This window comes from Pelobates fuscus, chromosome 11 (genome assembly GCF_036172605.1).
Source record: "Pelobates fuscus isolate aPelFus1 chromosome 11, aPelFus1.pri, whole genome shotgun sequence".
Classification (NCBI taxonomy): domain Eukaryota; kingdom Metazoa; phylum Chordata; class Amphibia; order Anura; family Pelobatidae; genus Pelobates; species Pelobates fuscus.
In genome coordinates, this window is record NC_086327.1 from 7,132,519 (window position 1) to 7,204,607 (window position 72,089).

The window sequence follows — 72,089 nt, forward strand, 5'->3', positions numbered from 1 at the left end:
AATATAATGTCTGTCTGTGTGTGTGTCTCTTTCTATCTGTAATATAATGTCTGTCTGTAATATGTCTGTCTGCCTGTGTCTGTCTCTTAATATAATGTCTGTCTGTCTGTGTCTGTCTGTCTGTGTGCTAAGCTCTATCTGTCTAATCTGCACACTGAGCCTCTCACAGCCCCAAGCTGTCAGTCACTCGGCTAGCCCCTCCCCTTAGCCCCGCCCCCCGCCGTGTCGTCACACGCTCCATACTTGGTGATGGCTGAGAGGCCGCGCTGGGATTGGTGGCCGGGCAGAGCGGTGGGCGTGTCCTGACTCCGGTAGCCGCTGACCCGGATGTTCACTCCTAGGTCCTGAGGAAGTGGAGGAGCCGCCGGGCCTGCGGGGCAAAGAGACACCGAACCGGAGCGGAACCGGAGCGCGGCCCTCACCCACCGCAGCCATGGTAACCGGGGGCCCCTGGGAGCCACAGGGAACGTGACGTCACGGGTTGTGTCTGGTGACGTCACATGGCCCCTCACATTCCTCGTACGTCACCACACGGCCACTCACACTCACTGTGCCCACCTCAACCGCCACTCACTGTATCAATCCACACAGCCACTCACTCTCACTGTGCCCGTCTATCTCCACTCACACTGACTGTGCCAGTCTTAACAGCCACTCACACTCACTGTATCAATTCACACAGCCACTTACACTGCCCACCTAAACAGCCACTCACACTCACAGTATGCATCTAAACAGCCACTCACACTCCTTGTAACCGTCGAAACAGCCACTCACACTCACGGTGCCCACCTATCTCCACTCACACTCACTTTGCCAGTCTTAACAGCCCCTCACACTCAATGTATGCATCTAAACAGCCACTCACACTCACTGTATGCATCTAAACAGCCACTCACACTCACTGTATGCATCTAAACAGCCACTCACACTCACAGTATGCATCTAAACAGCCACTCACACAGTATGCGTCTAAACAGCCACTCACACTCCTTGTATCCGTCGAAACAGCCACTCACACTCACTGTGCCCACCTATCTACACTCACGGTGCCAGTCTTAACAGCCCCTCACACTCACTGTATGCATCTAAACAGCCCCTCACACTCACTGTATGCATCTAAACAGCCCCTCACACTCAATGTATGCATCTAAACAGCCCCTCACACTCACTGTATGCATCTAAACAGCCACTCACACTCACAGTATGCGTCTAAACAGCCACTCACACTCCTTGTATCCGTCGAAACAGCCACTCACACTCACTGTGCCCACCTATCTCCACTCACACTCACTGTGCCAGTCTTAACAGCCGCTCACACTCACTATGCCCATCTTTCGATGCTCACACTGACTGTATCAATCTACACAGCCACTCACACTCACTGTATCAATCTAAAAAGCCACTCACACTCACTGTGCCCGTCTAAACGGTAACTCACTGTGCCCACCTGTCGCCACTCATTCTCACTGTGCCCACCTGTCGCCACTCATTTTCACTGTGTCAATCAAAACAACCACTTACTCTCACTGTGTCAGTGTAAGCGGCCGCTCACACTCACTGTCAGGATTATTCACTAAACTCTGAATTTTTGCAGATTAGACCCAACTGGCAAAACTGAGGCAAAAATAACAAAGTTGTCACAGTGGCTGAGATAGAGACTTTTCTCATCTATTTTGCCTCTTTTTTGACATTTGGATTTAGTTTGCAAAAATGTACAGTTTAGTGAATAACCCTGTCAGTCTAAACGGCCCCTCTGTCCCCCCGGGTCAGTCTGAGCCGCCCCTCTGTCCCCCCCCCCCCCGGGTCAGTCTGAGCCGCCCCTCTGTCCCCCCCCCCGGGTCAGTCTGAGCCGCCCCTCTGTCCCCCCCCCCGGGTCAGTCTGAGCCGCCCCTCTGTCCCCCACGGGTCAGTCTGAGCCGCCCCTCTGTCCCCCACGGGTCAGTCTGAGCCGCCCCTCTGTCCCCCCCGGGTCAGTCTGAGCCGCCCCTCTGTCCCCCCCCGGGTCAGTCTGAGCCGCCCCTCTGTCCCCCACGGGTCAGTCTGAGCCGCCCCTCTGTCCCCCACGGGTCAGTCTGAGCCGCCCCTCTGTCCCCCCCGGGTCAGTCTGAGCCGCCCCTCTGTCCCCCCCGGGTCAGTCTGAGCCGCCCCTCTGTCCCCCACGGGTCAGTCTGAGCCGCCCCTCTGTCCCCCACGGGTCAGTCTGAGCCGCCCCTCTGTCCCCCACGGGTCAGTCTGAGCCGCCCCTCTGTCCCCCACGGGTCAGTCTGAGCCGCCCCTCTGTCCCCCACGGGTCAGTCTGAGCCGCCCCTCTGTCCCCCACGGGTCAGTCTGAGCCGCCCCTCTGTCCCCCACGGGTCAGTCTGAGCCGCCCCTCTGTCCCCCACGGGTCAGTCTGAGCCGCCCCTCTGTCCCCCACGGGTCAGTCTGAGCCGCCCCTCTGTCCCCCACGGGTCAGTCTGAGCCGCCCCTCTGTCCCCCACGGGTCAGTCTGAGCCGCCCCTCTGTCCCCCACGGGTCAGTCTGAGCCCCCGGGGTCAGTCTGAGCCGCCCCTCTGCCCCCCCCGGTCAGTCTGAGCCGCCCCTCTGCCCCCCCCCCCCGGTCAGTCTGAGCCGCCCCTCTGCCCCCCCCCCCCGGTCAGTCTGAGCCGCCCCTCTGTCCCCCACGGGTCAGTCACTTTTGTGACAGTTTAAAAGGCGCAGATTTCAATACAAATTTTCACTTTTATAATTGGAGGCAGAAACGCCTACCTGTTTATCAATCCAGAAAGCCAGGAAGGTTTTCTTTCACTTCTGTTAGCTCCACAGAGCTAAAGGAAGAGACAGGTGTGCTAGAGCAAGCTTATCTTACTCCCTTTTAAATGAGCTGCGTTACAAGACGAGAGCTCCGCAGCTGGTTTTAGATCTACCCACTGCTTGCATTTTATCTTTGGGGGATATTTACAAAACTGTTACATTTATCACATTTCCAGTGCAATGTTCCTTTAAATGTTGCTTATATAATCACTGCTATACTGTATATTAAATGTAGGAATCTGTAAGGTAAAGTTTGCCACAAGGCCACCAGTAGGATTAAAGCAAAGTCCGGGGGGAGAAGGGGAAGGGTAGTTCTGATGTTTATGTCTTTGAAATGTGATGTTCATTATTAGATGTAGTTACAGTTTCCTTGTGTTTACACACTGTGGACACAAATTGCAATTGCCCGATTAAATTGTGTGGTCTCAGTGGTTCATACCTATGTGGAACTTCACTAGACCACAGCTTGTAGTTGTGTATTTCATGACATGATTGTAAGGTGAGCTAGGTCACTTCCTGGTTTGTGTGTTTTTCAGTAAATGAATGGAAGGTGAGGCTTGTGACGTGTGAGGGCATCTCTTTAACGGATTCCTTTGTGTAGTTACAACTTAGAATGTAAACATTGTGTTCACTGACCCTCCATCCAGCAGCTGTAAGATCTACCTCCCATTTGGGTAAGTGGGCTGTGCCACTGTGCCCGGGCGAGGCTGCACAAACATTCATTTCCTGCAGATTTTCAGTCCCGAGTGAGGTGTGATATATTGTAATGTGAATTCTGTCTGTGTACCATTTCCTATGTTCACAACTGATTTCCAGTGATATTCCTGGCCCAGTAAATAGTGCTAAATAGCCAAGCAATGCCTAGAGCCTAGCGGCACATAGATAGCTAAATGTTGCAGTCCAGCTTTGCGTGAATGAACCCCAAAGAGTTGCACTTTGCTTTGAGCGTTGCAGTAAGTGTGCAAAGCCCCATTACCCAACTCAGAGAGACTATCTGTGCTGTGCCTACTTCCTCCTACTGTCACACTGCGATGGCTTTCTGGCAGTTTTGTGGTGTTTGTGGTATCTTGAAACATAGTTTAAAAAGGGAGGATTTTTTTTCTTTATTTTCATAACGCGCCAGCATGCCCTGCAGCAGATCTACTACCGATACTTAATAGACAAATGTAAAAAAATACAAAGCATAAAAATAAGAACTACAGTAAAGCGTTCATAGTTTTTTTTTTTGTTTTTTGTTTTTTAGGGTTCAGAGAGATGTTTGTTTTTTCTTCCATTTATTTTTTGACTACTTAACCCTGGAAAAATCCTGATTAACAATGTTTTATTATTTATTTAAAATGTTTTACGTTTTGTGTACAAGCAAAAACAAGGCCTTAAAGGGACTTTCCATGAATCGTTTACCACATCGTTTTTGTTTTGTTTATACAGGGTGGCCCAAAATTCAGAGTATGGTTTGAGGCGTCAATTACTTTTTTTAATTGATTAACTAATTTCAATGATAATACATAAAATGAACGCTTAACATATGGAGATTAAAATGATTAGGTACGGAAAATGCCACCTTTTAAATGAGCTCCATTTGCCACCTAGCAGTCGGGCTCTTTCGATTGCATTGTGAATAACATTAGTTAATGTTTGAAGTTCTGCCGCTCAAATTTCTGCACGAATATTCTCCTCGAGCTCCTCAAATATGCAGAGTTTTTTTTGTTACACCCGCTCCTTCAGTTATCTCAACAAGAAGTAATCTGGGGCTGAAAGGTCAGGCAAATGTGGCGGCCAATTAATCTGGGACATTGCTCGAAATAATGGACCTACCATTTTGAAAAGATAATCCGCTATTTTTACTTGTTTCTTTGTGAAATTAGTTGTGATGAATCTTCTACTAACAAGTTATTTACCTGTCATATCCCACTCTGAATTTTGGCCGACCCTGTATATGTTATTGAGTCAATGCTGCTCTGCTGTTGTCCCCTGGCCTTGTTCACCGATATCCTCTTCAAACCGTGAATGATGGAGTATCCCAGCCAATCCTGACCATTCCGTGGATTTATGTGAGAGCTGTACATTTCATGTAAACTCTCCAAGCGCAATTTACTTGCATTCTCTTCTTTTTTTTTAATACAAATGTAAGATCAAAATCTTTTTTTTTTATCTCTTGTCCTTTTTCCTCTCCTTGAATGAGGAAACACTGCCCTGGTGTTTATGGGAATTGTTCAGTTGTATATCACCCCTTTTCTGGTGGATGTGCAGGACCAGGGCTGGTGCTGTAATGAGACATAGCCATGCCGTCACTTTAAACACACGCAGTAGTGCAGAGTAGGTGAAGAAATCTATTTGCTGACACTTGAAAGAACTACAAAGTAATATGTATGCTAACAACAAACATTGTCTAGGGTGTGCCAGTGATAGCTTAATCCACATTGTACAGCTTGTATAGTTAGATATTTAACAAAAAATAATTACATTTATTTCAAATCTGTATAGAAACATGCGTGTCAGTGGGGAGATCTGTATCTAAAGATCGCTTCTTTATTTTTGTATTTGTCATTTTTAACATTTAAAGAAACTTCAATATAATATTTAATTATGTTTTATATTTAGCAATTTATGTTTTCTATATCTAAATAATAAAATTAAACAGAAATCCAAAAGTCTGTAACGTTCTCGCTAACTGGGTTCCACCATCTTGGTTAATTTTAGGTAGAAAGTCACCCAGAATGGTTTGTGCTTTCTTTACTTTCTCACTTTTTTTTTTTTTATCTTTATTTCTGTTGTGCATGAGGATAACATAAATTTGCTTGCAATGCCCCAACAGCACATGCAAGTACAAGAAAAATCATAGTAAAACGGTTGGTCAGCATTGTGAGGAGACTGCACATTTTAAAAGTATAGATGTGTAGTAAGGAACATGTTAAGCATATCTGTCTACGTATAACGAAATAAAGGATTATCAGGCAGAGTGAAACCACCAATTGCTTATTAACTGTGATCACTGGGTGTGAAAGCAATGTAAACTCAGAGCTAAACAAAAACCCCAGACTGGGCATGAGTATCAGCTTATTGAGCCGATGCCTATAGCACACAGACGAAGCCTAGGCTGGTATAACAGGTGACAGTAGCCTCCCTGGGTTCTGCGGTTTGCGGCAGTTCTCCATCTCCCACGATACCAAACCTATCCTTTTTTAATGAGACAGAGTCCACGAGACTGCTGGGGGGGTATGATCTTCGCGGGTACGCTTCATGCGTGTCGCCCGCCAGATTCTGTGATTATTGTAGTTTTTAGAGATGGGTCCTTAATATAATATGCTGTGGGGGATGATTGTGTGATATGCAAGTGAAAGATGGATGTTCTACAGGTGAGAGGTTTGTGCAGTGTTTGCACGCAGCTGGTAACACATGGCGCAGTTTGTGTGGTGTGTTCGACGCAGGTCGGTGCAATGGCAACACAGGTGGTTCAGCGGGATTAATGTGCCACGCAGGTGGGTGCAGTGGGATTAATGCGCCACACTGATGGTTCAGTGGGATTAATGTGCCACGCAGGTGGTTGCTGTCTGAGTGATGTGCCACACATATGGATTAATGTGCCATGCAGGTGGATACATCAAGATTAATGTTCCACGCAGATGGGTGCTGCGAGATTAATGTTCCACGCAGATGGGTGCTGCGAGATTAATGTTCCACGCAGATGGGTGCTGCGAGATTAATGTTCCACGCAGATGGGTGCTGCGAGATTAATGTTCCACGCAGATGGGTGCTGCGAGATTAATGTTCCACGTTGATGGGTGCTGCAAGATTAATGTTCCACGCAGATGGGTGCTGCGAGATGAATGTTCCACGCAGATGGGTGCTGCGAGATGAATGTGCCGCAGATGGGTGCTGCGAGATGAATGTGCCGCAGATGGGTGCTGCGAGATGAATGTGCCGCAGATGGGTGCTGCGAGATGAATGTGCCGCAGATGGGTGCTGCAAGATGAATGTGCCGCAGATGGGTGCTGCGAGATGAATGTGCTGCGAGATGAATGTGCCGCAGATGGGTGCTGCGAGATGAATGTGCCGCAGATGGGTGCTGTGAGATGAATGTGCCGCAGATGGGTGCTGCGAGATTAATGTGCCACACATGTGAGTACTGCGAGATTAATGTGCCACACATGTGAGTGCTGCGAGATTAATGTGCCGCAGATGGGTGCTGCGAGATTAATGTGCCGCAGATGGGTGCTGCGAGATTAATGTGCCATGCATGTGAGTGCTGCGAGATTAATGTGCCTCGCATGTGAGTGCTGCGAGATTAATGTGCCTCGCATGTGAGTGCTGCGAGATTAATGTGCCTCGCATGTGAGTGCTGCGAGATTAATGTGCCTCGCATGTGAGTGCTGCGAGATTAATGTGCCATGCAGATGGGTACAGTGGGGTTAATTTTCCACATAGGTGGGTGCAGTGTGTGATATGCCATGTAGGTGGGAGATGGGTGTGTGGTATGTAGTGTGTACGGTGGAGAGGTAGTTATTGGGGAGGAGGTGATTTATTGGTACCATGTGGCTTCTCCTTATTAAACACTGTGGGTTTCTAATTATATCTTTGAAATCTGTGCTTAGATGACTCTGGTTGGTTGCTGTGTGGATTCAACCTTTAAGTATATTTAACATGTACAGTGCCAGAGGGTTGTTTTACTTACCATCTTCCTGTTTCTACTAGTGCTATTTATTATTATATGGATGTCCAAGGGGTAAACAGATGTTTTGGAAAGGTTCTGCCACTCAAATGTTTTCTTAACTTGGTTGCTTTACTTTGAATTTTGAGGAACACTAACATTATAGGACGATTTTAAGGTTAAAAATAAATCGATGCATTTTTAACATTCTGGCGCTCCTTTCTTTTATTGGATTTAGTTATTGCCTTTTCAAATGGTTTTTTAAAAAAAGTAATTTAAAAAAGCTATTAAACGCTGGTATTCCAGCATCTGACAGCGGCCCTCTGCTCTTGGTGCGATCTTGTTTGGTAATCGCGGTTCAATGTAGAGAAGCATTGGGTACCTACATTGCATGCACAGTAGTTGCCGAGCTTCACCAATCAAATGCTTCTCATCAATCCAGTACGTCTCTCCAAAAAGTATTAATAGCATTAACACCGAACGTTTAATACCTTTCATTTTACTGATCAGTAAGTAAACTTCAACTGAATTGCTCAGCAAGTTATTTGAAACAAAGAACCTCATTTATTTATTTTTTTGATATAAAGGAAGCTAAAGGGGCATTATAAACCCCATAACACCTTCAAAGCTCAGTCTGCTGTCTGTGCTCCCATAGTAAAAACATGGGACCTCATGCACCCGTGGTCCCCACACACGTTTCAGATATCACTAAAGTGGAAGCTCCTATTTTCTCATGTTTGGTGGAAGCTCACACTCTTCGCCAAGTAATTCTGCAGAAATACGGACAGAATGTGTATAGTATTATAAAGAGAATGGGGAAAGAGGACGCTTGGGGCCCAGGTTTGTTTCAAACCAATTTAAAATAGCAACTGTTGTGGTTGTGGTGCTCTGACTGCACCTTTACATGGATGCTATTGGCCTAGCCCTATATTTTGAGAATTGACATTTCAGGGGAGGGACCAATTTTATCATTTAGATTGTTAATGTATTTTTTTTTAATAATGTTTAGCACAATATAGATAAAATTGTTTAATATAAGTTTTGTATAAAATCGGAATATACCTGTGTTTTTCAGAACAATGCAATTTTTATAGTGTGTTTTAGTGGTTATTGCGCGTGTAGTGTAGTGTAGCGCCCCCTCACACCGCCAATGAAAGCATTTAAACTGTTCACTAATGGACTCTGGTCTGTCAGCGTGCTGTAATAGTTATGGTGCTCGGAGTGTAAATATAGTCTGGCACTTCCTGTGTTTCAAAATAAAAATATATTTTAACCCCTTAAGGACACATGCCATGTGTGACATGTCATGATTCCCTTTTATCCCAGAAGTTTGGTCCTTAAGGGGTTAAAAACCCTAAATAAATGTCATTGTTTTGTGTGTGCTTTGTATGTCAGATGCATTTTTGTCTAATTGCCGTTTATGCCACAGCCATGGCACACACTGCATTGAAGGAAGAGAAAGTTTGACTTCTCTTCTACCCTTTATGCTCTCTCTATGCTGACTGCCAAAAGCGAGGAGAGGAAGTAATAACAGTGACTGACAGGGGCGAAGGTGCCCAGTTTCAGGATAAAGAGATGATTGATTTCTGCATTTTGTTTTATTTTTTCATACCTCGCAAATCCACATTTTTAGTTGTAGGGAATATTAAAAACCGTGGGAAGTGGCAGTTCCCCTTTTAATTGCCATCCTAAATGCCAGTTTTACAACTCCTTCCTCTTCTTGGTGACGAGCTGAATTGTGAAACAGCTTTGTGTCTGACAGGGGTTCATATGTTCCCTTTTGAGTCCCACTAGAAGCTTGTTTGCAAGAATGTATTTTTGTACAAATATTTGAAGACTCTTTCCTCATTACTGTAATTGGGTGTTCCGCTTCTGTGGAAAACAGTATGTTGAGCATTTAGCTATTTGTCTATAAACATTGATTAGCCCTTTCGATCCCAAAACAAATGATCTAGTTATCTCTCTTTTTCCATCAGTTTAGTTTAAAGGGACACTTTAGGGTCAGGAACACAAACATGTATTGCTGACCCTCTAGTGCAGGGGTAGGCAACCTTCGGCACTCCAGATGTTGTTGACTTCATCTCCCACAATGCTCTTACAGATATACGCTGGCAAAGCATCATGGGAGGTGTAGTCCAAAACATCTGCAGTGCCGAAGGTTGCCTATCCCTGCTCTAGTGTTTAATCCCCCATCTAGCCCCCTTGTCCCCCCTAAATATACTAAGTCAAATCTTACTTTTATTCAAGTAGGCAGCTGCTGGCTATGCCTCTGATCTGTCTGTTTGGCTGACATCATCAGAAGTGAATCCGAAGACTCAGCCGGAGTTTGCCAAAATGTAGCATTTAGTGCGTAATCCCCCTAATTAAAGGGATACTCAAGGCACCTAAACCCCTACAGCATTCTCTGACCTGTGTCCACTGGGATACGTTGATATGAGAATTGGGAAATGTAAACTTACGTTTTATCAGACCACCTCAGAGTGGAAGGACTGTGCCTGGCAAACCGTCCAGAAATGGTTTAAATGATCACCAACAGACAGAGGCCTGGGACTCCAGGCACCATAACCACAGTAGTGGTTATGGTGCTTGGTGTCTGTTTAATAGGATGATTAACCTTTCTCCCATTCTGGACCTCATGTATGCTTTTATTTATTGGAGTAACTGTATAGATGGCTTATACTGACATCTATTGATTGATTAACTTTCTACTAGAACTTTTTCTTTACTTCTAGATAGCTCTTATTCCATAAATCAGACATCTGTAAAACCTAGGGACTAATTGTAAAACCCGTGCAAATTAATGGGAAGCTAAAAATGTACTGTTTACAGGAATGGCTCGTTTGGACAGACGAGTGCTTCTGGTGGTCCCGATTCTGGGAAAGTGTTGTGGAAACACTAGGATGTTTGTGTGGATCTGATGACCAGTTAGGCAGCGGGTTTGACCTGCTCCTCATTGCCGCTGTTTGATTTCAGCCATCAGAATGTGCTTACAGTGATCGCTGGGAGCTAGGAAAATCTGCCCTCGGTAGTCCCTGCTGCGTACACGGCTTTTTGGTAAAATAAACAAAGATTTTTTTTCTTCCTATTCATTTACTCTGTTCCCTGAAATTGTTCCAAAGTGATTTGGATAAGATAAGATCACAGCAGTAAATGGCAATATACTTGATGTACCTTGTAAGATGTTATGACCCCTATGGACTCTGTTTGCTATGACTAGTGGTATATGTGGTGCTCCTTGTGAATCAGAGTATAGTTAATAAGTAGTTCTTGAACCCTTCTCTTCTAAATAATTGTATATAGCTAGTAGCATATATCCAAAGAATACAGAAAAATGTAAGCAAATCCAGTAATGAGGAAATAATTAATAAAAGTCCAGTTATGGCTACCAAATAATTATCTTAAGTTGTCTGAAATGGTCCAGACCTTATTTGAAATATTCGCCACTTTCAGCCATCATTCTTACTCCGGAGAAGACCTCTGTTTGTAACATTAGCAGCAATACTATTCAGCTGATTCGGGACGCCGCATATTTAAAATAAGGTTTTTTCTATATACTTTATAATATTGATGGAATAAAATGTATTTAAACTATCATACTTCAGTGTGTTTGATAAGGAGTTAATGGTATACTGATACCCTTTTCCTTTTTTTTTTTTCTCCTATCTTTTTTTTTTTTTTTTTTAAATTCTTTATTTTGTTGTGCACGATAAATACAACGCTACCAGCAACGCCACAACAGCTATTGCCAGTTTTTAGGTTTACAGTTATTAACAGTTGTGTGGTTTATCGAAAACATAGCACTTTTTATATTTTAACGTAGTTTCAACAATAGTTAAGTCAAACATGTTAGTTATACGGTATGGCAAACGAAGTGTGGACGCAGGTTAACAGACTGACGTTTTGTGAGGTGCTAGTGTCCCCCGCTTGAACATCTGAGGGGTGCCCTATTTGTTGGGTTGATTGGAAAGTAAAAGTACAAATAAAAATAAAAAAAGAACGCAATCTAATGTGCATCCCTAGGCGTGACAGCGCTATCTGATCTTTATGTGTATGCTAGGTGTAGTAAGGTTATGTTTACTATGGCACAGGGTACAGCTGTCTAGGGTGGTATATGGCATCTAAGTCGAGTACTGTCCCCTGAATATAGTAGGGGAGTCTACGCTTTTATGCTGTCCTGGCTGTCATACAAGGCTGCAGTGTTGTATAGGGATGTAAGCCAAGAAATAGACCATGAGTGATAGGTTAGCTGAAGACAAGTTAGGTCCCTTAGAGGGTACTCCTATTGGGGATGGTGGTGGTTCGAGATTGGGTCCTCATAGGGGCAGATTACATATCAGCATTATATCTGAGCGAGAGTAAGTTACTTTAAGTCTGGTGCCCGGGAAGTCTGTTGCCCTTCTTGTACGCAGATGCTCACCACTCCGCAGCCCCTGTGTGCAGGGCCCGGGACAAGCCTGCCGCAGGCCCCACACACAGGGGCAGCGAGGGCCACACCAACGCCCAGGCAAACACATGAGCAGAAAAACAGTTTAAAACGGGGAAGGAAAACAAAGACAACCTTATACAAAGATCAAGAAATGCAGTGTGAAGCATTATGTACGGTAAATTTTATATATACTGGTAAGTTCGTAAGATCCGTTGCCAGATTATGTGTGTGCTCGGTCTGCTGTCCTTCTGGGGAGGTTCAGGTAGTGGTCTCGGCGTATGTTGCGGAAGTCGCTCCCCGAGGCTTGAACAGGGTTACTGTTGCCGGGTTCCAGGTGTGGGTCGTCGTTTGTGGGCCTGGTTGTGCCACGGTCAGAGCGTCCTCAGGTAAACCCAGAGTGGGGAGAAGGGCCCTTGCTTCTTGATAGTCCCGGACTGAATGAGTTGTAGTGTCATGTAGTATCTCCAGCTTACGCTGTATTTTCCACCTGTACGTTATGCCTTTGGACCGGAGAAGTGTGGTAAGGGGTTGGAACGATCTTCTCCATGCCATGGTACCGCCAGATATGTCGGCGTAAAACGTGAGCGACAGGCCTTCAAATGTGTAGGGTGAGTGGTTCCTTACTGCGGCCATGACGGCTGCTTTGTCCCTGCCGCTTTGGAACTTGACCAGGAGGTCTCTCGGTGCTGAGATAGGTGCGTTTGCCGCTTTTCGTAGGCGGAATATCCCCTCCAGACCTACCAGTTTAGCCTGCTTAGGCGACAGTAGTGCCGTGAGAAGTCGCCGGACCAGGTGAGGCAGCTCTGTCTCCGGCGTGTTTTCTGTTATTCCTCTGATTTTGAGGTTTGATCTTCGCCTCTGGTCCTCCATTACTGCAAAACGCAGGTCTGTGGCTGCCTGCTGTCGCTGCAGTTCTTGGACTGACTGTTGGAGTTGAGCCGTCTGCCGGGCATTTTGGCGCGTGTCGGTTTCAAGTGCCCCCATGCGGGTGGTGAGGCCTAGTAAGTCCTTTCGGATGTGGGCCATATCTGCCTGGAGTGTGCGCTGGAGGTCTGCGAGCAGATCTTTCATGATCGCTGTTGTCACAGGGGCCGAGGTTGGGTGAGAGGTGGAGTGCCTGAGGGGTCTCTGTTCCTGCGGGTAACCCGCTGCCATTCCTAGGGAGAGGTCGTCAGAGATCTCTGTGTCGTTGTCCGAGAAGTCGGCCATTTTAGGATCCATGCCGCTCTGGGCCTGGCGCCACATGTCGCCAATATTCATGCCCAGTCTCTGCTTTTCCGGCTTAAGTTTCTTTGTCTTTCGTCCCATATCGTTGTTGTCAACGTCTGGCAAGTGGATCAGGCTGTCGGGTGCGGTAAAAAGCGTTTTTGGTGCCGTTTTTCAGGCTGTCTGTACGGAGCTCTCTTTTTTCTCCTATCTTTTACATATTTGTGGATCCGTGTGATGGAGTGGACAACTTAAGATAATTCTTTGGGAGCCATAACTGGACTCTTATTCATTTTTTCCTCATTACTGGGTTTGCTGAGAGACCCTCACATTGTGGACATGTCGCGTCTGCTGAGAGACCCTCACATTGTGGACATGTCGCGTCTGCTGAGAGACCCTCACATTGTGGACATGTCGCGTCTGCTGAGAGACCCTCACATTGTGGACATGTCGCGTCTGCTGAGAGACCCTCACATTGTGGACATGTCGCGTCTGCTGAGAGACCCTCACATTGTGGACTTGCTGTGATGGATATTCGTAGAATGAATCCATTCCAGGAATGTGTCGCCTCAGCTTTCACTCCTGACCGGAGCCTGGGACCTTAAACTGATACCTGCCTATGTCTGGCATGCTTTGCGTCAGCGGTTTCCAGGCTCTGGAGGTGGTAACTCAGGAAGCTGGCATGGTGCCAGCTTTAACCTATTCAATACCTTGTGCCTCAGGTCCATGAATATTGCTTGGGGTGCACACTGATTCCCTGAGACAGATATTACGTTTTACTTTCCTGCCAGACAGAGTCTGCCGTATAAATATTCCCTGATTAGCACCATACATAGTTTTATTAAAGGGACATTGTAAGCACTGTTACTGTTTCATTTTATTGAAGTGGTAATAATGTCTTGACTCCCGTGACAATGTTCTCACATTCAGCCTTAAACCATTTTATAATTCTTTATTTTTGTTGTGCATATTATTGGTAACATCCAGCATAATACTCTGCTGCGCCCCAACAGCTGCAGCGTAGTTTGATCAACATAAAACATTTGCATGGTTAAAACATACATAGGATTGTCTTGCACTTTTTAATTGTTTGAGCGTGTATGAGTTAGTGTCTCAGGGATGGGTTGTAGGAGTGATTGTATGCGTGTAGTTTGAGATTGCTTGGTCTTTAATCTAGATCGGTATTAGGGATGTGTCAGGTCGGGCTGTTCAGTGTGGTGCTGTGTGTAGGAGGTGAACTAGCCCGCCATAGGTGGTACCCCTTACCGTGGGGGCAGCAGGGGGGTGGGGAGAGCTGGCCGATGTGGAGCCATACACCTGCCCTGCGGCGCCGTGTTCCTAGGTGTTGTGAGTTGAGGGGTGGTAGGTTCTCCGTGGGTAGTTGTCATGTGTGTAGTGTGTTAGCATACTATTGGTAACTAATTATGAACAGCTTATATCAAGTTCTGGTATATATAGCGGCCTGGACTACAGTCTCCCGGGGGTTCAAGTCCCCGGGTGGGTAGCCGGGTTGGCGGCAGGAACAAACGGGGCAACTCGGGAGGGGTTCCAGCTCTGGGTGTTCGCCCGTGAGGGGAGAATCGGGGCCTCTGTCATCGATGTGAGTTTAGGTATTGTCCCTTTGTGGTTCACTACTAGTAGCCTGGGAGACATCCACCTGTATTTGATGCCAGCTGATTTTAGCTGGCTTGTGAGATGCTGCAGAGATCTCCGCCATTGTAGGGTGGACCTCGTGAGGTCCTGATAGAAGGTGAGGCTAGCGCCTTCAAAGATGAGCGGCGTCTTGCCCTGCAGCGCTGACCAGATTTGAGATTTTGTCGTGGGAGTGTGAGCATCGCACTATGGCGTCCTGTACTGCCATCGCTGGGGCTCTGCTGGATTTAGGCAGACGGTAGGTCCCATCCAGGGTGACTTTTTTTTGGCCTGTGCAGCCGGCAGGATGGTGGCCACCAGACGTCTCAAATAGTGGGGGAGTTCTTCTGGGGTCACCGTGTCCGGTATGCCCTTTATCTTTAGATGGTTTCTCCTTGACCGGTCATCCAGTGTGGCTAGGTGTATGAAGAGTGAGTGTTGTGTGGTTTCTAGGTGTTGGATGGCTTCTTGTACGGTATTCATACCTTGTTTTAGGTCAGCAATGTCCCCCTCTGTTGTTCTCACTCTATCATTAACTTTCTGTATAACTGCCATGTTAGCTGCCAGCAAGATTTTGATTTCTCCCACCAGGTTTTGGAAGTCCTGCTGAGTGACTGGGGCTGATCCATTTCCTGCAGCCTGTGTGGTGTGCCCAGTGTGAGGCTGGACGGGCTGTGAAGGGCTCTCTGGAGTTTCCGCGGCCTTGCTGTTTCCAGACGGCGCCATTTTAGGTGGTGGCTGCCTCTGGAGCATGTTTTCAATGTTCTGCGCCTCTGTTGGTGTGTGTGCAGGTGATTTGTGGGACCTGCGTTGTATCTTGGCGGCTGTTGTATTCTGCTGTGCTGGCCACTCTCCGGACCTACCCGGCAGTGTGAAGGCGCCAAACAGAGCCGCCAGGTCCAGATTTGGGTGGTGGGGTAGGCCCCGGTTTTCGTTTTTTTTCTTGGCGTCTTGGCTGCCTGGAAGAACGGCATGTGGTGTGTTGGGGTCTCGCCCTCGATGCTGACAGGTGGATCACCCGTGTGTGTGGGTGATTTGGGGAGTTTTTTGGGTATTTTTCGCTGGTTTGCCTCGGAGCTGGTGTGACTTGCATCCGTTCCCGTTCATTTACTGTACCCACACATTATATACTGTTTTTTTTCTCGCCATTAAATGGTCTTTCTAAAGATACCATTATTTTCATCATATCATATCCTTTACTATAACAAAAATTATAAAATATGATGAACAAATTGAAAACAAAAAACACACACCTTTTCTAACTTTGACCCCCAAAATCTGTTAAGCATCTACAACCGCCAAAAAACATCCATGCTAAATAGTTTCTACATTTTGTCCTGAGTTTAGAAATGTTAACATGTTCTTAGCTTTTTTTGTTGTTGCAAGTTATAGGGCTATAAGTAGAAGTAGGACATTGCTGTTTCAAAATATACATTTTTAAAATGTATCAATAGTTACATTGTAACACGTTATCTGTCATAAATCTATGAATCACACCTCACATGTACATATTTTTTTAAAGTAGACAACCCAGGGTATTCAATTTGGGGTATTTCTAGTCTTTTTTTTTTAGTAGCCACTTGGTCACAAACACTTTTCAGTGCCGCATGGGTCTCCATGCGGCTGACCCTGCCCCCACTTTTCCTCCTTGGCTGGTTTTATTATCTAAGCCAATCCAATCCTTTCCCATAGGAATGCATTGTTTGGCTATTGCGCATGTGCAGCAAAACATCGCTCTGCGCTAATCAACATCTCCTAATTGGGATGCAATGAATCAATGCATCTCACATTGTGCAGCACTGACCCAGGAAGCACCTATAGTAGCTGTCTGAGTGACTGCCACTAGAGGTAATCCTAGACACCAATGTAAACATTGCCTTTTCACTGAAACGGCAGTCCTTACATTAAAAATCCTCCAGGGACATATTATGCGCACCAGAACAACTACATTAAACTGTAATTGTTCTGGTGACTATTGTGTCCCTTTTAACCCGTTAAGGACCAAACTTCTGGAATAAAAGGGAATCATGACATGTCACACATGTCATGTGTCCTTAAGGGGTTAAAGGGACACTATATCCACCAAAACAACTTTAGCTAAATGGAGTGGTTTTGATGTATAGAACATGCCCCTGCAATCTCACTGCTCAATTCTTTGCCATCTAGGCGTTAAATCCCTTTATTTATGCAGCCCTGGTCACAGACTTACACAGCCTTCCTAAACACTTCATGTAAAGAGATCTAATGTTTACAATTAGATTATATCTAATATTTACAATTTATTTATTGCAAAGTCTGTTTAATGTAGAAATTCTTATTTCCTGATCTCTTTTTTTTTTTTTTTTTTTTTTAATTCTTTATTTTGGTTGTGCACTGATTGAACAAACAGCCGGCGTGTGCCACAACAGCGACAGCCGGTAGGGAAATAAACTCTGGTATGACTTGTTATGGCATTTGAAATACAGGCACATTTTTTTTTATATTATTGGAAAACAGTAGATCAGGAACACGTTTGATTTAAAATACTGTAGCATATTACACATGTCATGGAGAAACAGAGATAGTAGAGACCTATGCGGGGAACATGACTTGTGCATAAGAGTGTACTTAGAGTGTGTCATAAAAGTGATAGAAAATTAACTGGATAACGGTACTCTTTACTAGCGTATGTGTGTTAACGATTAGGGTAACTGAATACTCGATTGTTAAGCGTCAGGCGCAGTTTTAAGCAAACATATAAACATGTCTAACTACAGGCTGATTTGGGCGTATTTAGACAGACTGATTTAGCTGTAGTGTGATTTAGGTTGGTACATGTCACTGGAGATATAGAATACAATATAGCATAAGGAGATTGGTTGAAACCGGGGTTGTGTGCCTGCAAACCAGTCTCTTTCAGCCCATGCCGGTCCGTGGCAGGTTGTCTTCCAGGGCAGGGTGGCCTTTGTGCCCCCCTAGCTTGCTGACACCGCTTCGGTCGTTGGCTCTGGCGGTGCCCCGTGGGCACAGCTGCCGCCCATTCGCTTGTGTTGCCCTGATCAGTGCTTGGCGTCCATTCAGGCTGCAATAGGTGCTGGGATTGTGATCCGGTGGGTTGCATGCTTGTGACGGTCGGTGTGCATATCTGGATGCGTGCATTTGCCGGTAAGGGATTGCGCCCGATATGCCAGCCGCCATTTTCCGCCTGTGGGCCCGTTGTAGTCTGTGTTGTCGGGCGGCCATTTTGGAGGCTCGTGGTGTTTGCCTGTAGTAGCTCCGTCGAGCCGCAGGTCGCATCCACGAGGTCACCATTACCTCAGCTTGGTGGTAGGTAGCTCCCCTCCTCTGCAGGGCATCCCTGAAGCTTGAGCAGAGGTGGTCGAATGTTTCCAGAGGGGACATGGGTGGCTGGTTGCGTTTGCTCTGCTTTCTGCGTTTTCGCTGAGCCGCCATCTTGGATTTGCCCTGTGGGTCGGTTGCCCCAGCTTGACATGTGTTTGGGTCGCTTGCTTGCTTACAAGGCGGACCGGGATGTCCCCCACCGGTCCAGAGGGGGGGGGGGAGAGTTGCAGAGAGCTCGTTTGGTGGCTTTTGAGCCGAGGAGAGCGGCCGCCTCTCCCCGGCTTCAGCCTCAGTAGGCCGCATCCATATCTCCGTTTTCCCGGCTCCCGCGGGCCCCGGGGTGGCATCAATGGGTTCCGGAGGGCACCCCCGACGTGGGTGGCGCACCCCTGAGTGGCTTTGGGTGAGATTGTCTCCGTTCTTGCCCCGGATTGTGTCCGCTCGGCAGGAGCCCATGTTCGGTGCGTCTATGCGGCTCGGTGGCCAGGCTCCGCCCCCCATTTCCTGATCTCTTAATAGCCTGCTAGACCCTGCAGGAGCCGCTTGAGTGTGACCAAAGTTCAATTTGCAGAGCAGGAGTTAAAAACGTCTAAAGCACGTTAACATCTGAATGAAATGGAACTTTTTATTTTTTTTGGCTTTGTGAGTCAGAGCCAGGGGAGGTGTGGTTAGAGCTATGTAAGCAGAGAATTTAGCAGTGAAACGACAGGGGTATGATCTAGGCACAGAAACGTTTTCATTAAAGGTACACTTTAGTAACCAAAACAACTTCATGTAAATTAAGTTATGGTGCTTGAAGGCACTCGAACGGTTTAACCCCTAAGTTGCATCCAGCCCCCCGTCTCCGCTTCCCCATTCACTAAACTGTCTTGGAAAATGTAAATTTATTGATGTAAGAGAGCCTCCAAGGGCCTTCTGGCACCATAACAACTTAATTTAGATGATGTTATTTTGGTGCCCGAAGTGTCCTTTTAAGTAAAGGGCTTGGAAACACAGCCTCGGGGAAGTGCAGTTCACTTAATCAGTTTTATTGTCTGTCTTTGCAATCTTCGTTTTGCTAGTGTGATCCCAACAGGAGCCATGAGCCTGATCGTGGCTTACGAGCTATTTATCATGGTTTTACATAAGGCACATCAGGTGACATTTTTCAGTGTAAGCCCACTTCTTTAAAGAATGGAAATGTACTGAACATATTTTTGTAACCTTTGAATATAGTAGCCCAATTTTTTATACAGTACTAGAGCAGGAATCCTTGCAAGTCATGATTCAATTTGCCTTTCTAGAACTCTGTGATACGACCCTCCCTTTCACGATGGCTACAATAAGCTGCTGGCCTAGTGATTTCCCTGCCTTAATTAAGCCTGGATTTAAGTTTGATCCGGTTATCCCTGTATGCCAAGCTAATTGCTATTTTCTGGATATTAAGATCATGTTGCAGAGACTTTATAAACGTGGCCACGTAGATTTGGGGAGAGGATTTGCCTTTTAGCAATGAGAAGGGTTTTTCGTATTGTAAACAAGGCCTTGGAATTCACTGCCTAGGGAGCTAGTGTTGGCAGACACACACATTCCAGAAAGGAACTAACTAATAGAAGTCTGCACTCGTTAAGGAGTTTATGCTCTAACTAGTGAATTGCGTTGAAATCTGGGTTGGCAAAAATAAACTGACATTGGACAAAGGTTAAAGCGGCATTCCAGAGTGGGAACAATTCTATTTAATTATATATCAGATTTCACTATTTAGTGAATAAACTCGTCATCTAAAGACTGGTAGGATTTAGACCCAGATAATTTTGTTTAATTTGGTAAGAAAGTAGCCATTCCCTATTAAGATGTTGAGTTGCTATGGACTCATTTGCTTTCCTGGGGTTATTCTTGCTGTAAACAATCACTAAGATGTAAGGCGTCTAGTACGTGACTTCGAAAATCTGCTTAGAGGGAACAGAGATGTACAAGATTTCCAAAGTAATTCACAGGTGAAAAATTGGTACTCCTATCTAGTGTGTGTACCTTTAATAAAAAAATTAAACCATTTAAAGTGACATGCTGTGCTAGAAGTAATCACTTTTTTTGTAATTAGTGCTTTAAAATGTGCAAAGTAAAAATGAAATAAATTCTATACATTGTTTTGTTTTAATAAAATTATAAATAACGCTGCAGCTGCTACAAATTCTGGGAGACCGGAGCCCCGTCAATGCAGCTTCTCGTTCCAAGTAGCTGCATCAATGGGACGCAGTCTGCAGCTGCCATAAAAGTACAACGCGTTTGAAGCATAACTTCTCTTGGGATATTTTTTTGAGCTATAGCCCCAGCAAGTTTTTCTTTCTTTTGTATATTTGTTTTTACAAAGTCTGCAGTGATGTACAAATAACCATAACCTGTGCAAGATGTATAGGAATGCCCATGATCTAAACTGGATTGTATTTGTTTTATTGCGCAGAACGTCACACTGCATGTTTACATGCTATCCAGCCACAGGCGGTTAACCTAAAGCCTGGCTGCGCACAGTGGGACCTATAATGCCAAGGTCAGCCGTGGCTCCGGTAATGGAAAGGGTTAAGCCGAATCATTAGAACATTCTTATTGTTGAAGGGAATATTCTTTTTCTTGGCATTACAGAGCGGCATTTTGGCTCTTCCACTCAGAGTAAATATTGAGGCTTGGAGATGTGATCGCCTTGGTGCCTGCGCATTTTTGCAAAACACCATAACGATCGTCACTTTTCCATATTGTTTTTCGACTAAATCCTGTATGATTTTATTTTTCCTTTCTCTTTCAATCTCCCAGCACCTGCCCTTGTTTCCCAGAAAGGTAGGAGGCTTGGCTCCAGGCTAAATTCCTGTTAGCTCTTCATTCTATACAGATGTTTCTGCCAGGACAACTTTGTCATTCCTCCAAAATGTAAGAGGAAACCAGCCGAGTGCCGTTCTCCCCGACTCTCCAGAATTAGGTGCTTACACCGAGCTCCACATAGCCATAGCCATATAGTCAATCAGTAACCAGAGATTCTGCAATCTTACTCCAGTTCATCTTTGGTCACTTCTATTTCAATGTGTCCTTTTTGTGTCTTTTTTTCCCGTGGACAATAAAGACTGTGTTACAGATATGTGGTTAACCCCTTCATTACCAACATATTTGCAAATGAGTGACCACTGGAACATGTGTTTCGTGAAAGTAGTGTTTACATGTATTTGAGTGAATGGGGAGACTCACTGTATAACTGCAGTGATAATACACAGTGTGTGGGGAGACAGGGACAGGGGACCTCCTCACACCATAACCATAGCTGCAGTTATAATACACTGTGTGCGGGGAGACAAGGGACCTCCTTACACCATAACCTTATAGCTGCAGTTCTAATACACTGTGTGCAGGAAGACAGGGGACCTACTTACACTATAACCTTATAGCTGCAGTTATAATACACTGTGTGCGGGGAGACAGGGGATCTCCTTACACCATAACCTTATAGCTGCAGTTATAATACACTGTGTGCAGGGAGACAGGGGACCTCCTTACACCATATCCTTATAGCTGCAGTTATAATACACTGTGTGCGGGGAGACAGGGGACCTCCTTACACCATAACCTTATAGCTGCAGTTATAATACACTGTGTGCGGGGAGACAGGGGACCTCCTTACACCATAACCTTATAGCTGCAGTTATAATACACTGTGTGCGGGGAGACAAGGGACCTCCTTACACCATAACCTTATAGCTGCAGTTATAATACACTGTGTGCGGGGAGACAGGGGACCTACTTACACTATAACCTTATAGCTGCAGTTATAATACACTGTGTGCGGGGAGACATCGGACCTCCTTACACCATAACCTTATAGCTGCAGTTATAATACACTGTGTGCGGGGAGACAAGGGACCTCCTTACACCATAACCTTATAGCTGCAGTTATAATACACTGTGTGCGGGGAGACAGGGGACCTACTTACACTATAACCTTATAGCTGCAGTTATAATACACTGTGTGCAGGGAGACGGGACCTCCTTACACCATATCCTTATAGCTGCAGTTATAATACACTGTGTGCGGGGAGACAGGGGACCTCCTTACACCATAACCTTATAGCTGCAGTTATAATACACTGTGTGCGGGGAGACAGGGGACCTCCTTACACCATAACCTTATAGCTGCAGTTATAATACACTGTGTGCGGGGAGACAGGGGGCCTCCTTACACCATAACCTTATAGCTGCAGTTATAATACACTGTGTGCGGGAGACAGGGGACCTCCTTACACCATAACCTTATAGCTGCAGTTATAATACACTGTGTGTGCGGGAGACAGGGGACCTCCTTACACCATAACCTTATAGCTGCAGTTATAATACACTGTGTGCGGGGAGACAAGGGACCTCCTTACACCATAACCTTATAGCTGCAGTTATAATACACTGTGTGTGGGGAGACAGGGGACCTCCTTACACCATAACCTTATAGCTGCAGTTATAATACACTGTGTGCGGGAGACAGGGGACCTCCTTACACCATAACCTTATAGCTGCAGTTATAATACACTGTGTGCGGGGAGACAGGGGACCTCCTTACACCATAACCTTATAGCTGCAGTTATAATACACTGTGTGCGGGGAGACAGGGGACCTCCTTACACCATAACCTTATAGCTGCAGTTATAATACACTGTGTGCGGGGAGACAGGGGACCTCCTTACACCATAACCTTATAGCTGCAGTTATAATACACTGTGTGTGGGGAGACAGGGGTCCTCCTCACACCATAACCATAGCTGCAGTTATAATACACTGTGTGTGGGGAGACAGGGGTCCTCCTCACACCATAACCATAGCTGCAGTTATAATACACTGTGTGCGGGGAGACAGGGGACCTCCTTACACCATAACCTTATAGCTGCAGTTATAATACACTGTGTGTGGGGAGACAGGGGTCCTCCTCACACCATAACCATAGCTGCAGTTATAATACACTGTGTGTGGGGAGACAGGGGTCCTCCTCACACCATAACCATAGCTGCAGTTATAATACACTGTGTGCGGGGAGATATGGGACCTCCTTACACCATAACCTTACAGCTGCAGTTATAATACACTGTGTGCGGGGAGACAGGGGACCTCCTTACACCATAACCTTATAGCTGCAGTTATAATACACTGTGTGCGGGGAGACAGGGGACCTCCTTACACCATAACCTTATAGCTGCAGTTATAATACACTGTGTGCGGGGAGACAGGGGACCTCCTTACACCATAACCTTATAGCTGCAGTTATAATACACTGTGTGTGGGAGACAGGGGACCTCCTTACACCATAACCTTATAGCTGCAGTTATAATACACTGTGTGCGGGGAGACAGGGGACCTCCTTACACCATAACCTTATAGCTGCAGTTATGATACACTGTGTGTGGGGAGACAGGCGTCCTCCTCACACCATAACCATAGCTGCAGTTATAATACACTGTGTGCGGGAGACAGGGGACCTCCTTACACCATAACCTTATAGCTGCAGTTATAATACACTGTGTGCGGGGAGACAGGGGACCTCCTTACACCATAACCTTATAGCTGCAGTTATAATACACTGTGTGCGGGGAGACAGGGGACCTCCTTACACCATAGCCTTATAGCTGCAGTTATAATACACTGTGTGCGGGGAGACAGAGGACCTCCTTACACCATAACGTTATAGCTGCAGTTATAATACACTGTGTGCGGGGAGATATGGGACCTCCTTACACCATAACCTTACAGCTGCAGTTATAATACACTGTGTGCGGGGAGACAGGGGACCTCCTTACACCATAACCTTATAGCTGCAGTTATAATACACTGTGTGCGGGGAGACAGGGGACCTCCTTACACCATAACCTTATAGCTGCAGTTATAATACACTGTGTGCGGGGAGACAGGGGACCTCCTTACACCATAACCTTATAGCTGCAGTTATAATACACTGTGTGCGGGAGACAGGGGACCTCCTTACACCATAACCTTATAACTGCAGTTATAATACACTGTGTGCAGGTAGACAGGGGGCCGTGTTACACCATTACCTTATAGCTGCAGTTATAATGCACTGTGTGCAGGAGGCAGGGGACCTCCTTACACCATAACCTTATAGCTACAGTTATAATACACTGTGTGCGGGGAGATATAGGACCTCCTTACACCATAGCCTTATAGCTGCAGTTATAAATTATAATACACTGTGTGCTGGGAGACAGGGGACCTCCTTATGCTATAACCTTATAGCTGCAGTTATAATACACTGTGTGCGAGGAGACATGGGACCTCTTTACACCATATCCTTATAGCTGCAGTTATAATACACTGTGTGCAGGAAGACAGGGGACCTCCTTACGCCATAACCTTATAGCTGCAGTTATAATACACTGTGCGCGGGGAGACAGGGGACCTCCTTACACCATAATCTAATAGCTGCAGTTATAATACACTGTGTGCAGGAAGACAGGGGACCTCGTTACACCATAACCTTATAGCTGCAGTTATAATACACTGTGTGCGGGAGACAGGGGACCTCGTTACACCATAACCTTATAGCTGCAGTTATAATACACTGTGTGCGGGAGACAGTGGACCTCTTTACACCATAACCTTATAGCTGCAGTTATAATACACTGTGTGCGGGAGACAGGGGACCTCGTTACACCATAACCTTATAGCTGCAGTTATAATACACTGTGTGCGGGAGACAGGGGACCTCGTTACACCATAACCTTATAGCTGCAGTTATAATACACTGTGTGCGGGAGACAGGGGACCTCGTTACACCATAACCTTATAGCTGCAGTTATAATACACTGTGTGCAGGGAGACAGGGGATATCCTTACACCATAACCTTATAGCTGCAGTTATAATACACTGTGTGCAGGGAGACAGGGGATATCCTTACACCATAACCTTATAGCTGCAGTTATAATACACTGTGTGCAGGAAGACAGGGGACCTCCTTACACCATAACCTTATAGCTGCAGTTTACATGTGTGGGGAATAAAACGATCAAACAACCACTCTGGCCTCAAAACCACTTCATCTATATGAAGTTGTTATGCGGCCTGATGTCCTCAAGTGTCGATTGACATTACAGTGCTAAAGTCCTTTTAAACAGGTTTCCACCGGAGTGCTGTCCCGGGCCCGATCACCCTGCCTACTCATTATTTCCTTGGCTTTTTAGAAGCGGTGATTTGGGTGGTCAGTAAACGGCTGAGAGCAGCAGATGACTGAACTTTGTTGTAAATCATTTGAAGACACAAATCCCCATACTTGCTCCTGGCAGAAGAAGTGTATGTATGTATGTATGTATGTATGTGTGTGTGTGTGTATATATATATATATATTTTTTTTTTTTAATTGCATTGAATCAATGCTTTCCTACAGGGACTTCCACGTCACGTGGCTGAGTTTTACTCTGTCAGGAAGACAGCCACTAGAGGTGGCTCTAATCCTCCAATGTAGATGTTGCCGTTTCTTCTACATTGCAGGGTTAAAAGGACTTTGAGATTAAGTGAGCTGGGTGATTTTAGTGGTTCTTTCACTTTACTCTACATCAGGCCAGCGGGCCGGATCCAGCCCGCCAGGGTCCTGAACCCGGCCCAAGCTTTCAGGGCTACCCGATGGGTTCAGGGGCCCGGTCAGCGCTGCGGCCTTGCAATAGCGGGACCGTTCCCCTTTAGAAAATTGCAGCCGCAAAGTAGTGCTGGGAGATAGTGACGGGTGGTCACTTCCTCCTAGTTCCGTGCGGGAGGTAAGAAAGACAGGGCGCGAGCACTAGAGAGCCACGCCGACTCCCATCAGCCATCCTCCTGCAAAAAAAAAAAAGTAAGACAAATTAGCTGTGCGTGTGTGTATCTATGTATGTATGTATGTATGTCTATGTGTCTGTATTTCAGTATGTATGTGTATGTACTTCAGTATGTATGTCTGTGTCTGTGTATGTATATATGACAGTATGTGTTTGTATGTATGTCTTTCTGTCTGTATGTTTGTCAGTATATGTATGTGTTTGTATGTCTGTGTGTATGTATTTCAGTATGTATGTCTGTGGTGTGTGTGTCTGTCTGTCTGTCTGTATATATCTATGTGTGTTTCAGTGTGTATAGGAATTCGTTCAAATTTTTTCCAAACTATAGTCTGGCCCCCAACAGTGTCTGAGGGACAGTGAACTGGCCCCCTGTTTAAATAGTTTGAGGACCCCTGCTCTGCATGATGGGACTTTTTTACTGTTACACTTTTTCGGCTATGCAGCATTTAGACTTTTTATGCAAATCCATCTCCTGCTAAGTTCCTTGTATTTGAAATGATGGGAGGTTAATTAGCATAAAAAATCCTAATGCTGCATAGAATCTGATGTTTGACAGAACCGAATAGGTTTTATTAATTTTCTACAAATTGCGGTTTGTTTTCATTAATATGGTGGAGTGGACCTCTTGCCTTTAACCCCTTAAGGACACATGACATGTGTGACATGTCATTCCCCTTTATTCCAGAAGTTTGGTTCTTAAGGGGTTAAATTGCGAAAAACTAAACACCATTTTTATCAGTCTGTCTTCTGTGCGCAGAAATAACATGTTTCTTGCTCATCCGACGATACTGGCCATTGCTGAGCCGATACTTTGTGCTCCAAAGCTGAGCTTGTCAACTTAAATTTATCTGGTCTCTTTGCACAAGAACCACTCTTGTACTTTATCCAACTGCGCACACCTCTGGTGCTTACAGGGTTAAGGATCCAGCACCCTCTGCCGTGTCTGGTGGGGGAGCCAGTCTCTCTGTGCGTGTGAATGTGTGAGGAGAGTTGGAATGGTTGGACGTCACCAGTGAATGGTTCCCAGCTGCTGACAATGAGTAGAGGAGCAAGCAGCCAGCGCGATGGCCGTCCAGCTCCCCCTTCCAGGACTCGCAGTGCTCGCAGCAAGGCGTCCAGCCGACCTCATCACGGATGGGAGTTTTGGCATCAGATAAAAGACAAATCAGATTTCCTCTCTGCCTTTAACAACGGGAGAAAAATGATGTTTTGGAGATGTAAACATCCCGTGAGTTAGGTAAACACGTTGCTGTAATCGCTTTAGGATGTGCACGTGGATAGCACAGGAGGCTTCGGGGGGGGGGGGGGGGGGGAGGGGGGTTTGTACCCACTCCTGTTTTTGTGTAATGGGATGGGGCTGATTTACTCCCCTGTTTCTTATGTTTTGCGTTCGAACATATCCTGCCTGCGTACCCAAAACAGCTGGATTTGGTGACTCATTGGGACATATTATATATATATTTTTTATCCATTCTATTCCCTGCCCCCAGTCCATCTCTATCCTTGTTTTATGACACTTGGCCCACTCCAGACATTTCTTCCTCGTGTATGTGGAATCTCACTCCATGCACTTGTCAAACTGTATTAAAAATGAGCAGTACCGTGTACCGATCGGGAACTCATAATAAACAGCAGGGTAAATTTCCTGCATTGCAGCAGAGGGTGAAAAATGCTTGCAAAATGAGTCATTTTTACTCAGCTACAGCACTTACATGTACAGTTAGTGAATAACGATATTACGTTGCTATATACTGCAGGGCCAGTCGTGCCATGTACCCCATATCAGAGAGGATTGACCCTTAAAGTGCTTTTTATGGGGCCTTGCATTGTCACCTTTAGTTCCTCCGAAATACTGCTTCCCTTAGGGTTGAGAAAGCATGTGGGCTAAGGTATAGTAGAGAAGGCCAGACCCCTGACTTGCAGCTTATTGAAAGGGTGGGCTACTAACACCTCAGCAATGAAGGGGGGAAAAAGCATCCAAGTTTCTGGGAAAACGAATTTCACTACTTTATTCGTAGGACGTCCGCAGCTCCAATACTGTCCATTGAAGTCTTTGATGCAGTGCTGGCTTTCGGCAGGGTCACCGGAGATTTTTCTGGGTCACCCTGCACCTGGAGCCCCGATGCTCTCAGGAAATGACTCCAGAGCAGGGAATATGAGCCAACAACAGTCTCCCAGATGGCCAATTCATCCAGGTGCCTTGTTCATTAACAGTGCTGGCTTCACTTTTCCCCTAAGGTGCCTTAATTTCGGCAGCTGTGAGGGATTTGCTGGCAAGTCCCAGTGATTGAGAAAGTATTGTTGAGCTGATGATGTTGCGTGGATCCCTGGACTGCGTGAGGAGCATTGGGAGGCAAAGACTGAATGCACAATCTGACCTTGGCTTCTGTCAATGAAGCCGAACACCCGGGGTACCGCTGGGATTTGTGTCCTGCGGAAGTGGGTGAACTTTTTTTTTTCCTGTAATTCATAGCGTGTGGTTTTATAAACATATTAGAGTGAAGAAGGGCTGCTATAAATGGTTTGCTCTTCGATAATATTTGAACAAGATACAACTCTGTCCTCTGAATAACAGGTGGACATATGTCCTGCAGACCACTCTGATCGGCTGGTACAGCCCCCTGGTTTCCATGGCAACTGCTCCACTTTCACAACTTTGACACATATTGATCATAAGATCAAGCTCAGTTGGTTAATGCACCAACTGCAGTACTTGTTCACAAATCAGGATCTCGGATTAGCTCTAATTCATGTTTCTGAGGTTGATAAAGTTGGTTCCATTGAGGTTGGCAGCTGATTAATATTGTGCACTTAGCATCTGGAGTCCTCCTAGGATAAATCACTATATAGATTGTCTTCTCTGTGATGTGAAATGTACCTTTAATCACTCACTTGTAACACGCTCTAGAAGAAGAGTAAAAAATACAGATTTGTTTTTACTGTAAAATATATAGAATGGGCTTAGAATGGCTACCTTTTATACTCCATTTCTTCCTGGTCCCCCTTCTGTAAAGCTGTGGTCTATCATCTCTGACCCCTCTTTACACACTGTACTCCTTTCCAAACATTCGTTTCGAGGTCTTTGAGTGAGGCTGTGGGGTCCCCCAAACAAACATCAGAAAGTCTAACTCTTATGGGCCTTGTGCCTGGAGAGGTTACTGGTTCCTGTGTGCAGAATTTTAGACCTACGTTTAGCCACGTGTTAAACACACTTAATTGTTACAAGGTAATACTGAACTCTCCATATTGTGTAAAAGGAGGGGAAGGACATTTTGTGTCTCAGTATTCCTATCTAGTACTTTGTCCTTAGTTGGCTCAGTTTTTGCAAAATCTGATATGAAACACAAGTCGACCCCAGTCTGAAAGAGAAAACCACTGTGTTAATATGGCCATGCAACATTTTTATATTTTCCTCTCTTGCACCTCAGCTGAGGCAGTTTATCTGAATCCATTTAAAGGCTAACTGTTATCTGTCACTTTCACTGACTGTATATCAGCAGAAATATTTAATTGCATGCCTCCCAAGTGTCCCTATTTTGGGCTCAAATCCCTCTGTCCCTCTTTTTTGTAGGAGCTCAATATTTTTGGTGTGTCTGAGTATTATTGCTGTGGATCTCTGTTAAACACAGTAATGTCTGAGTGTATAACAGAGCTCCACAGCAATAATACTCCCAGTAATGTGTCTGTGTATAACAGAGCTCCACAGCAATAATACTCCCAGTAATGTGTCTGTGTGTATAACAGAGCTCCACAGCAATAATACTCCCAGTAATGTCTGTGTGTATAACAGAGCTCCACAGCAATAATACTCCCATTAATGTGTCTGTGTGTATAACAGAGCTCCACAGCAATAATACTCCCAGTAATGTGTCTGAGTGTATAACAGAGCTCCACAGCAATAATACTCCCAGTAATGTATCTGATGTATAACAGAGCTCCACAGCAATAATACTCCCAGTAATGTGACTGAGTGTATAACAGAGCTCCACAGCAATAATACTCCCAGTAATGTGTCTGAGTGTATAACAGAGCTCCACAGCAATAATACTCCCAGTAATGTGTCTGATGTATAACAGAGCTCCACAGCAATAATACTCCCAGTAATGTGTCTGAGTGTATAACAGATCTCCACAGCAATAATACTCCCAGTAATGTGTCTGAGTGTATAACAGAGCTCCACAGCAATAATACTCCCAGTAATGTGTCTGATGTATAACAGAGCTCCACAGCAATAATACTCCCAGTAATGTGTCTGAGTGTATAACAGATCTCCACAGCAATAATACTCCCAGTAATGTGTCTGAGTGTATAACAGAGCCCCACAGCAATACTACTCTCAGTAATGTGTCTTTAAACTACAATAAATGTGTTTAGAAATCCAGTCTGTGTAAATTAGATACATTGTTACATTTTAGTTCTATAAATTATATTAGTCAGCAAGAACAGCCCCGCCCCTGGCCACACTGCTAAAATGAAAGCTGCAAATGTTGGGAGTTGTGTAATAATTGTGTGACCTTACGTTTTTCTTTTTTTTTTTTGTTTATGACAAGGCAAACCGAGACTATCACTATCATCCTTTTGACTGTCATGTTGTGTCCATTCTTATTTCCAAGGATAGTGTATGTGTTGTATGAAGTGTTTGTTACTGCAGTGTAACCGCAGTGTGTGTTTAGTGGTTCGGACTGTTTGTGGTGGTAGTGAGCATTACTTGCTATGGTGCAGTTTCAGGCTTGCTTTGGAAAGGTTTCTCCTGTAATCCCATGCCTTTAGAAATACAACTCCCATTACTCTCTGGCCATCTGTTTGGTGCCGGTGTTTGAGATCCTTGCTAGAGATCCTTTAGACCCCACAAGGATTTAAACACAGTAACGTGTAAAGTAAAATCTCATGCTGTATGACCAGACCTCACAGTGGATGATAAACGCGATACATTTACCTCGTGGCTCGTGGAGTGAGTGATTGTGACATTGTGTACAGAACGTATTCATCAAATGAAAGACTTAGCTCTGTGCTTCTTCGAGGAGGGAATTCTTGCTGTTTAACCCTCCTCTGTGCTTTTCTGGGAAGAGGAGCCATGTTCTCCCTAATTCAGGCACCACATGTGGCTAGTCACATTCCCACGCTCCCAGTCAGCACAAGTGCCCTCACCTACAGCCGATTCCCATCCGCCCCTGCAGTGGCTTCGCACGACCTTTCACGGCCCTTGGGGAAGCTGCGGATAAATTAAGAATCCGTTTCCTATTGCAAGTACAAATTTAGACAGGCTGAGCCCCTGGTCAGACAAATCCGCACCTGGCATTTTTTTTTGTAAAGATCTACAGGTGGCCCTCGGGTCTGGTCCCTGGACCACTCATTTATTGCACTCACGTTTAATAGAGCTGGGAGATTTAACTATGTGTTGATTGAGGAGCAGAAACCGCAACATGAAAGAATCTCTCGGTTATTGTAGTTGCTGTTATTCCGGTTATTTGTACATGTTCTTGAAATAAAACCTGATTAAGGATTTGTTGGCATTAGTCCTATCACAATAATAATATCTCCCGGAGTGTGCCCTCTAAGCAGTGTTTGGGGGCATGTCCGCAGCAGTAAATGCGGATCTGTTACTTTCCCTACGTCCCACCGAAGTAATTGCCTTTGGAGCTTTAGCTGGGGGGGGTAGTGTTGACTGCATTGAAATGTAAATTTATATAAAATTCCAATGCAGCCAATATAAGAGATTCTATCGTTCTGCAACGTGCCAGCGTCATTTTTGAGTACGTAAGAATTAAAAGAAACCTTTACATTAAGCTTCATTTTGCGTAGTGTGTTTACATACAGATGTGCATTACTCGTCTGCAGATGCAGCCATATTGTGCTTCGGTTTATAAGCTGCCCGGCTCTGAGACATTCCAAGTGCGCCACTTAGTGTAAGATGGAAGAACTGCACCTTCAAGCTGTTGCCTTTTTAGTTCTTTTGAAACTGTTGAATATTTATAGCTAAGTTGGTTACAGTTTGTAATGGCGATAGACTGCATATGGTTTTGATTATGAATTTTACTGGCGTTAGGGCGAGGGGGAGTGATACATCTAATTTTGCCTATGTGACACAGGTTGGTGACAGAGCCTGATTTTGCCGAATGGAGAGAGACTAGTTTACTGTATCTTAGTCAAACATAAATCCTTTACTGCTCCAAAGTAAAATACAATGAATTCCATAGGAATTGGGATAGATTGGCTGCCAATTGTCTTTGTTTTCTGTCAAATGAAAGAGAAAAATCTTTTGTTGTGTCTGAACGTGTACGGTTTGTGAATTAACATGTCTCTTACATTGACGCAATGAGGTATTCCAGCTACATAAAGAACAGTGAGCATAAACCTGTCACATTGACCATAATACAGTTAAACCACAGTAGGTATTTCAAGATAAAAAGCTTTTTTTATTTAGTGTTTTGTAAGTGTATCCCTTGGGTAATCTCTGGTAATCTGTGCAACAAAACCCACTAATCAAGTGTTGGTTGAGACAAAAAGCACACATAACTCTGTGACATGCTACTGGTTGGTACCAGAGTGGACTGTACCCCTATAGGTGCTCTGTAAATGGGGTGAAGCCCCTCTGGTAACATGTGACCTCTCTGCACATTTACAGTTTACGGAAATGGACTGATTCTCTGTGCAGACTTTTCTTCATTGGCCCACAGCCAATGTATTCAGTATAACAAACCCAGATATCCGGGTAAGAATCCTCCTAGAAAGAGCATGTGATGGAGAGGCCTGGGTAGCCAGGAGATCGGGTCTTCTGCTCCCCTTCTAGCCCTGCTAAACCATTAGAGAGAGATGGGCTACTAAGATTGGAATCACCGTTACTAATTGCATTCTGTATGAACCTTCTTAGAACATGTGGTCCGTGCAGAACTAGTGTGTCACTCTTGCTGTGATTGTGGTCTATCAGTAGTGTTCAGTTTGTCTAACATTGTCCTTTCCCATTGTATATCAGACTGTGCCAAACCACTTGTTTAATAGAGACCAAAGCTATGCTGAGCATTATCCTTCCCAACATATATTACAACACGCTGCAGTAGGAGACCCTTGTAGTTCTGTGATGGTTGACGTGCTACTATTTTGCTTAACTGTGAGCTAATTCACTCTATTTTTGTCTGCCCCATGCAATACAATGCCTTTCTAATAATTATAAATCTGTTTCGGAATCCATTTTGTATCAATGTAAACATAACATATGATGTGGTGTCACTCTGGACTCATGTCAGTAACCTGTTTTCTCTCTGTCACAGAGTGACCAGCAGCTGGACTGTGCCTTGGATCTGATGAGGCGTCTCCCTCCACAACAGATAGAGAAGAACCTTAGTGACCTCATTGACTTGGTAAGAGTTCCCCCTCACTGCTCCCCAATGGGCCCCAGTGCCCCCCTACCCATGCTTGCAGTATGACATTTTTTTATTTTTTTTTTATTTCTGGGAATTGGAGGAATGCAGAGCAACGTGCATTTAGTTATGCGTGAAAAGTCTATGTTCCATGTATTATCTCCTAATCCAGGCTGATTTGCCCTCATTAGCAAAGCAAGCTTCATCCCTGTCCAGTTCTTGGCGCCGCTGAGCTGCTAATTAGAACACATTACGAGTTCTGTCAGTCACCCTCACAGTGCACCAGGGAGAAAGAAAAACTGAGCGTCATAACACTAAGCTAAGTCGCTCATTGATACATCGTCCGTAGGAATCGGGAACCTTATCATCCTGGCAGTCAACCAGAGGAACCAGACATCCTGTATCCCAGCGGCGTCAAGCTTTATTTCTATCATCCCATCTCTAAACCAAAATTATTTGCTACAGGTCTGACACAGAACTTCCCCATCATCCCTGACATTGCTAACACACTGCCCCGATACTCAGTGTATCTGCTACACATGTAGTAACTATTGCGTATTGTTAAGCAGAGCTTACTAAATACATGCTGTTTATCCTTTGGCAGCCTTAAGTATTGTGCAATGCATCTTGGCCTTTAAAGAGGGCATTGCTCAAATTATCTCAAACTCTGTGCAGGGTACAGTCCCCTCTGGTACCTGCATATATTATAGGGGTACGGTCCCCTCTGGTACCTGCATATATTATAGGGGTACAGTCCCCTCTGGTACCTGCATATATTATAGGGGTACAGTCCCCTCTGGTACCTGCATATATTATAGGGGTACAGTCCCCTCTGGTACCTGCATATATTATAGGGGTACAGTCCCCTCTGGTACCTGCAGATATTATAGGGGTACAATCCCCTCTGGTACCTGCATATATTATAGGGGTACAGTCCCCTCTGGTACCTGCATATATTATAGGGGTACAATCCCCTCTGGTACCTGCATATATTATAGGGGTACAGTCCCCTCTGGTACCTGCAGATATTATAGGGATACAGTCCCATCTGGTACCTGCATAGATTATAGGGGTACAGTCCCCTCTGGTACCTGCATATGTTATAGGGGTACAGTCCCCTCTGGTACCTGCATATATTATAGGGGTACAGTCCCCTCTGGTACCTGCATATATTATAGGGGTACAGTCCCCTCTGGTACCTGCATATATTATAGGGGTACAGTCCCCTCTGGTACCTGCATATATTATAGGGGTAAAGTCCCCTCTGGTATTTCTATATATTATAGGGGTACAGTCCTCTCTGGTACCTGTATATATGATAAGTATACAGTCCCCTCTGGTACCGATTTTGTATTCTAGTGGCATCTCCCTGGCCTATATTTGCCAAGATGTTGATGTACCATCCCCCCCCCCCCCCCCTCCATTGCCCCCTCTTCCTGAGGCCATCAGGATAGTGTGCAGTTAGGTCTTTAAGGTAAGAGAAAACTCCCGAATAGAGTCCTAAATGGTGTAGGAGGGGAGCCTAAATAATGAGTGTTGAAGAATGAAAGGAATTACTGAAAGCATGTCGTAACCTGATCCGCAGACCTGATCTCCACTTCCCACCTGTCAGCCCGTGACCTGCTTGTTGCGTCCATTTCCCTCCTGGTTTGTATCCCAGCTGGCCACCTCTCCAGGTTTCTGGTTTCCCGGCAGACAAAGAGATCTAGTCTTGTATCTGGAGTTTGGAAGTGGTTAAGTTTAATTAAGTTTGTACTGATACCAGGCAGAGTGCTGGCGGGGGGAGCCGTAGCTCCATTCTTGACAAGAGCAACCTTGTTCTACTGACTACTATCGGAATCTCATTAACTGCTTTCAATTTGTCTTCTTTTTCTGTTCTCATTCTTAGAATGCCCCCTTAAGATTTCGAACTTCCATTATATCCTCCCCTCTATTCCCCACACCACCACCACCATTACAAAAAACCTTTTCTTCGTGCCTTCATTATAGCCTTGCTCACATGATCCCCAGCCGGGGATTATCCTGTGCACTCAGAACACAATGTGTCCGTTAACGGTAACACCACGTGGGCACTCAGCTTCACCAAGGTGTGAATTGAACCTCTGCACTGTGATCTCTAAATTAGGCATTAAATGGGGATTCAGTGCTGGCACACCACAAGTGGAAGATTCTTCAAAATCCATTAATCATAGGAATAGGTTTTTTGGGGGGAGGAAGTGTGTTTTTTTTTTTTTGTTTTTTTTTTGGTTGTTTTTTTTTTTTTTTTTTTTTACATAATCAGTGAAAGAAAGTCGCCTGATCCCCTATATTAAAAGTATGAGAGTCCCCAAAGGGATCATGATAAAAAAATCTTTACTCTGCATTTTCATTCATGTTTCAACTCGTTATAATATCTTATGTGAGTGTGTCTAATGAAGAGTCTTTATAATCTGTATGCACTATGCAGTATATATAATTATTGACGTATGGAACCAGGAAAGGTGCATCAGCCAGTTTATTGTACGCATGACTTTATGCTTGAGGTCACGTGTGCTTAGCGTGTTTTACGTTTACATAGCATTTCATCACAGTATATTTGGGTGATCCTGGTGACCTTAGGGAATGCCCAGATAAAGCTACACATTGCACAGCTATTAATGCCTTTTTTCTTCACAGGTGCCGAGCTTATGTGAAGATCTCTTGTCCTCTGTGGATCAGCCTCTGAAAATTGCACGAGACAAAGTGGTGGGAAAGGATTATTTGCTGTGTGATTACAACAGAGATGGCGACTCCTACAGGTGAGAATTACAAGTGCTGCAGATGGAAGCATTGAAAGAGAGCCTGAGCACTTCTCTTTACGATGGGAAAACCTGTCCACCAGAGACTCATACAGCCCCCTTTTGGAGTGGTCTTTCTTCTACTTTAATAAATGATGCTGCAGATCTGTGCAATCAGTGAAATTCATTAGACAATAACCCGCCTATGAACTGAATGGGGTCACCACCCCTCTGACAGAATCTTTATGAAATACTCATTTTGAATGTATTGGAATTTTACTGATATTCCAACCCAGTCAAGATATATACTGAGACTACTTTGTCTCTGACACTTCTACACACTGGGCGAAGCTACAACCTTCTAAAAGTGTTGATCTCCCAGCTATCATCATTGACGGGAATTGGCTTTGTCTGTGGAGGATCCCTCTGGATTCTCCATAGACTTCAGTGATGTAGTCTTGCAAGTGCGCAAGTGTACAGCAATGGCATTGACTTCTGCCGTGCCAGGAACTGAATAGGACCCGCTGGAGGAAGGTCCTAAAGGTCCCCTTTACCACGCAAAGACTCCAGACGGTGACGGTACCAATTTACTTATATTATTAAAGGAACACTATAGGGTCAGCAGCACATACATGTATTCCTGATACTATAGTGTTTAACCCGCCATTTAAGTGGCTTGCCCCCCTTAGCCCCCGTACAAAAGTTTGAAACTCGCCTTATTTTCAGCACTGCGCTGGTCCGCCGATGTGACATCATCAAAATGGCCGATTTTCAACCAATCCAATGCTTTCCTATAGGGAAAGCATTGGGTTGACTAAAATCGGCACGGAAGCAGCACCAAGTGCCGTTTTGGCCAATCAGGACCTCCTCATAGAGATGCATTGATTTTTAGGAAAGTTCTGCGTCTCGATGCAGAGCGTGGGGACGCTGAACTTCAGGGCTGCTAACTGTGCAGCACTGAACCACGAAGCACCTCCAGTGGCCATCTAAGGAGTGACACTTGGAGGTGTCCCTAGAGGCAATGTAAACACTGCATTTTCTCTGAAAAGACAGTGTTTGTATGAAAAAAGCCTGAAGGGAACTATTATACTCACCAGAACAAATACATTAAGCCATAATTGTTCTGGTGACTATAGTGTCCCTTTAAGGTAACATACATTTGTGCAAATAGTAGTCATGAGAGCAAATTCTTAGATATCCATATGCTCTTTAGATAAAATGTCAGAATCTTTACAACATAAATAATTTGCTGCAGATTCAGATGTGCCACATGATATCCGAATCAGTACCTTGCCCGCAGTTTGTACAGAGATCTCTCTGCCCTGTTAAGAAAGCTTCCTGATTATCTCTCCTTTCTCAGGTCACCGTGGAGTAATAAGTATGATCCGCCTTTGGAAGATGGCGCCATGCCGTCTGCTCGTTTGCGGAAGCTGGAAGTGGAAGCCAACAACGCCTTTGATCAGTACCGAGACCTGTGAGTAATTCTTTCTGCGTATGTAGACGGTGCAGGGTTTCAGTGAAGGAGATGCGGGTGACACACTATCCTGAAGCAAACTGTTTAGGTGGAATGCTGATTGTATTCCGATCTTTAATTTACTTTGAGAAAACAAAAAAGATGATCATGGTTTGGTGTCATAATGGGGTAATTGCACAGCCTGCCACGGTATTCTTTTCATCCTTTAAATGTTAGGCAAGTATTCCATCGGCCACCAGAGCAGAATGTGAGTGTTCGATGAGGAGGAAGGATTGGGTCATGGTCTGGATCTGCTGCTCTGGTTTCCTTGGTAGATCACAACCTGTGACTGATTTAGTCCACAGTAAATGCATGGAACAGAAAATGTGTGGGGTGAGGAGCCTACACAACTTCCTACTTCTTTCCCCTGAACTTTTTTTTCTAAGAAGGATGCAGATTAATGTAGTAAAGGTACAAAATGTATGTATACAATGATAGAAGGGTCTGCTTCATCACTTACCTATAACATGATTGGTGTTTCCATTGATCTGTGTAATAATTCCATCGATCTGTACAAAATGACTTGCGCCTGTATTACCAGTGCCTCAAAAATAATGTATATAAATAATGAGTCAAAACTATGTAACGTATTCCAACGCTGCTACATGTCGATGACCCACAAATGTGAGCGCTGATCTTAGTGTGGTTATCCGGACCTTTTATAGCAAAGCGACCAGATGAGCACAGTAATGGAGAGAGTAGTGCTTCTTTACAAATATCCCAGGATGTGAATACTCTATCTCTGGGTCTGTATTTAGAGGGCAGGATGAGTCTGATTCTGCTCGGTGTGAGCCTTGAGACAGACTGGCCTGCTCATGTTTCTTGCAGGGTCCTTCAGTTGTGTTCAGATTTACAGATGTTCTCTTGGATATTCTCTTACATGGGAACTTGGCACTCAGACCTCGGAAGCAGCACCTGTGCAGTCCGATACATGCTCACTGTCTGCTGGCACTATTATGGGGCAACAAAGTAATTATTTGGTTAGGAGTAGCTGTGCCAAGCTGAGGTCGGTATTGACCTTCCCTGGCGGCCATTGCATGGAAACGGTGAGTAGAGCACCGTGTGGGTTAGAGCATCAGTCAGACTCCCGTCGCTGTCTGTCTCCATGATAAAACGTTTATTGTCTCGAGTTAGCAGATGTCTGACACAGGCTTTCCTCTCTTGTGGTTTTAGGCTGCACTTTGAGCGATTTTCTTCCTTCTCTCTATTCGTCATAAAATACTATTTAGGGAATGGTTTTCACCTTTCTTCTCCAAGTAGGATGAATGATGCACTGAATGTCCCGGGTATCCCAGCTGCTCTCTGTGTATTAGAGCAGCTAATAGTGGAGCAGAGCCCCGGCTGCAGGCAGCAAAGACAACATTGATATGGGCTGTCAGTACAGCTGTAATCTGTAATCCATGATCTAGCATAATATGTTAGCATTGTACAACAAAGAAGTCTCGTGGAAACACATGTGCAGCATGTCAGACACCGGCCTCGTCTCTGTAAACCAGGAGTAGGCAACCTTCGGCACTCCACATGTATCTCCCATGATGCTTTGCCAGCATTCTGGCTGTAAGAGCATTATGGGAGTTGTAGTCTACAGATTGCCAAAAGTTGCCTACCTCGATCCCTCTGCCTCTCTCTCTTTCCCCCTGTGGCCTCAATCCCTCTGCCTCTCTCTCTTTCCCCCTGTGGCCTCAATCCCTCTGCCTCTCTCTCTTTCCCCCTGTGGCCTCAATCCCTTTGCCTCTCTCTCCCAGTGGCCTTGATCCCTCTGCCTCTTCCTCTCCCCCTGTGGCCTCGATCCCTCTTCCTCTCTCTTTCCCCCTGTGGCCTCAGTCCTGTTGCCTCTCTCTCTCAGTTGCCTTGATTCATCTGCCTCTTCCTCTCCCCCCGTGGCCTCGACCCCTCTGCCTCTTTCTTTCCCCCAGTGGCCTCGACCCCTCTGCCTCTTTCTTTCCCCCAGTGCCCTCGATCCCTCTGCCTCCCTCTCCCAGTGGCCTTGATCCCTCTGCCTCTCTCTCTTTCCCCCTGTGGCCTCAATCCCTTTGCCTCTCTCTCCCAGTGGCCTTGATCCCTCTGCCTCTTCCTCTCCTCCTGTGGCCTTGATCCCTCTGCCTCTCTCTCTTTCCCCCCATGGTCTTAATCCCTCTGCCTCTCTCTCTTTTCCCCCGTGGCCTTGATCTCTTTGCCTTTCTCTCCCAGTGGCCTTGATCCCTCTGCCTCTCTCTCTTTCCCCCCGTGACCTTGATCCCTCTGCCTCTCTCTCTTTCCCCCCGTGACCTTGATCCCTCTGCCTCTCTCTCTTTTCCCCCATGGCCTTGATCCCTCTGCCTCTCTCTCTTTTCCCCCGTGGCCTCGATCTCTTTGCCTTTCTCTCCCAGTGGCCTTGATCCCTCTGCCTCTCTCTCTTTCCCCCCATGGCCTTGATCCCTCTGCCTCTCTCTCTTTCCCCCCATGGCCTTGATCCCTCTGCCTCTCTCTCTTTTCCCCCGTGGCCTCGATCCCTTTGCCTTTCTCTCCCAGTGGCCTCTCTCTCTTTCCCTCCTCACCAACCACACTCCTTGCTTGCAATTATCCTTTACAAACAAGATCTTGTTCATATAATAAAATGTTTGTAATCCTATTGTACAGCGCTACTGAGTATGCTATTGTTATAATACAGGCAAGTGAACCTAAATCAGGTTAATTGATCTGTTTACCTCTTACTGATAGACTGACAGCAGTGCAGAGTTAATAAATAATAGCTTGGGTTTGATCCATTAACTCATTCATGGCTGGAGATTGTATTATCCTGCTGATGTGGTGAAGTTCATTTAATCCATTAACCCATTCATGGCTGGAGATGTCAGCATGCATTGTTCCAGGCCTGAAGGAGTGTAAACGTTCCGTGCAGCTCCTGCCATGTGTTAGCTGTTAGGCCTGGCAGCTCTGCACCTCTCCAGGGCCTTTGTGTGGTTTCAAACATCATTTTAGCACATTCTTCAAATACCCACAAAAGCAGTTATGTAAAAACTCATCAGGCTCAACCACATCAAAACTAAAATGTTGTCCCCTTTCGGTCGGCCCCCTCCCCTTCCCCTAGGTCTGTTCGTTTCAAGTTGTTTTTAACGATGAAAAGCTGCTATTGTAGGTAGAAGAACGTCTTCCAGCTCGCCCTGATCTAACAGCATGTAATGCGTCCCTTGGCAAGCAGGGGGGAGGCGGAGGCAGCATAACGCCTCTGGCAATGCAGGCGGCTGTTCTTGCAAAATACTTAGGGGTTCATCCCTGTTTTCAGAATCCTGGGGAGCAGTGACTTCTATATTTGAAGAAAGAGAGGCAGCTGGCCTCTAACTCCGTCCTTCTCCAGTCAAATTTGGGGTCCAGCAAACACCCCAAAATTGGATGATATCACTTTAATGGTGACCCTTCAATTGTCCACACAGCTGTTCTTTAACCATATTGGGGCAACGTTTACAAGGAACAACATATATAAAATATCATGGCGTCCCTTCCTATATCTTTATACCCCCAGCAAGTCATCCCTAAAATAAAAGCCTAGAATGGTCTTTCCAATCCTTGCACTAAATATTGTTTACTGCAGGGAGACCTGGGTGTTTGGATTTGTCCTTAACTGATCAATTCTGCTGCTGTGGGTTTTAGCCCATTAACACTTTCAGTGCCATGAGTGTCATACACTGGGTCAAGGGATTTCTGTAATTAAAGTGGAAGCATCTGTCTGTTTGAGGTGGATTTAATTTTCGGATGGTCAGTCTTTCCTTGATGTACGGTTAGCAGCCGCATATTATTGGTAGATTTCAAATGCCTTCTTACAAAGTATTTCTATATTATTCAGTTCTATTCTGTTGGGGATACTGATACAACACCGTTGGTTCTTTCGGGACTGTGTTGCGAAACCTTGATCCACCAACGTACCAACTTTTTAAACAGAGTGAGCTGTGAGCGAGTGCAAATGCCATCACATCTGGCAGACTGACAAACACCAGTTTCAGGGAATATTGTCTGGTTTTAATAATTTCGGAAAGCATGTGCCTTGGTTGAGAGGTGTGGACCTGGTTTAGCTGCAAGCCACTCATTATTGGTTTGTTTTTGGCTGTGTTAATTACCTGTTAATTGCTTTACTCCGGAAAGTAAAACCATTCCTTCCTCCAGGTGTGACTGTATCCTATGGGCCCTGTTACAGCGCCAGCGACGCTCTTTAATACCGCGTCCGTATCCTGTGTGTTAGGCCAGTGTATTATTAAGCCGGAGCAATTCAGATACAGTTTAGACTTGCTAATGCTAGTACATTAAAACATATTTTCCTTCTAATATAGATATTCCAATAAATGGATAGCACTCCAGGGTCTTTCAGATGAAAATAAAATGTAACTTTTAATTCATGTTTAAAATTAAAAAATACATCAACGTTTCGGCTCTCCTCTGGAGCCTTCTTCAGGATGACAGACATGACATTAACAAACATAATAGTGCAAATATATACACATAACAATTAAGTGCTTACCATTCCCAGGTGAGTCAGAGGTAGTGCCCGCCCCCCCCCAAAAAGATCCACAGGATAAAGGTCAATCCACCCAATCAGCTGACAGCAAGGCTGATTCCTCTGCTGTTTGCGTTCCACCGTTGCTAAGCAACGACTGGAGCACACAGTATAGTGCCGATCGTGTTACTCACATGGAGGGCTGGATTGCCGGAGCAATCATCCTCAGCCAGCGCTGATCGCTGTTGCTGGGAAGGACATGTTCCTATCACTGACTCACACCTGAATGAAAAAATAAAATAGACCGATATGGGTCTAGTGCCAATGAAGTTTAACACACAAAAATGAAAGATTACACAAGAAGATATATCCATATACATTTTGAAGGCATATTAAATATAACTGAACAAGTTGTTAATGAATCATTTAGAAATGAGATCCACAGGATAAATATTATAATCCTGGTAAACGGATATGTAACAAACCATGCCAATGAAACAAAGTTAAAAAGGTAACATGCTGGATTGCTTAGATGTTTAGAAATTAGATAATGTCGTTATCCGAAACAAAAATGATACATCCAAGTAGAAAACAAAGTTCAGGTGTCAATCTTATGGAGTAAACCCCAGCATAGAGCAATAGGTGTCATACGAGCTGTTATAAAGGTTCCTATCCAGTGCATAAGACAACAGAGTAGACTTAGAGTGGATAGAGGGTAATCAGCCACAAACCCGAGAGAGTGTTGGAATAGGAAAAGCAATGGATGTAGGACAGAGTCTGAATCTGGACTCGATTAGGCATCCCTGTCTATACAATGTGCAATGTATGTATAATGGTCAAATTATGGATAGAGACTGTTTCCCATGTTCCAAATAGGTACAGCAGAAGAAAAAATTACTGTAGTTGCCAAACAATGTAGTTTATTCTACATCCTACTCTTTAAATATTTAAAGTAACATGGCGAACATGACTGTCATTCAGACCTTTTTAATGTAAATATTTCTACAGATTCCCCCCTCCCCCCATTGTAATATCAGGAGATGGTGTTTAGCTCCCCCATTGTAATATCAGGAGATGGTGTTTAGCTCCCCCATTGTAATATCAGGAGATGGTGTTTAGCTCCCCCATTGTAATATCAGGAGATGGTGTTTAGCTCCCCCATTGTAATATCAGGAGATGGTGTTTAGCTCCCCCATTGTAATATCAGGAGATGGTGTTTAGCTCCCCCATTGTAATATCAGGAGATGGTGTTTAGCTCCCCCATTGTAATATCAGGAGATGGTGTTTAGCTCCCCCATTGTAATATCAGGAGATGGTGTTTAGCTCCCCCATTGTAATATCAGGAGATGGTGTTTAGCTCCCCCATTGTAATATCAGGAGATGGTGTTTAGCTCCCCCATTGTAATATCAGGAGATGGTGTTTAGCTCCCCCATTGTAATATCAGGAGATGGTGTTTAGCTCCCCCATTGTAATATCAGGAGATGGTGTTTAGCTCCCCCATTGTAATATCAGGAGATGGTGTTTAGCTCCCCCATTGTAATATCAGGAGATGGTGTTTAGCTCCCCCATTGTAATATCAGGAGATGGTGTTTAGCTCCCCCATTGTAATATCAGGAGATGGTGTTTAGCTCCCCCATTGTAATATCAGGAGATGGTGTTTAGCTCCCCCATTGTAATATCAGGAGATAGTCTTTAGGGGAACGATTCACCATTGGGGTCTTTGCAGGATATGACTCTCAGAATGTGACATCGCTGCTTTAAGAATGACCATGAGATCTAACATTGAAAGCCTGCCATCCCCACCACCAACTGCTAGAAAAAGAGGGAAGCTAGCTATTAGAATTCCTTACTAAACTACATAATGCCATGACGTTTGATCATTTACTGCTGGCTTTGTGTTGGCCTCTGAATCGAAACACGAGTGTGACAGTACATGTTCTGTGAACATTTTCTACTCTATAGGCGGTCTGGGCCTTACTATTTGAAAGAAATACACATTTTATTTTTTTTAATACGGATTCTCTCTCTCTCTCCCCTCAGGTACTTTGAAGGTGGCGTATCCTCGGTTTACCTCTGGGATCTGGACCATGGCTTTGCAGGAGTAATCCTTATTAAGAAAGCTGGGGACGGATCCAAGAAGATTAAGGGGTGTTGGGATTCAATTCATGTAGTGGAGGTTCAGGTAATGGCCGTTACTTTTTTTTTTTTCTTGGGGTTTTTCCTCACCTACTATGAGAAAATCTCTCATCTTAGCTTGCTAAAAAATCTCCCTTTTCTTATAGGAGAAATCGAGTGGACGTACCGCACATTATAAACTGACCTCCACCGTCATGCTGTGGCTGCAGACAAACAAGACTGGATCTGGTACCATGAACCTGGGGGGAAGTCTGACCCGACAGGTATGCATCAATGCTCAATTATGTAACGTGGACTGAGTACAGGGCGGTCCTTGATTATCCCTTCCCATCAGTATCTCCTCAATCTCATTAGGAATCAGCGGGCTGCATCTCTTTAATATATATTGCCTTACCCTGTAAATCATCTCAATGTTTCTAGATGGAGAAAGATGAAACTGTGAGTGACTCCTCCCCGCACATAGCAAACATCGGCCGGCTTGTAGAGGTAAGTGTTAGTTTTGGCCATCGTAGTCCCTGTAGACTTGGCATTTTCTCAGTGAGGTGCCATATGCTGTCCCATCATGTTAAGTGCGTGCATGTCTGTCTGTAAAAGTCTGTGTGAAATCTCATCCGATCTTGTGTATTTCCTCTTGTAGCATAGGTTTGTTTTGTGTAGCTTTTTGTATTGTTCCAAATGTCCGAGTGGATAATACACATCTAATCACTGATTTTGGCCTCTGTGTTTTTGACTGTTCCCACATCTGACAATGTTCTTTACTAGATAGTGTAGTTTGTTCTTGTCAGTATATTGCATGATAAATGTTAGTATTAACTCTGAATGCTCTTTTCATATGTGTAAATGAAGGTTTGTGACATAGTAACACCCAATTCCATTGATAATACTGCCACGTGTTTATATTTGGATGTTTTCATTGTATCTTTGATCAATGTGATCTCATATCTTTTTACATTTCAGGACATGGAGAACAAAATACGAAGCACTCTCAATGAGATCTACTTTGGAAAAACCAAGGATATAGTCAATGGACTAAGGTAATATGAGCTAGGCCAGCTCTGCACCAGTTTCCGTTACCACCCCTCGGATCTAGAATCCCAAAGTTGCAAGAGATGGAGTGACAAGCTCTGCCAGTGACATGTTCTCTCCTTTCTCCTTCCTTGGGTCACTCATGAGCTAGCTTTTCTCCTTTGTCCGCTTTTCTCAGTAACAGCCATTGACTCTGTTATTTAATCTGATCCCTGACTCCTTTCCTCTCTCTACTTCTTTACTTGGCCTCCGAACTCCTCTCTGTAGATCAATAGATGCTCTCCCTGACAACATTAAGTATAGACAACTGCAGAGAGAGCTCTCTCAGGTGCTGACACAACGCCAGATCCTCCTGCAGCCCGATAACTAGTCCAGGTACCCACTGCCCGTGCGTGCCAATTTTTCACCATTTTCCAATGACGGCTGATGTTCTGCGCATGATGTGCGAGTGGGGACCTTTCACGCAGTGCTGCATCCTGCATGGCTCGGTAGCACTGTGTCCAGATAGCCAGCAGCACTGCCTCCGTTACCTGGCGCATGCAGTTTGTGTTTTTCCACCTAAGCAGCTGAAAAATGTATGCTGAATTAAGGCGAGAGATCTTTGGCATGTGTTGATAGCAGGCCAGGGGGTGAACGTACTATGTCATTTGCAGAAGACAGTGTTCTTGGTTGCTATAGCTATCTTTATGGTTTGAGACAAACAGAGACCAAAGGGGGGAAGCCATTAAATTCTCCATAAACAGATTTACTGCCTGAAGGATCTCGAGTTTTCTTATCTGGCATCAGTCTTTCCCCAGCAGGTGAGCGACCTGATCTCTTTGCATTGTCTCATGCTACAGTTGGGGATGTCTGGGTGCATGGAGTGAGGTCTAACCCTGCACTCTGCGTGCTCCTGGTAAAGCATGTTTTTGTGACTAACATTCATATGGGGGTAGGATTAACTCTTCCATGGAGAAGCAGGCTGTCTTTAAGGATAAGGGGTGGCCGACTCCAGATTTTGAGGGCTACAGGCAGCCCAGGATTTCTACATATTCCTGCTTTAGAGTAGGTGGATCCATTTAAAGGTTGATGCGGGTTAAGTCACCTGTGATTTATCAGGAATTCTGAGAACACCTTAAGGTATGGAATTCGATAAACATGAGATTGAGAGTGGGATTAGATGGAGCATTGCATTTCTCATAAACGGTTTGTGTACATGCAAGTCTATGAGTAACCTTACATTATCTACATATAAAAATAACCAGCCCTCCCTATGCCATCAGCTATACCTTGTTAATCAGATCTTCAGATTAACACAAGGTATTATGGGATACTGGGATGTAATAGGAAGGCTATGCCGTATTTATTGAGAATAAGATCACGTGAACGTTTTTGTTAAATGTGCCCAGAGGTGAATGGGTTCTGATAATATCGCGTGGTGATCGTGTCCAAGTGAAAGGCCAGTTTTACTTCATTGAAGATCCATGTTTAAGGAATGTAAGAAGCTATTTCAAATTTCTTTATCTTCCAGTAAGATCTCTAGAAGATATATATTACTAAATTAAATAACACAATCTGCAGTTTGTAATGATCTAGGAATAAGATGAATTTACTGTATGTGGTCAGTTTCAAATTGTGCACATGAAGGAGTCTGGTACATTAGTACGTCAGTGCTCCAAAAAAAAAAAAAAAAAAGGCAGCTTGCTTTTGGTATATCTGGGCTACGCCGCTGCGCTTGGAAGTGACTCCTTTTGTGTTATTGCAGTTTAAAAGAACATATTTTAAGTTATTCAATGAATTGACCATTTTCCATGCTCCGGGCAGGTGTCCGTAGATCAGCTAGGCTTGTTTATTCTGACACCGTGATTGTCCCCAGATCATAGTTCAATCGTAACGGTCTTTTGTTTTTGTTCCTTCTTCCAGGTCTGTCCAGACATTTGCCGACAAATCAAAACAGGACGCTTTGAAGAATGATTTAGTGGAGGCTCTGAAGAGAAAGCAGCAAAGTTAAATGTCCCCCAAACATGCACTCATTTCATTTCTTATAAGATCTTTCTCTTCTCCCCCCCACCCCTCCCCCCCCCCCCCCCCGAAATATTTTTTTTGTCATTAAATCGGTCTGCGTCGCCAACATAGCCATTCGAAGCATTTTGCTCCTATTAAATAAAGCTATAAAAACCATAGAGTCTGGGGTTTATTTACTCCCCACATCACCCTCCTTGCACCAGCCTCACTTTTTGTGCTAATCGAGCCCTTCCTAGGCTCATGTTCGGCCCCCTTGTCTCTCTGTACTGCACATACTGTTTAACTCGTTCAACGGCAGTGGGATTGATACGTCTGCCAGCATTGCACGCCGACTGAGGTTGCTCCGTTTGGATTGTTGAAGGACAGTTCATTTATTTGGAGGGTGGAAGGGAAAAAAAAGTACTTTTTGGGTTTTCTTTATTTTTGTTTAGGTTTTGACCCTCAATATCCCCTTTTTCTTGCATTTTTTTATTCCCTTGCTTTTTTTTCCTGGTGACTGTCTGGGGAATGCTTAGGGTTTAGTTTTTTGTTTTTGTTTTGTTATATATATATATTTTGTAAAGCTTTGTCTTCAATAAGAGCCTTCCTGTACTAACAATAAAATGATTCTAAATACATGGACTGCACTGTCTGCTGCTGCATATATGGCGAGGGGTCTCCGTGGCGCTGCTCAAACAGCCCAAAACAAAAGGTTCAATTTTAACAGGAGAGTTTAATGAATCCCAGCTTCCCATGGATTAGTGCACAAAGCAGTCGAAGTGTTTCACCCACCCAGGCTGAGGACTTTCAAACTCGCTCTCTTACTGTAAACCAGCTATTGCTAACATTTGGCTCTCCGAGAGCTGTACTCCAGAACAGCTAGAGTACCAAAGCCCGAGCCCCAATTACCATGCGAGATATGTCACTAAACATCTTACGGTCTCAAACCTCTCGACGTTGGCTGAACTCCTCTTCTGGTTCATACTGGTAATGAAGAAATAATACAGTAATATTTCAGGTGCATTATGGTATGTAGTATATCTGTCCCTGCTTTCAGTCCTATTGGGAGTTTTATTGAAACCAATTTGGACTCATGGAACGGAAGGTGTCATAGATATATTTTAGGACCAATATGAAAAGCTTTCAATCACAGTGAAATGTTGGTAAAACACCCTGTCCTACACAAGGTTTTTGTTTTAATTAACCCATCGTGTCCTACTTAAAGGACCTCTGAAGGCACCCAATGACGTGGCTTTTTTTAGTTTTAACCTTGCCATGTAATACATTGCCATTAAGTAGATACAGCAATGTTATGATATCATGGTTAATAGACCCCTAGTGGCTGCCTCACTGATGGCCACTAGAGGCCGCTGTCCTCTAGTCAGACTGTTCTTAATTAAATGCTGGTCATAGAAAGGATTTTATTGTTCTTTTGCAGATGGGGAGGGGGACGGAACACACCAAAACTCCATTCATACATTGCTAGTTTTATTCATACTGGTTCATATGTAATAAATGCTCTTATTTATTTTTTGATAGTGAATTGGTTAATAACAGATATACCGATATCTGTTCACTCGGCACATTATGAGATGGCAATGCAAACAAATGTAATAACTCAGCAAAAAGGGGGGTGATAGGAGAAAATGGGTGATATTGAATTCCTGGACACTGTAGTCAAAGTGGAAACAGCTATTTTTTTTCACTATGAAGTAAATATTTTTAAAAAGTGTAATAAAGCTGTGCGGATAGTTTAAATCCCTCCGGTTGTTAAGGGTTTTGTGGTTTAAATAGATATGTTCTTGTCTGTTTGTGAGTGGACTGTTTCACAGAGAAGATACATTATTTTTTCTTGTTGTATAGAGGAGAAATCTCACAGCGGGTTTAATCTCATTTACCGAGACCGTGATGAAGGTTAGATATACTGTTACACTAATGAGAGATATATCAAATGTAGAATGTGACGGCAGATAAGAACCATTCGGCCCATTTAGTCTGCCCAATTTTCTAAATACTTTCATTAGTCTTATCTTACAGTTAGGATAGCCTTATGCCTTTCCCACGCATGCTTAAACTCCTTCGCTGTGTTAACCTCTACTGTCAGACGTCAGCTGGAAGGCTATTCCATGCAGCCACTACCCTCTCAGTAAAGTAATACTTCCTGATATTATTTTTAAACCTTTGTCCCTCTAGTTTAAGACTATTTCCTCGTGTTGTGGTAGTTTTCTTCTTTTAAATATAGTCTCCTCCTCTACTGTGTTGATTCCCTTTATGTATTTAAATGTTTCTATCATATCCCCCCTGTCTCGTCTTTCCTCCAAGCTATACATGTTAAGATCCTTTAACCTTTCCTGGTAAGTTTTATCCTGCAATCCATGAACCAGTATAGTAGCCCTTCTCTGAACTCTCTAAGGTATCAATATCCTTCTGAAGATACGGTCTCCAGTACTGCGTACAATACTCCAAGTAAGGTCTCACCCGTGTTCTGTACAATGGCATGAGCACTAACTTCTTTCTACTGCTAATACCTCTCCCTATACAACTAAGCATTCTGCTAGCATTTCCTGCTGCTCTATTCCATTGTCTTCCTACCTTTAAGTCATCTGAAATAATTACCCCTAAATCCCTTTCCTCAGTTGTTGAGGTAAGGACCTATCAAATATTCTGTACTCTGCCCATGGGTTTTTACTTCTAAGGTGCATTATCTTGCATTTATCCACATTAAATGTAATTTGCAGCAGCTCTGACCATTTTTTTAGTTTACCCAAATCATTTGCCATTTGGCTTATCCCTCCTGGAACAATAACCCTCTTGCAAATCTCTGTATTATCAGCAAAAAGACATACCTTACCATCAAGACCTTCTGCAATATCACTAATAAAAATATTGATTGATTATAAGAGAATGGGTCAAAGTACAGATCCCTGAGGTACCCCACTGGTAACTAGACCTTCTGCAATATCACTAATAAAAATGTAAGAGAATATATTCAGTCCAGGGTGAGATGCTAATGAAGTCATTCTATTAACCGAATGGCAAAAATACAGCCTACAAGGGTAAGTAATCAAACAGTATTGTGAATGGTTTGTCAATTTACCTGGGGTCTGCTGGTCATCTTTGCCCCTCAGAAGCTCCTGTAGTGAGCTAGCTTGGCCGTGCGGGGTCTAGAACATGGGCTCCGAGCTTCCAGCTTTCTCTCTCCATGACCTGAACATGCGTGGCAGGCCACAGCTGAGTGCAGCTCCTGAGGAAGCAGTGCACGGCGAACCCCAGGTAAATTGTTTAGCCATTCTTTAATGCTTTCACTACACTTCTGGTGATGTAGATTAATTTAGAAATAAACAAATATGTTTAAATGTCTATCTGTTCCTGTCCAAATCTGAGATGATTAAATTGCGTATACGCAGAAGTAAGCTCACACTGACACATGGAGTTCAGGTTAAAAGCACTTCAGAAAATTTAATGCAATCTGGTTGGAAAACAGTTGTGCAGATCTTTTTAAAAGCAAAATGACATCATCATTGAATATCAGATAATAACAAATAAACATCATTAATTGGATTAAACGTTATGTGACTATATCAGTGTCCACCCATCAATATTATTAATTGGATCAAAAACTAAGTGGTTAGCTTCGTGTCCACCCACCAAGAGGTGGTATTATTTTGGACACGGGTGGGGACAAGGGGGTCTTGAGCGTCATTTTACACGGTCGGTGATGTCAGATCTCGTGGTCAGGTGCAAGGTCTCTTATGAATAGAACATTTCATTACTACAGTGTTCTCATGGCCTTCAATTTATACTATGTTGCGAGTTAGGGGAAATTCAGCAGTTCCTGGGTTAGTCATATCTTTATGGAAAAATACAGTCTTTGTCTATTGTGTTAGATGTGCTGAGCAATTCTGTCATGTAATGTAGTTTTCATATGGAGAAGTCAGGTTATGAGGACAAAATGGAGGATTGAAGAAGTCAGGTTAGGAGGACAAAATGGAGGATTTGTCACAGCATCAGGTTAAAATGGAGTTAGTGCAATAATTCAATACAAGTACAATAAAGATTTTTAATAATTCTACATCAGTCCCCCCTATGAAATGTTAATATTCTAAGAGATAAACTTTATTAGTTAGTTTCAGAGGACAGGTTAGCCCAAAGGCACAAAACCCTATGAAGTAACGGTTCTTAAAGTCTTCTTAGTTCTTCAGAGGGACATCATAAATAGACGAGCTTACATTACCATATGGACCTGTGTTATCTGGAATATAGGCACAACAAGTCATGGTGACAGGTAAACGTTGTTGGTTGCAATAGATATAATAAATGCAAATCAAAATATTATTATAATTATTAGCAGTGACGATTGGGAAAATGGACTCAAACTTTCCTTTTACTGCAAAATCATCTGGTACCCCCCTTGGGACACCTATGGCATCCATATATATATATATATATATATGTGTGTCAAACTTTCCCTTTAGAGGGGTGCTCCTCTTTATGTTCTGAAGCATGAATGTGGTGTGTCAAGAGTACCTTGTCATGTATTATGTGTATGGACATAATAACCTTGGCTAGGGCGCATTTGCTTATGCATTGTAGTATTAAACCTGTCTCACGCTACACCAGCGTAGGTGGACTCGGATCATTTAGTCAATATTAATATCACCACAAACTCAGGATGGGCAAATAATCCTGAGGGAGCTTGGCGTTTGGATTGCTTTAGCTTCACGAGGTCTCCTTTTGGGGTCCTCGGCTTTCCATCGATGGCAAGTGGTCAGGCATTATTATGGCCATCAAACACCTACTTGTTGGTATCTTTTTTTCTTTAGAGTCAAAAGTGTGTCAAAATCAACAAATGTTACTTCTCATGTTGCAGAGAGAGAGAGAGTCTTGAATCTGGAACAATGAATCCATTGAGTGATCTCTGCAACTTTCACAATGCACTATTGGGTATATGGTCTTGGTTGTCACATTGATGACCGGCTAGGCTTCTGGCCATCCTGACAAAATGTCTATTATAACTAGTGCATATTTGACCCAGTAGCTCTTTGTCACCTGGATTCTTGAAAGGGATATTGAGAGTTAGCTAGGTGCTTAGGAGTATTTAGAGATCAAAGAGTTCATGAGGGTCTTGGATAGGTATAAAGTTCCATGGGCTCACTGCCCAGTACATGTTTTTGGGTAAACAGAGCTTGAGAGCGTTGGAGTACAGCCCGTCTTCAAGGGTTGCCCCTTTCTGTTTTTCCAGCTTTGTATTTCTTCAGGGTCAGTAGCTGCTTGTCATTCTTTCAGAAGCTTGAGATCTGTAGGTAGGATCTACATGGTGAGTATAGAAGTTTCTTTAGCGGACACCATTCTGTCCACTTCCCTTGGTGCACTTGTGGCTTGGTTGGCAGCTTTTAGTCAGCTGAGTGGTGCTTCTTATCTTCCAGATTGATCCAAAATAATGTGCTGCACCCAGGGCATATCTTGAGTCAGTGTAGGTATTGGCATGTCTTCCTTCAGGCATTTTGTATGCCACTGAGAAGGCTGTCAATTCAGCGTCTTGAGCAGATGTGAGTGAGGAAAGTGAAGATGCTTGACGTACCTGATCTTCTGTAGCAACAGCAAATCCAGTATGGTACCTTTCCTCATTATCCGCAAACAGAGTGGAGTCAGGATCTGGTAAAGCTACTGCATGCTCTGTTGAAAGGTGTCTTGTTTCTTCTTTCATCTGTTCAAAGCAACCATGAGGAGCAGTAGGAGAGGTTTCCTCACCTATTTCTGTGTGAGATTTGGGGGTATTTGTCTTTCTATTTACAGTTCTCTTGCTGACCCCCCTCTGTAGAGAGTTGCAAATTGATTGTTAGTGTTTCATGTGTTCCTTTCATGAGATTTCTGGGGGCTTAGTGAAGAAAAAACATGAGGGACAGCCACCTCCCTTACAGGTGTCTTACTTCCATGGGAATCTGGGTCAGGACCGCACTATTTCCTTGAGAGTGCCCAAAACAGTTCTTTCATGTCTGAATAATTTTTCGTTAGTGTGGGATTCCCCCCTGGGAAGTGGCGGAAGAGTGGCCAGAGCAACTTTCCTTCAAAAATATAATGTCGTCAGGTAGAGGCAGAGTTGTCTATGGGTGGAGGAAATTGGTAAGGAATAAGAAGGGAGGAAGCATATAAGGGATATAGATATGGTGGTGGGGAGATGGAAGAATGAGTAGTGGATAGAGTGAGAGGGAAGAAGGTGGAGTAGGAGAAGGAGAAGGTGGAGTAGAGGAAGGAGTAGGAGGAGGAGGAGGAGGAATAGAGGAGAAGTAGGAGGAGAGAGGAGAAGGTGGAGTGGAAGGAGAAAGTGGAGTAGAGGGAGGAGTAGGAGGAGGAGTAGAGGGGAAGTAGGAGGAGAGAGGAGAAGGTGGAGTAGAGGGAGGAGTAGGAGGAGAAAGTGGAGTAGAGGGAGGAGTAGGAAGAAGAAGGAGGAGTAAGAGCAGGAAGAAGGAGTAGGAGGAGGAGAAAGTGGAGTAGAGGGAGGAGTAGGAGGAGGAGTAGAGGAGAAGTAGGAGGAGAGAGGAGAAGGTGGAGTAGAGGGAGTAGGAGGAGGAGTAGAGGAGAAGTAGGAGGAGAGAGGAGAAGGTGGAGTAGAGGGAGGAGTAGGAGGAGAAAGTGGAGTAGAGGGAGGAGTAGGAAGAGGAGGGAGGAGTAAGAGCAGGAAGAAGGAGTAGGAGGAGGAGAAGGTGGAGTAGAGGGAGGGGCAGTAGGGGAAAGTGGGGGACTGCAGATGAAGGGGAGGGATCGGTGGGAGGAATAAGCGGGGGTGGGCAGGTAAGGGAGCAGACAGGTGATGTAGCAATGGAGGAGACATCAGAAATCAAGACTAGGTAGAAATGCAATGGAGGCTGCAAATAGCCCATGTACAACAACTATTAACTGGCCCTAAGCTTTCCCTAGAGAAAAATAATAAAAGGCTAACATGCTCATCTCGTCTCCACAAGCCTCGAACGTTTCACTCCCATGGGTGGCCCATGATGGCTTGCCCACCACTTCTCCACACGGGGTCTTGTGCCCGCGGAGACAGACGCTATCCCTGACTCTTGTTCTTAATTTAATAATTTATATCTAACATCTCAAAATGTAATTCCTACTTATATCACAAATATACATTATCACAATTTTTATGTCTCGCAAATGGGATAAAATTTATTCTACTTTCACTGATAATGTATCTTTAAAACATACGAAATAGACAAATAACATTGTCTTCTGGAAAATAAATGGAAAAGATAATGGAGATTTTGTTAAGCTTATAAATGGCTATACATTAATTCACATTTCTTGTTCTCCAGTTTCTGGCTGTTAATGACAATGTACAATGTAATAGAGCAGCAGGGAATGCTAGCAGAATGCTTGGTTGCATAGGGAGAGGTATTAGCAGTAGGAAGAGGGAAGTGCAGAGTACTGGATACAGTACTGGAGACCATATCTTCAGAAGGATATGGATACCTTAGAGAGAGTTCAAAGAAGGGCTATTAAACTGGTTCATGGATTGCAGGGTAAAATTCACCAGGAAAGGTGAAAGGATCTTGACAGGTATAGCTTGGTGAAAAGATGATAAAAGCATTTTAAATACATAAAGGGAAACAACACAGTAAAAGTGGAGACTATATTTAAAAGAAGGAAAACTACCATAACAAGAGGACATAGTCTCAAAAATAGAGGGACAAAGGTTTAAAAATGATATCAGGAAGCATTACATTACTGAGAGGGTAGTGGATACATGGAATAGCCTTCCAACTGTAGTGGTAGAGGTTAACTGGTAGAAGTGTTTAAGCATGCGTGGGATAGGCATAAGGCTAAGCACTTGCTGCTAGTAACAGATCTAGAATTAATATACTATAATGCCCAAAGTCTCAATTCCTATGCATATGCAATAATAAAATATCTGGGCTTACAACAAAAATTATGTTAGTCAGTCTTTAAACTTGGCTTATTCATTTGTTCAAGAAATCTTGGTTTATTAGAACTTTCTTTTAGTAAATGTTCTTTAAGATAACCCTTCTTTCAGCATGTTATCAATCTTTGTACACAAAGCTAAAACACACTTGTTACTTATACGTGAAACGATAGACCTATATATTCTATCTACATATTAACCATTACTTGTCACAGACACTTTCCTGATATAAGGAAACTAATAGTAGGATAATTTTAGTAATTGTAACTTTTTTGTTCATAATATATGGGAATTAAGGAAGACAGCATGTCTTTAAGATAGGATGAGCATGACACAATACACGGGCGGATATGACCTCACTGATATGGTAAGGGCAGAGTGAGGGCAGGAGGAGGCGTGGGTACTAAGGACAACCTTCTTTTGTTCTAGGGGCCATTTTCTTTTAGGGCATTTCAGCTGACAAATGAAAGCATTATACATTTAACAGCCCGTGAAGCTTTGAAATAACATGGTGCAAAAAAAAAAAAAAAAAAAAACTCACGGGATGCAACCAACCTCCCCCATCATTCACCAGCTATTAATCACTCAACACGTCCAAATACATATACAACGCCACGGAACCTGCTGGCGTCGCACAAATGGCAGCAGCAACAACACACAAACCCTAGAAACCTCACTCCTATGTAAGTAGCAAAATACACAATTAGAATATTTTTCTAGAGTCTTAACAGTAGCTTCTGAACAACTCTACGTAACACTGAAGAGACAGACCTGAATCGCAAGCACGTTGGGCGCCAAATTGATGTAGATTAATTTAGAAATAAACAAATATGTTTAAATGTCTATCTGTTCCTGTCCAAATCTGAGATGATTAAATTGCGTATACGCAGAAGTAAGCTCACACTGACACATGGAGTTCAGGTTAAAAGCACTTCAGAAAATTTAATGCAATCTGGTTGGAAAACAGTTGTGCAGATCTTTTTAAAAGCAAAATGACATCATCATTGAATATCAGATAATAACAAATAAACATCATTAATTGGATTAAACGTTATGTGACTATATCAGTGTCCACCCATCAATATTATTAATTGGATCAAAAACTAAGTGGTTAGCTTCGTGTCCACCCACCAAGAGGTGGTATTATTTTGGACACGGGTGGGGACAAGGGGGTCTTGAGCGTCATTTTACACGGTCGGTGATGTCAGATCTCGTGGTCAGGTGCAAGGTCTCTTATGAATAGAACATTTCATTACTACAGTGTTCTCATGGCCTTCAATTTATACTATGTTGCGAGTTAGGGGAAATTCAGCAGTTCCTGGGTTAGTCATATCTTTATGGAAAAATACAGTCTTTGTCTATTGTGTTAGATGTGCTGAGCAATTCTGTCATGTAATGTAGTTTTCATATGGAGAAGTCAGGTTATGAGGACAAAATGGAGGATTGAAGAAGTCAGGTTAGGAGGACAAAATGGAGGATTTGTCACAGCATCAGGTTAAAATGGAGTTAGTGCAATAATTCAATACAAGTACAATAAAGATTTTTAATAATTCTACATCACTGGCACCATAACCGCTATAGCAGGCTGTAATGGTGCATAAAGTTTTAACGTTAAAATAACCAAGTTTTCTGGGTCGGAGCTCCACCTCCTCCAACATTACTGGACGGAGGATGCTAGTTAGGCCCTCCATACAGGAAAGCATTGCTCCAATGCTTTCCTATTGGGTTTTTACTGATGCTAGATGTTCTCATGCAGAGTGTGAGGATGTCCAGCGTCAGTCGACCAAAAGAGGGTTTACCACCAGAAAGTGCCTCTTGTGGCTGTCCTAATCCTGCAATATAATTATTACACTTTATCAGAAACTCTAATAATTTACTGTTGCAGGGTTGAGAGGACAGGGTCACTGAACCCATACCACTTCAATGAGATGAAGTGCTCTTGGTGCCTCTAGTGTCCCTTTTTATGAGTCTAGTAAACCTCTGAATGTGACTATTCTACAAAACAACTCATTCTATAATAAGATGTTAGAACCAGAAGCGCTCGGAGAGCTACTGGAACCTGGATATTGTTGCCTGAGCTGTTTTTAACTCCACTTTGCAATAACCGTATTTAAAGTCAATCTGGGGAGTGTCATTAGGGCAGACATTTTACAAACATATTGGCAAGTTGAGTAGCCGTAACCGATCTCTGCAGCCATTCTGCCGGTCTCCGTGCTGGAGCTACATCTGACAAGCTTAAGATAGATCGGCTGCCTAAAGTAGTGGCCACGACACCTACCGATATATATCCGCCTACATCAAATCCTCAGACTGTAAGCATGTTTGAGCAGGGCCTTAACTCTGAATATTCCCTTTGTGTAATTGTAGAATGTTGCTATGAAAAAGATTAGCTAGCTATGGATTTATATAGCAAACCGTGCTGATCCAGCGATTGACCTGCGTATTTATTTACCTCTCTGTTTGCAAGAGATTGCTCTGCGCACTCCCTATTCCTGCTGGAAGAAAAGATAGATCTGGACATTCAGCTGGGACCATATCGAGTCTGGTTCTGAAAGGAATTCCCACGAAATGCCAGATACACAGTAACTCATCCAGGGACATCACATCCATTCCAATAACGTGACGAGAGGTTCGTGGGACATTCGGGGAGAATAACGTGATATCTCTATTTAATGTGGGGGGTGAATCCACAATGAAAATTCAATAGGCACAGTTAACGCATAAAACTAGCAGGAATTGAAGTTTTAAGCCAAGACAGCACGACTGGAAACATTGTCCAGTTACTATGATCTCAGTCGATATTCTCCTTTATTCTGTTTTCTGAAGGACTTAGTTCTCCTATCGAGCTCCTCACCTCAATCCTGTGCATTGTCTTCACCAGAACTGGGACCCAGCCTGCACTTTGAGCTGGGGTGAGTCTCTTAACACCAAAGTCTAATAACAAATGTATCAATGCTGAAAGGGTTATTCCGAGCAGTTTCATTAGCCAACCTGGCTAATATTAATTCTGTGCAAAGTTGGCAACTGGTACCAGACAGCCAATGGCGGTACAACCCATGTCCCCCACTCAGACCGCCCTCGCTGACTCCCTCCGGCACCGTGGGGGTGATGGAGAATAGAATGTGGCTCCCGGACTGGAAAACAAAAGTAACTTTTAGCCCTTTATTTTGGTGGCAAGTCAGGAAGTGCGGCACGGACCAGGCTACGAAGGGTTACTGCAAACAAAACAGTTTTTTGGTTGGAGTAAGCCTTGAACTTGAATCTAAAGCATTAGAATGTGCTTTGTTCATAATAAAAACTAGCTTGGCAACCTATGGCCTCACCCCACGCATGGCCCTAGCTCACAACCGGATATTATCCACATAGCAGCATACACGCCTTGTCAGTGGTGGGCGCAGTAATGTAACCCCCCCCTTTATTTTACAGATTTTTTTATTATCTCCTGTTCAAAGAGCTTTCTGGGAGTCACAAACAGGAATCAGAGCTTTAATAGACATTTTGTGTCTATTACAGAGTGGAAATCTGAAACAAGAATCAATAAAATCAGACAAAGATGATTCTATTCTTTCAATTTTAATAATGTTCATTTTAAAAAAATGTAAAAAAAAAATTCTGAAAAGCAAACACCTGGTACTTGGCCAATGTAAGAGCCCGACTGCGGCTCTCCCACAACTAGAATCTGCTCTGTCTGCCGCTGCGTAAAATGCCCCGAGTCTCATAGACTGAGCCGTTTCCCTTCTACAATTATTGTGCAAAATGATCACAGATGACAGGAGCAGTAATTAGGTCTGTGCTTCTCGTAAGCGGCGAGATTATGTAAACAATCTACAATTTAATACAAAATATTCCCAAGTTATCGAAAAAACATTCTAAAACGAATCCTAAAGTGCTGATATAACTTGTTCCCCCTTTTGTGTGTCTGAACCATTTAAAAATCTGTTTTATCAACCTTGTAATGTCTGGGGGAGTGGTGATGGCTTAAAATAAATATATTTGTTGGTAAAGGGTTAAATGCACATTATTAAACCCAAATAAACTCCACTCCACCCAAACTAGCAGCTTTGCAGCTCAATTCATTTTTTATATTAAGAGAAAGAGACTGAATTCTGTCAAATGTTAAAAAAAAAAAAAATACAAAAGTAAAATTAGGTTTTTATGTATGCTGTGTGAGATGGTGAACTTTGGATACGTCAGTTTCTGAATCTCTTGTCATTTGTCGTCTGGGGAGTAAACTGCATGGTTGGATCAGCTGGATTTCGGGAGGAGAGGGTCTCTCTCCGATGTGTCACTCTCTTGAGCGATTTTACTGAAAGTAAAGAACTGACATATGATCTGAGCCGGAGTAAAGGAAACAAGCGAAATGTAACCAGACACCGTGTATTTAGCTTTTTGTGTGACGCTGCCACATGGAATTCCCAGGGGGCGAAGCTCCGACGCACTGCCTAACAAACACCTCCACCACTTTCTGCCATCTCAGTATGTATCCTTTACCCACCATCCTTCTTTAGCTCTCCAAATTCACCACCCCCGGCAAGGTTATGGTCTGTTTTTATTCTGCTTATTTCCTACTGCCCCCCTCCCACTTCTAAACCAAACATTATACAGATTCAATGATGGTCCTTCTAAGCAGCCTGCATTGGCCACATTGCCCAGGGACCTGCACTGCTTTCTAGTTCCTCAAGATCACCCCAGAGCTGACAGACATCTTTTCCAGTCCCTGGTATCTACTCACAGAGAGGTAAATGAGGTTACTGAATAAGATTGGGGTTAAATGAGCATTGCTCCATTCAGAATTAAAGTGACTGTGGATAAGCTCCACACGCTATTTAATAAGTGAAATGTTGCGCCAGTAAGTGATCACGGTAAAGGATACAAAGACATCAAGTGACATCACCCCCAGACTGCCGACGATCCACGGAAGATGGTGCAGGATGTAGTCACTCTCTGACTGTCCGTTGTCTGGGTTCTTTAGGAGAATGCTTAGCCCGTAAAACAGATTACCCAGAATTACTAGGCAAAACAGAGAAAGGGCCAGACCCTCTGTGGATTTCCTCCGGAACTGGAAAACACACAGAGAAAAGCACATTAACAACGTAACAATGTGCAGCCACGGGTAACCACCTTTACATTCGTTATAATGTGCGGCCACTGATAATCTCTACAACAGGTAATCATGTGTGGTCACAGGCAAGGATCCCTATATCATTAACATATTGCAGCCAAAGGCAGAGATCTCTAGATCAGGAACAATCTGTGTCCTTACATTAGTGACAATCTGTGGCAGCCTGGAACCCAGATAAAGAATCGATGAGACGGATCCTATTGCCATCCCAATAATATCTTGATTGGAGAATGACTGCAGAGAGACAGAGAAAGAATTACAATAAGAAACTGATTAAACAATGGTTTGCCATCCACACTCAGCTCAACATACCAAGAGGTGCTCTGAGCCAACAATGTATGGACTATTTAACGACTACCTTCCATTGTTCTACCATACCAAGTCTTTTCCAAACCATGAAATGGCCTCTAAGCACCAATACAACTGATTGCACAGTCTGCGGTGCAGGGAGTAAACGCTCATATTCGTCTTTTCCAGAACAGATTCTAACTGCGGCAGGAATGACGGCCCTGATCTTTGGGAAACTCGTTGATTCGTTATAAATGTATGTTCAGTAAGGGAGTGATTTTATTTTCCAACTGCTTATAAATTTTACAATTTTAACATGTTAGGGTTTATTTACTAAATAGTGAATTGAAAAACAAATTACAAATTGGAGGTCAAAAGAACAGCTTTGTAAAAAATGTGATCACAGATATTTTTACCTAAATTCTGCAACTCTGTTTTCAATTCACCATTAATGTTTCTGACATGCAGTTCACATTCAATATATGATGGACAATCTACACAGCCCAGATCGTTATGAAGCACATTTTCCCTTTGCACCAATTAGTTGTTCTTTCCACACATCTACCAAAATTTCAATAATGTGACACTTCCGCAACTCCTAACCCTCCAGCTTCTAATTCAGAATGTGCACCCATCTGTCAGTAACCTTACAACTAATACAGCTAATATTAGAGGGTTCCCAGAAGAAATGACCCACCGTGGACCCCGAACCATCGTACGATAGCAACATTCTGCTGTGTATCCTAACTTCATAGTCCACCAAAGGACGTCCAACTCCCCTGTGAAGTGAAATAGCTGCCAATGATCCGAACAGAACAAAGCCACACACTGAGTTAATTCCACGAGACGCTGTTTGGGGAGAGAGAAATTAGCCAATTAGACAGGCTGTGATAACTTTCTTTACAAAAACTAACAAGAAAATGATGAACGCTTTGGATAAAACGCTAGTAGTTGGAAGCACAGCTATAACGAGGTGACAAGCTCTCTCATATTAATTGGCTTTCCAAAGCCACGTATAAATTACTTAATTAGATTTACAGTGGTGAAAGACTCTAGGCAGACACATCACTAAAATATAATGGAGAAGGCAACGGAATATCCAACCATTTATTTTAAAATTCTCAAATTAGAAATGAATTCAGTCTTCCTAAAATTAAAGTCCGAATTCAGATATTGTCAGTGCACAAATTTACTAACTTTACACCCAAAACTGACTGGAGAGTATTGCTGTCTGCAGCAAAATTAACTGGATACAAATATGCCTAATCAGGTTTATAATCGTCACAGCAAAAATAAATAATAAATGAAATAAAAAGAATGTGCACAAACATGCTAAAAAAATAAAAATAAAAAATAAAGCCCTAAAACAATCAGGTGTTTTGGCAGCATCTGGTTAATGTAACTATACCCCACTCCCTCTAACATGTAAACTCACTGAGCAGGCCCTCAATCCATCTGTTACAGTGGCACTATTACCCACTCCCTCTAACATGTAAACTCACCGAGCAGGCCCTCAATCCATCTGTTACAGTGGCACTATTACCCACTCCCTCTAACATGTAAACTCACTGAGCAGGGCCCTCAATCCCTCTGTTACTGTGTCACTATACCCCACTCCCTCTAACATGTAACCTCACTGAGCAGGCCCTCAATCCCTCTGTTACTGTGTCACTATACCCCACTCCCTCTAACATGTAAACTCACTGAGCAGGGCCCTCAATCCCTCTGTTACTGTGTCACTATACCCCACTCCCTCTAACATGTAAACTCACTGAGCAGGGCCTCAATCCCTCTGTTACTGTGTCACTATACCCCCACTCCCTCTAACATGTAAGCTCACTGAGCAGGCCCTCAATCCCTCTGTTACTGTGTCACTATACCCCCACTCCCTCTAACATGTAAGCTCACTGAGCAGGCCCTCAATCCCTCTGTTACTGTGTCACTATACCCCCACTCCCTCTAACATGTAAGCTCACTGAGCAGGGCCTCAATCCCTCTGTTACTGTCACTATACCCCACTCCCTCTAACATGTAAACTCACTGAGCAGGGCCCTCAATCCCTCTGTTACTGTGTCACTATACCCCACTCCCTCTAACATGTAAACTCACTGAGCAGGACCCTCAATCCCTCTGTTACTGTGTCACTATACCCCACTCCCTCTAACATGTAAGCTCACTGAGCAGGGCCCTCATTCCCTCTGTTACTGTGTCACTATAACTCACTCCCTCTAACATGTAAACTCACTGAGCAGGGCCTCAATCCCTCTGTTACTGTGTCACTATACCCCACTCCCTCTAGCATGTAAACTCACTGAGCAGGGCCCTCAATCCCTCTGTTACTGTGTCACTATAACTCACTCCCTCTAACATGTAAGCTCACTGAGCAGGGCCTCAATCCCTCTGTTACTGTGCGTCCATTTGTCTGGTTACAATTGTGTCTGTTAGACCACCCATTGTACATCCCTATGGAATTTGCTGGCGCTATATAAATAATAATAATAATAATAATAATAATAATAAAATGATTACATAAAATATTTCACAACCCCCTTGGGTAAAAAAAACAACAATGAATTAAACATGCAAAAACATTTTTGTCAGTGACTGAAGATAAAACACAATACAACCGTCTCCTGCAATCAGGGAAAGAGCCAGGCACCGTGATACCATGGAGATACTTACATGTCAGGCCCAGATTCCGATACTTGAAATATATGTACAGGACGAGCATCACCAAGTCTGCTATGACATAGTAAATAGCTGTATACGTCTGCAGGGAGAGAAACAAGGCGTTTGATGAGTGCACAGTCCTGTTTAAAATGTAACGCAATAAAAAAAGAAAATAAGGCAGCGGGAACGTTGGCGGTCGTCTCCCAACTCTCTACTCCTCTGCACAATTACACTAAAATCTGATCAATGACATCGCTGGGAGCTGCCATCATGTTTGCGTCGGTGCTATTTTAATTTTTTTCGTCTCAGATTTTGTAATGTTCTGCAAAAAATATAATAAATAAAAAAATGAAATAAAATAACCATTGGAGTCTGCTCATCAAATTCCAATGCTTTCAGAAATCCCTGAAGAATTTGTGAATTTAAAGATCACAGATTTGTATTACTGCCGTCAGTCCTGAGAGCTGGCTGAGTTGATGACTAGTTAGAGTGCAGTATATAATAGGGATGAGGAAGAGAGCTTTTGACCTTTACGGCCCCCGAGGTGCTGAAATCCTCTGCGAATGACATGCCGACAGAGAAAGTCCCAACAGCCAGCAAACCAACCACCCCCGTGTCTACACTGCTGCCATACGGGAGGTTTACCTAAGTGAGGAGCAGATTATAGCGATCAGAGAGAAGGGAGGTTACTGCTCAGGTACACGGAATTGCAATGCACACATCAGAAAAACTGGGCAAAAAGTACTACAAATCAAGGTTTTTGTTCCCTCTATTCATTCCTGCCTCTCAACCTCCTTTCAATATAAACTGAAATAAAACGTTTAACCCCTTAAGGACACATGACATGTGTGACATGTCATGATTCCCTTTTATTCCAGAAGTTTGGTCCTTAAGGGGTTAAAATTAGGAAGAAAAACAAAGTTCAATATATAGAAATGAATGTGCCCCTTTTATTTTTAGGATGTAATCTTACAGATGATAAAACATGGTTGCTCTATGTTAGTTTTACCTGTAGAGGGAGCTGGTGAGATAGAAAGGCACCAACCAGATTACACGTGTCACCGGCCAGCCATCCTAGGAGGAACCAGATGGAGAGAGCTTTGTCCATGTTCCCAGTCTTGCAGGATTTGTAATACTGTCTGCAGAGAGTCATTAAGGAGACAAGCATTAAAGGGAAGGTCCAAATTCCAAAATACATAATCTGGTTAAATGCATTAAAGAAAAAACAATGCAATTATTCATAGAGCAGGGAGCCCAACAGGACACATTGCTGCTCAGTGTTAGAGGATCTGTACAGATAATGCCAACGTGAAATATCCACATTATCGGAGAGCCAGTTGGGGGCAGAATTTGGGTTCCAGGTACAGCTTTTGTCAAACCCAAAAATGGTGTGACAGAACAGGAGAACTGCGACCAAAGACTCCTAAACTGTAACTACATGATAAGCTGTAATAATACAATAAGCTGTAATAATAGAACTGCAACTACGTGATGAGCTGTAATAATACAATAAGCTGTAATAATAGAACTGTAACTACGTGATGAGCTGTAATAATGCAATAAGCTGTAATAATAGAACTGTAACTACGTGATGAGCTGTAATAATGCAATAAGCTGTAATAATAGAGCTGTAACTACGTGATGAGCTGTAATAATACAACAAGCAGTAATAATAGAACTGTAACTACGTGATGAGCTGTAATAATAGAATAAGCTGTAATAATAAAACTGTGATGAGCTGTAATAATGCAATAATCTGTAATAATAGAACTGTAACTATGTGATAAGCTGTAATAATAGAACTGTAATTACGTGAAGAGCCGTAATAATACAATAATCTGTAATAATAATAATAATAACAAAGGATTTAACCAGGAAAGGTACATTTAGATTACTCTGGTTTTCAAGTACGTCCTGGGGACGTTACCTTAGCCCAACATCCAGGGCTTGTAATAACAGAATAGTATAGCCTGGTGAAGTGCTGTAGGATTAAAGAGCTGTAATAATACAATAATGAGATAAGCTGTAATAATACAATAAATTAACTAGAGCAGAATTCATAAGCAAGACACACAAATGTAAAAGCCATTCAGATTTCTGTAATGGGATTGAAGGAGAAGTTGGTTCACAGATTTCTATATAAAATTAACGTTTCCAGAAGCCGCAGTACTTGGCTCTTTGGATTGTCACAGGGGATAGCACGTTAATGATGACTCTAGTTCTCTTTAAGGTTGGAGTTTATTCTCTAAACTGGGAATTGTGGAGAGTTCGTAGGAATTTGCTAATTTTAAGCCGAAATGGAACTATTAACACTATTATATTTCCAATTCGGCTACTTTGGCCTCAAGTTATTCCCTCGTCCAGTCCCCACAATTTGCAGTTTAATAGATAATCCCTCGTGTTTTAAAATAGCAACAATGCCCTGATGGACTGAAGCCTTCGTTACAAAATAATTAAAATTAGACAGACTTCAGTCAAAGAGAAAACGAGACCAAAAACCACATAACGAAATCCTGCTTAGAGGTCACGTGGAAGGAGTAAGGCTATTCATTCATCACTCTCGTGACAAAACCCCAGCACTCGGGAATACTCAGCAATAACTAACTAACCACGTCAGCAGTAATTAAGGTCAGACTGTGAATACAAAAGGCTACAACTGATTGCGCAACTCGAAACAAAACATAAAACTCTGCAATACGCAGGGAAGACCTCTTCTAATGACCTGCAATACGCAGGGAAGACCTCTTCTAATGACCTGCAATACGCAGGGAAGACCTCTTCTAATGACCTGCAATACGCAGGGAAGACCTCTTCTAATGACCTGCAATACACAGGGAAGACCTCTTCTAATGACCTGCAATACACAGGGAAGACCTCTTCTAATGACCTGCAATACGCAGGGAAGACCTCTTCTAATGACCTGCTATACGCAGGGAAGACCTCTTCTAATGACCTGCAATACACAGGGAAGACCTCTTCTAATGACCTGCAATACACAGGGAAGACCTCTTCTAATGACCTGCAATACACAGGGAAGACCTCTTCTAATGACCTGCAATACACAGGGAAGACCTCTTCTAATGACCTGCAATACACAGGGAAGACCTCTTCTAATGACCTGCAATACACAGGGAAGACCTCTTCTAATGACCTGCAATACACAGGGAAGACCTCTTCTAATGACCTGCAATACACAGGGAAGACCTCTTCTAATGACCTGCAATACACAGCGAAGACCTCTTCTAATGACCTGCAATACACAGCGAAGACCTCTTCTAATGACCTGCAATACACAGCGAAGACCTCTTCTAATGACCTGCTATACACAGGGAAGACCTCTTCTAATGATCTGCAATACACAGGGAAGACCTCTAAGGATCTGCAATACACAGGGAAGACCTCCTCTAATGATCTGCAATTCACAGCGAAGACCTCGTATAAGGACCTGCAATACACAGGGAAGACCTCTTCTAATGACCTGCTATACACAGGGAAGACCTCTTCTAATGACCTGCTATACACAGGGAAGACCTCTTCTAATGACCTGCTATACACAGGGAAGACCTCTTCTAATGACCTGCTATACACAGGGAAGACCTCTTCTAATGACCTGCTATACACAGGGAAGACCTCTTCTAATGACCTGCAATACACAGGGAAGACCTCTTCTAATGATCTGCAATACACAGGGAAGACCTCTTATAAGGATCTGCAATACACTGTTGTATGGGATTGCCAAAAATAAATAAAAAACACACTTACGGAAAGGATGCAAAGAAAAAGCACAGGATGGAGATTAACCCCAGATACACACTGGACACATCTCGTCCATCGACTGCGCACTCACTAAACACAGTCATGATCCATCTGGAACCATTGGGACAGTCAGAGAAATTTGATGGTGGGTCTGAATTCCAGTGGGTGTGCTGATCGGCCATATTGTCACAGTCCTACAAACATCACATTAGGGAGAAAGAAAAACTATGGTTAGAGCTAACTCTACCAAGATCCAACATCCTCCAATCACTACGAACAGTGAACAGCCATCCTAGGTTCACACTGATATCAACTGTGGTAGCAAAAATGTCTGTTTAAACATCTCCCATATTCTTCAAATACTTTACTGCATCCACTGGAAGTATATTCCAGGTACCTACTACTCTCTCTGTATCACTGTTAGCCTTTTCTCCTCCCAAGGCTATTGCAGGTATCTACTCCCTTTTCGATATCACTGTTAGCCTTTACTGCTCCCCCTGGTGGGCTATTTCAGGTATCTACTACCCTTTCCATATAACTGTTAGCCTTTACTGCTTCCTCTGGAAGGTTACTCCAGGTATCTACTACCCTTTCTAGATCACTGTTACTGCTCCCACTGGAAGGCTATTCCAGGTATCTACTACACTTACTATACCACTGTTGCTGCTCCCACTGGAAAACTATTCCATGTATATACTACCCCCTTCTATGTCACTGTTCGCATTTGCCTCAATTTCTTAATGGGAAAGCTGCTAAAATTGTAACAAAGGTTGGCCAGTACACAGGTACGTCTCTGATGATGACACATATGAGCATCTGTCCTTGCAAGGACAAGGCAGCACATCAGTCTGGCTATTGTGTTAGTCAGCCCCATTCAGGGCTGCCTATATGCAGTGATGCATAAATCCCCAAATTAGTCCTGTTTGCTCAGCGCATTTAATGAAGCGCTCATTCTGTGCTTTCTGGGGACTAGGCCTCGGGTAGGTGAGAGCAGAGAGCACAGGAAGAGATGGTCTTCTGGGTATAAGGCTATTTATATTTTCTAAAAGCTTGCAGCTGCCTGATGGCCACAGACACCAGCCACGTGGTCACTGTTAAAAAATGGAGCCTTGGACGCAACCATTGTATTATGAATCCTGCAAGCCTATAATCTATGCACATTCCTGGGTTACTCACAGCAATATGTAAATAGACAAATATGTTGATTACTAAAAATCACCCCAATTATGTGCTGTGATGCTGCATAAATACTGTGGCAACACCTATCATTAACAATGAGAACCATTTAAACACTGCTTGATTCACTACATAGAAAATCAGCATTATCCTGTTAATTATATTTCTGGTCCGGTTCAGTCAGTTTGAGGCTCGATTCATTGCTTTCTATGGTGATATTTTAAAGTGGGAAGTAACTACAAACACAGATCTATAGCAGATGGACTGCGCAGCCCTTTTGATTGTCACTGCATTACAGAACTTTGTGGAAATCGTGATCTGTGGGGGGTCCCTGGATTGATTCTACTCGGACTTTGGTTTTAAGTAATAAAAAATAATAACTTAATAGGTGTATGCAATGTACATAGCTCATGTTTACATATAATGAAACGGAATTCAGGGGGAGGAGAGAGACTGGCCAAATCGAGAAAATAAGACAGAAAGAAATAAGGAGAGGGGGAATATAAAGGAAAGGGGAAACTGAGTAAAATCAAAAGAGCAAGTAGGAAGTAAAACAGGGTCAAGGTTTTTAAGAACAGTCAGCTCAACATTAATTCTTAATGTAAAAATGCTTTCACCAAGTATTGAAAAGATAGATTCTTTATTATAAGGAAAAAGATTTGTAAAAAAAAAAAAAAAAAAGAAAGGAGAAAACCTTATCCCTACCTTAGTATCTGACCGGATCCTTCAGCCACATACATATACCTTGGGTCAGGCATCGCAGAGAGGGGGGTCAGGCATCGCAGAGAGGGGGGTCAGGCATCGCAGAGAGGGGGGTCAGGCATCGCAGAGAGGGGGGTCAGGCAGCGCAGAGAGGGGGGTCAGGCAGCGCAGAGAGGGGGGTCAGGCAGCGCAGAGAGGGGGGTCAGGCAGCGCAGAGAGGGGGGTCAGGCAGCGCAGAGAGGGGGGTCAGGCAGCGCAGAGAGGGGGGGTCAGGCAGCGCAGAGAGGGGGGGTCAGGCAGCGCAGAGAGGGGGGGTCAGGCAGCGCAGAGAGGGGGGGTCAGGCAGCGCAGAGAGGGGGGTCAGGCAGCGCAGAGAGGGGGGTCAGGCAGCGCAGAGAGGGGGGTCAGGCAGCGCAGAGAGGGGGGTCAGGCAGCGCAGAGAGGGGGGTCAGGCAGCGCAGAGAGGGGGGTCAGGCAGCGCAGAGAGGGGGGTCAGGCAGCGCAGAGAGGGGGGTCAGGCAGCGCAGAGAGGGGGGTCAGGCAGCGCAGAGAGGGGGGTCAGGCAGCGCAGAGAGGGGGGTCAGGCAGCGCAGAGAGGGGGGTCAGGCAGCGCAGAGAGGGGGGTCAGGCAGCGCAGAGAGGGGGGTCAGGCAGCGCAGAGAGGGGGGTCAGGCAGCGCAGAGAGGGGGGTCAGGCAGCGCAGAGAGGGGGGTCAGGCAGCGCAGAGAGGGGGGTCAGGCAGCGCAGAGAGGGGGGTCAGGCAGCGCAGAGAGGGGGGTCAGGCAGCGCAGAGAGGGGGTCAGGCAGCGCAGAGAGGGGGGTCAGGCAGCGCAGAGAGGGGGGTCAGGCAGCGCAGAGAGGGGGGTCAGGCAGCGCAGAGAGGGGGGTCAGGCAGCGCAGAGAGGGGGGTCAGGCAGCGCAGAGAGGGGGGTCAGGCAGCGCAGAGAGGGGGGTCAGGCAGCGCAGAGAGGGGGGTCAGGCAGCGCAGAGAGGGGGTCAGGCAGCGCAGAGAGGGGGTCAGGCAGCGCAGAGAGGGGGTCAGGCAGCGCAGAGAGGGGGTCAGGCAGCGCAGAGAGGGGGTCAGGCAGCGCAGAGAGGGGGTCAGGCAGCGCAGAGAGAGGGTCAGGCAGCGCAGAGAGAGGGTCAGGCAGCGCAGAGAGAGGGTCAGGCAGCGCAGAGAGAGGGTCAGGCAGCGCAGAGAGGGGGTCAGGCAGCGCAGAGAGGGGGGTCAGGCAGCGCAGAGAGGGGGTCAGGCAGCGCAGAGAGGGGGTCAGGCAGCGCAGAGAGAGGGTCAGGCAGCGCAGAGAGGGGGTCAGGCAGCGCAGAGAGGGGGGTCAGGCAGCGCAGAGAGGGGGTCAGGCAGCGCAGAGAGGGGGTCAGGCAGCGCAGAGAGGGGGTCAGGCAGCGCAGAGATGGGGTCAGGCAGCGCAGAGAGGGGGTCAGGCAGCGCAGAGAGGGGGTCAGGCAGCGCAGAGAGGGGGTCAGGCAGCGCAGAGAGGGGGTCAGGCAGCGCAGAGAGGGGGTCAGGCAGCGCAGAGAGGGGGTCAGGCAGCGCAGAGAGGGGGTCAGGCAGCGCAGAGAGGGGGTCAGGCAGCGCAGAGAGGGGGGTCAGGCAGCGCAGAGAGGGGGGTCAGGCAGCGCAGAGAGGGGGGTCAGGCAGCGCAGAGAGGGGGGTCAGGCAGCGCAGAGAGAGGGTCAGGCAGCGCAGAGAGGGGATCAGGCAGCGCAGAGAGGGGATCAGGCAGCGCAGAGAGGGGATCAGGCAGCGCAGAGAGGGGGTCAGGCAGCGCAGAGAGGGGGTCAGGCAGCGCAGAGAGGGGGTCAGGCAGCGCAGAGAGGGGGTCAGGCAGCGCAGAGAGGGGGTCAGGCAGCGCAGAGAGGGGGTCAGGCAGCGCAGAGAGGGGGTCAGGCAGCGCAGAGAGGGGGTCAGGCAGCGCAGAGAGGGGGTCAGGCAGCGCAGAGAGGGGGTCAGGCAGCGCAGAGAGGGGGTCAGGCAGCGCAGAGAGGGGGCCAGGCAGCGCAGAGAGGGGGTCAGGCAGCGCAGAGAGGGGGGTCAGGCAGCGCAGAGAGGGGGGTCAGGCAGCGCAGAGAGGCGGGTCAGGCAGCGCAGAGAGGGGGGTCAGGCAGCGCACAGAGGGGGGTCAGGCAGCGCACAGAGGGGGGTCAGGCAGCGCAGAGAGGGAGGTCAGGCAGCGCAGAGTAGAGTAGATCCAATAACTGTCACAATAAAACACTGTCAGACCGAAGGTGTATATAAATGGCTGTCTCAAGGAAAGGCTCATTATATTAAAGAATAGTGGCAGGTTCTCCTGTAACACAGTATCTGTAATAGTCCCATATATAGTGTCTCAATATGTCTCTTTTTATAAATAGAGAAACAGTGACCAGCCTCACCAACCGTCACTGAGCCACCTACCTCTCCAGGGATCTCACAGCCAGCCCAGGGTCAGTCCTCAGCCCAGCTGCTTATTATTAATATTATTATAATGAACCATCAGACCCTGCTCTGTGTATAACTCTGTGCACTGAGTCTGTCCCTACACAAAATGAGCATCACTCCCCTGAGTGCACTCACACTGCAAACCCCAACTGACTGCCCTGCACTTCCTGCTTTCAGCACTGATAACAGACTGAGACTACACCGCACGTGACTCGGTCATGTGACTGCCAGCACGTCATGTGACCGCCTGCCTACGTCACTGCTCCTAGTCCTGCTGAGAGCAGATTCCTGTCTAATGGTCTCCAAACAGGAACAGAGACAGTGACTTCCTGTTTAATCACCATTTATAATTATATTTATAAATCATCATTGCTACTCATACCAGCCCTCTATTTACATACCTGCCATGTGTCCCTATTATGGGCATAAATGCATCCCCTCTCATAATATTGTAAAGCGCTACGGATTCTGTTGGCGCTATATAAATGGCAATAATAATAAATAATAATCTGTCCCTCTTTTCTTGGAGCTCCATATTGTTGGTGTATCTGAGTGTATGACAGAGCTCCACACTAATAATACTCCCAGTAATGTGTCTGAGAGTATAACAGAGCTCCACGGCAATAATACTCCCAGTAATGTCTGATTGTATAACAGAGCTCCACAGCAATAATACTCCCAGTAATGTGTCTGAGTGTATAACAGAGCTCCACAGCAATAATACTCCCAGTAATGTGTCTGAGCGTATAACAGAGCTCCACAGCAATAATACTCCCAGTAATGTGTCTGAGTGTATAACAGGGCTCCACAGCAATAATACTCCCAATAATGTGTCTGAGCGTATAACAGAGCTCCACAGCAATAATACTCCCAGTAATGTGTCTGAGTGTATCACAGAGCTCCACAGCAATAATACTCCC

The 72,089-nt window shown here is 44.5% G+C and overlaps 2 protein-coding genes across 3 annotated transcripts; one reads left to right on the forward strand and one right to left on the reverse strand.

Moving 5' to 3' along the window:
• The first annotated feature begins 306 nt into the window (after positions 1-306).
• CAPZB (capping actin protein of muscle Z-line subunit beta) lies at positions 307-47,736 on the forward strand. 2 transcript variants are annotated; one of them, XM_063436734.1, is made up of 10 exons: positions 307-436; positions 33,122-33,211; positions 35,867-35,988; positions 37,328-37,441; positions 43,990-44,131; positions 44,232-44,348; positions 44,506-44,571; positions 45,043-45,119; positions 45,379-45,486; positions 47,014-47,101. In XM_063436734.1, exons 1-9 carry the CDS (start codon positions 434-436, stop codon positions 45,479-45,481), a joined length of 834 nt encoding a protein of 277 aa, XP_063292804.1. In that variant the 5' UTR covers positions 307-433; the 3' UTR covers positions 45,482-45,486; positions 47,014-47,101. The 2 variants fall into 2 exon arrangements, with proteins under 2 accessions (XP_063292804.1, XP_063292805.1); XM_063436735.1 differs by lacking the exon at positions 45,379-45,486 and having other exon boundaries at positions 47,014-47,736.
• Positions 47,737-58,620: 10,884 nt separating this feature from the next.
• On the reverse strand, positions 58,621-71,326 carry SLC66A1 (solute carrier family 66 member 1). Its single transcript, XM_063436947.1, has 8 exons — positions 71,146-71,326; positions 66,858-67,045; positions 64,105-64,234; positions 63,108-63,195; positions 61,123-61,274; positions 60,279-60,371; positions 59,889-60,074; positions 58,621-59,347 (listed from the first exon to the last, which is right to left on the reverse strand). The coding sequence occupies exons 2-8, from the start codon at positions 67,031-67,033 to the stop codon at positions 59,261-59,263; spliced, it is 912 nt and encodes a 303-aa protein (XP_063293017.1). The 5' UTR covers positions 67,034-67,045; positions 71,146-71,326; the 3' UTR covers positions 58,621-59,260.
• Positions 71,327-72,089: the final 763 nt, after the last annotated feature.

Coding starts and splice junctions, on each gene's coding strand:
- CAPZB (XM_063436734.1), top strand. Junction 37,442..43,989: donor TTTGATCAGTACCGAGACCT/GTGAGTAATTCT, acceptor CTCTCCCCTCAG/GTACTTTGAAGGTGGCGTAT. Junction 44,349..44,505: donor GGGGAAGTCTGACCCGACAG/GTATGCATCAAT, acceptor CAATGTTTCTAG/ATGGAGAAAGATGAAACTGT.
- SLC66A1 (XM_063436947.1), bottom strand. CDS start 67,033: ATGGCCGATCAGCACACCCACTGGAATTCAGACCCACCATCAAATTTC. Junction 63,196..64,104: donor CTCACCAGCTCCCTCTACAG/GTAAAACTAACA, acceptor CTCTCCCTGCAG/ACGTATACAGCTATTTACTA. Junction 60,075..60,278: donor TGCCACAGATTGTCACTAAT/GTAAGGACACAG, acceptor TGTGTTTTCCAG/TTCCGGAGGAAATCCACAGA.